The following is a 71,940-nucleotide window of genomic DNA, read 5'->3' as shown; positions in this document are numbered from 1 at the left end:
CCACTAAGGTACAAACTTGTGATGATGATGGAAGTGATGATGAACATGATAATGAAAATGATAGTGATAGTGATGATGATGAACCTACTAAAGATGAATTATTTGATATGCTAGAAGATGCCAAAGAACACTTTGACATTAAGAGAAGGGAATAAAAGAGCTTGAATAAGGAGGTAAAAGCCCTTAAGCAAGCCCTTAATGAGCTCAAAGCAACTCATGAGAGGCTAGAGGAAGCCCATGAGAAGCTTAGCAAGGCTCACAAAAAGCTTGAAAAGGCTCATTCCTTTTTGCTTAATGAGCAAGATAAAAAGAAGCATGTTGAGACTTGTGATGTAGGATTAACTTGTGATATAATTGATGAATCATTATCTATGCCTATCATTGTTGCTCCCACTAACCCTTCTTATAGTACTTCTACTTCCACCTCATCTAGTAGTGATGGTCTCACTTGTGATGCCTCACTAATGGTTGAGAATGAGAACCTCAAGAAGGAGGTCAATAAGCTCACTCACACCTTGGCTAAGGCCTATGGTGGTGAGGACCGCTTGCTTATGTGCTTGGGTAGCCAAAGAGCTTCTCTCTACAAAGAGGGATTGGGCTATACCCCCAAGAAAGGCAAGGCGGCCTTTGCTCCTCACAAGACTAGTTTTGTGAAGAACAATGGTTGGTTTTGCATTAGTTGTAAGCAAGTTGGTCATAAAGAGCATGAGTGCAAGAACAAGAGCAAGAATGCTAATGTATCCTCAATTAAGATTAATTCTTTCTATGTGCTTACTAAGGGTACAAATGGTATGAAGGCTAAGTTCATTGGTAAACCATGGATGGGCTCAAAGAAGAAAGCCATTTGGGTACCAAAGAGCTTAGTAACTAACCTTCAAGGACCCAAGCAAGTTTGGGTACCTAAAAGGAATTGATCTTCTTTTGTAGGTTAATTACAAAGCCAGAGGAAGACATTAGGTTCTTGATAGTGGGTGCACTCAACACATGACCGGTGATGCAAAAATGTTCAACTCAATCAACACCAATAGCAATGATGGTTATGATAGTATCACATTTGGTGATAATGGCAAAGGCAAGGTCAAAGGGCTTGGTAAGATTACAATATCCAATGACATGAGCATTTCTAATGTGTTGCTAGTAGAGAGCTTAAACTTCAATTTGCTATTTGTGGCTCAATTGTGTGATCTTAGATTCAAATGCATATTTGGGGTAGATGATGTAGAGATCATAAGTGTAGATGGCTCTAATATGATCTTCAAAGGCTTTAGATATGAGAATCTATACTTGGTTGATTTCAATGCTAGTGAAGCTAAATTATCTACATGCTTGTTCACTAAGTCTAGCATGGGTTAGTTATTGCATAGAAGGCTTGGTCATGTTGGAATGAAATAATTGAATAGATTGGTTAAGCATGACTTGGTTAGAGGCTTGAAAGATGTTGTGTTTGAAAAGGATAAGCTTTGTAGCTCTTGTAAAGCCGAAAAAACAAGTTGGAAACACCTATTCTAAGAAAAGTATGATGAGCACTAGTAAAGCATTTGAGTTATTGCACATGGATTTGTTTGGGCCAACTCAATATACTAGCATTGGTGGAAACAAATATGGCTTTGTGATAGTGGATGATTATACTAGATACACATGGGTATTCTTTCTAGTGAACAAAAGTAATGTATTTGCAACATTCAAATCATTTGTCAAGGGCATTCACAATGAGTTTGAAACAACCATCAAGAGAGTTAGAAGTGACAATGGTAGTGAGTTCAAGAACACTATAATTGATGAGTTATGTGATGAATTTGGAATTAGACATCAATTCTCGGCCAAATACACTCCACAATCAATTGGCCTTGTTGAGAGGAAGAATAGAACACTCATTGATATGGCAAGGTCTATGCTTAGTGAGTACAATATGAGTCAATCTTTTTGGGCCGAAGCTATCAACACATCTTGCCATTGTAGCAACCGCCTCTATTGTCACCTATTGAAAGAGAAGACACCATATGAGCTCTTGAATGGTAGAAAGCCCAACATTGCATATTTTCGGATCTTTGGTTGCAAATGCTATATCTTGAAGAAAGGCACTAGATTGGGCAAGTTTGATAAGAAATGTGATGAAGGATTCCTACTTGGTTATTCCACTACAAGCAAAGCATATAGAGTTTGGAATTTGGATAGTGGTACTCTTGAGAAAGTTCATGATGTTGAATTTGATGAAACCAAGGGTTCACAAGTAGAGAATGAGAACTTGGAAGATGTTAGAGGCATTCAACTTTTAAATGCCATGAAGAACATGGATGTTGGTGAATTGATGCCTAGGCAAGTTAATGATGATGAAGATGATCAAGTGCAAGTGCTCTCCAACTCAAATGTGTAAGATGATATAAATCAAGCTAGTACAAGTGGCTCTCATGATAATGAACAAGATCAAGTGGCTAGTACATCATCTCAAACCAATGATCAAGCAAGTGCAAGCAATCAAGTTCTAATACTCCAACCAACCAATATTGCAAGGGATCATCCATTGGACACTATCATTGGTGATATTTCTAGAGGTGTACAAACAAGATCAAGATTGACATCATTTTGTGAGCATTTCTCATTTGTGTCATCCATTGAACCAAATAAGATAGATGAAGCATTGAAGGATGTTGATTGGGTGAATGCTATGCATGAAGAATTGAATAACTTCACAAGAAATCAAGTATGGGAATTAGTAGAGAGACCAAAGGGACATAATGTGATTGGAACCAAATGGGTCTTTAGAAACAAGCAAGATCAAGATGAGATAGTGGTAAGGAACAAAGCAAGATTGGTAGCACAAGGATATACACAAGTTGAAGGTCTTGACTTTGGAGAAACATATGCCCCGGTTGCTAGATTGGAAGCAATTAGAATCTTGCTAGCCTATGCTTGTGCCCACAACATCAAACTCTATCAAATGGATGTTAAGAGTGCATTTCTCAATGGTTACATCAATGAAGAAGTATATGTTGAGCAACCTCCCAGTTTTGAAGATGACAAGAAGCCGATCATGTGTACAAGTTGAAGAAGGCATTGTATGGCTTAAAGCAAGCACCTAGAGCTTGGTATGAGAGATTGAGGGAGTTCTTACTCTCTAAAGGGTTCATGATGGGCAAGGTTGACACCACTCTTTTCATCAAGAAGATTGTAAAAGATTTGTTTGTGTTGCAAATCTATGTAGATGACATCATATTTGGATCAACCAATTAAGACTTTTATGATGAGTTTAGAAAGATGATGGCTAATGAGTTTGAGATGTCCATGATTGGAGAGTTAAGTTACTTCCTTCGTCTTTAAATTAAGCAATTAAAGAATAGTACATTTGTGAGTCAAGGCAAGTATATCAAGGACATGATCAAGAAGTTTGGCATGAGTGATAGTAAAGCCATTAGCACACCAATGGGAACAAATGGCAACTTGGATAGTGATGCAAGTGGAAATATGGTGGATCAAAAATTGTATCGGTCTATGATTGGAAGCCTACTCTATGTGACCACATCAAAGCTGGATGTCATGTTTAGTGTATGCATATGTGCAAGATTTTAAGCCTCACCAAGAGAAAGTCATTTGAAGGCTATAAAGAGAATATTGAGGTACTTGAAGCATACACCAAATGTTGGTTTGTGGTATCCCAAAGGAGCAAAGTTTGAGCTAGTTGGCTACTCTGACTCGGATTATGTGGGATGCAAGGTTGAAAGGAAGAGCACCTTGGGCACATGTCAATTGTTGGGAAGATCACTTATTTCATGGTCATCAAAGAAGCAAAATAGTGTTGCATTATCAACCGCTGAAGCCGAATACATATCCGCCGGTAGTGGTTGTGCACAAGTACTTTGGATAAAGGCCACTTTGAGTGATTTTGGAATCAAATTCAAGAAAGTGCCATTGCTATGTGACAATGCGAGTGCAATCAAGTTGACCAACAATCCGGTTCAACATACAAGAACAAAGCACATTGATGTCCACCACCATTTCATAAGAGATCACCAACAAAAAGGGGACATTTGCATTGAGAGTATAGGCACCGAAGATCAACTTGCCGATATATTCACCAAGCCATTGGATGAGAAAAGGTTTTGCAAGCTAAGGAATGAGTTGAACATATTGGATTTCTCAAATATGTGTTGATGCACCCCCCCATTTATATGACATGCCTCTCTTTCGAACAATCCAAGGTAAAAGTTGATTGGCATGGCATACATCCTTGCTAAGGACATGTTTAGTGCATCTAGTCATCTCTCACATTTAATAGGCTCATTCATAAAAATCAAATGAATTTGATGATTATATGGTACCACTATTGCTTCTATGCTTATTTTGATCTAGTGGTAGCATATGACATGTTTGTGGGCTTGTAAACCTAGTGTTTGATCTAGAAAATGAGCTCTAAGTGTTTAACTCAACATGGTACAAGATAACCCTTATTTGGAGGTATGAACAAGCTTATCCTTGGATCAAACCGAGTTAAATATCTTTGGTAAATGATCTAGATTGGACCAAATTTGGGAAAATGATCCTCACCCCATTGATTGACATTGATAATCTCAACCTATCTATAATTTAAGCCTTTGTGGTCATTGATGACAAAGGGGGAGAAATAGTGCACAAAAATAGTGAAAAAACAACACAAAGGGGAAGTGAAATAAAGATACAAGTGATAGGGGGAGAACTTGACATAAGGGGAGAAATATGACAAAGGAAAGGGATCAATTAAAATTTTGAGCACACAAGTAGGGGGAGCAAGCTCATGAACTTATATGGTGCATTTGAATGTGCATTTCATATGTTTGCTTGCATGACACAAGTTTTAAATTTCAATATTCATGCTTGTGTGGTGTATGCTAGTTATAGGTTTGAATGATGAAATGAAAATCTAGCATGCATAGGTTATCTAGTGATTTCATTTCCAAGTGTTTCCAAGTGGTATCGAGCTAACCATGGTGCTAAGGATGGTATAATGGTGCAATCCGATTGGTATCACGCTTCAAAGGTCCATCTTTTATACCTTAGCATCATTTGGTACACAATGTCTCCTATATTTCCTATCTAAGCATATGTGCAAGCTTCAATCCAAACTCTTAGCACATATGTAGGGGGAGCAATTGCTACCATTTGGGGTTCATGAAACTTGTCCATATCCTTTTACAAATGTAAAAAATGCTTGGGCAAGCAACATGGATTCAATTGAATTTTAATTCATATCTTTATGAAAAGGTTGTCATCAATTACCAAAAAGGGAGAGATTGAAAGCTTTAGTTTGGTTTTGGTGAATTGATGAAACCCTAAGTGCTAACCTAGCTTATCAAGTGATCATGAGATAGGTAGCATATTGCAAGTGGTGAAGCAAATGAAGATCATGACATGATGATGGTGATGCCATGGTGATGATCAAGTGCTTGGACTTGAAAAGAAGAAAGAGAAAAACAAAAGGCTCAAGGCAAAGGTATAAATGGTAGGAGCTATTTTGTTTTGGTGATCAAGATACTTAGATAGTGTGATCACATTTATGTTTGATAGCCGTACTATTAAGAGGGGTGAAACTCATATCGAAATGCGGTTATCAAAGTGCCACTAGATGCTCTAACTCATTGCATATGCATTTAGGATCTAGTGGAGTGCTAACACCCTTGAAAATGTTTGTGAAAATATGCTAACACATATGCACAAGGTGATACACTTGGTGGTTGGCACATTTGAGCAAGGGTTAGGAACTTCACCAGTGCCCTAGACAGAAAAGACGGAGGTCACTGTAAGTGACCGGATGCTGGTCTCGGTTGGACCAGTGCGTCTGGTCAGTGGTAGTAGAGGGTGCGCAGCGTCGGTCTCTGACCGGACGCTGGGTCACTCAGTGACCGGACATTGACATGGTGCGTCCAGTCCTACTGATGTGGCAGTGGACATAGGAGTCGCCGAGTGACCGGACGCTAGGTGTGTTCGATCGAGCATGACCGGACGCGTCCGGTCATGAAAAGTCGTCTCTGGATGCTTACTGGAAATGACCGGACATTGGGGTTTAACGTCCGGTCACTTTGAGCTACTGCATCTGGTCGTCACTTGACTGTTGAGATCGGGCGATCAACATTTGAAGAGAGGGGACACATGGCACACATCACGTGACTGGACGCTGAGGTCCAGCGTCCGGTCGATATGACCGGAGCGTCCGATCACCCCGTGTTGTGCCTAGTGAAGGGGTACAATGGCTCTATTTCGTGGGGGGCTTCTATTTAAGTCTCATGGCCGGCTCAAGCTCACTCTCTTGGCCATTTGCATTGACATAGCAACCTTGTGAGCTTAGCCAAAGCCCTCCCACTCATCTTCATCATTGATTCATCATCTTTGTGAGATTGAGAGAGAATCCAAGTGCATTGCTTGAGTGTTTGCATCTAGAGGCACTTGGTGTTCATGTTTTGCTACGGGATTCGCTTGTTACTCTTGGTGGTTGCCGCCACCTAGATGGCTTGGAGCAGCCAGGATCGTCGAGCGGAGGTTGGTGTTTGTCTTTGGCTCCGATCGTGGTGATTGTGAGGGGTTCTTGACCTTTCCCCGACAAAGAGCCAAAAGGTACTCTAGTGAATTACTCATGGCTTGTGTGATCCTCATCTTGTGTTGGTTGTGTGGCACCCTATTGAGGGTTTGGCGTGTGATGCCAATTAGCGCGTGAACCTCCAAGTGAGTGAATCGCCACAACGATGAGTAGCTTGCCGGCAAGCAAGTGAACCTCGGCAAAAAATCATTGTGTTCATCATTTAATTCTGAGGTGATTGATCTTCATTTGTATTCATTCTTGTGATTAGTTGGCTCCTTCCTCGACACGGCGGTATAAACATCTTGCTCACTCTCTCTACATTACCGCAAACTAGTTGTCAAGCTCTTTAGTGTAGCTAGTTGTGAGAGCTTGTTAGTTTGGTTAGTGTGACTCTTTAGTTAGCCTTTTGAGAGAACACTAACTTAGTGTAGTGACATAGTTATTGTATGGATAGAAACTACATAAACTAGAATTGTGGTAGGTGGCTTGTATTTTTAGTAGGCTAACGCAACACTCACTTCGCCTCCTAATTGTCTAACCGGTTTGTTAAGTGTTGTTGTAGAAATTTTTAATAGGCTATTCACCCCCCTCTAGCCATTAGGACCTTTCAGGTGCACACGGTGCTATCCATTGCCCCCTCTTCTCCAGCTATAGTAGCCCTTTTCTACTAGCACCGCCACCCCTAGGGTAGTGCCCACTCAGCCACCGTTTGCTTCCATTTCTTCGCGTGGCTTTGTTCGGGCTTCGACATCTTCACGTCTTAGACTCCTTGCTTCACTTCTAGTCTATCAACACCTCCAATGTCTTCTTTTGAGTGTTGATCATTTTATTCATGTTCCAAAGTTGATCTAAGTCCATGTTGCATCCTATTGAACTATAAAATAAACACTAGCAAACACATTAGTCCAATTTGGTTGTATTGATCATTAAACACCAAAATCCAAAGTAAATGGCCCTAGGGTCCATTTTTCTTACAATCTCCCTCTTTTTGGTGATTGATGACAACACGACCAAAGCAAGCAAATAATAATAGATTCAAAATTTTACAACTATCTACTTGCTAGGATGCAATGCAAAGGCAAAATTATATGATGCAAAAAAGATATCACTTGTGAAAAACTTTGGAAACTTATCTTGCCCTTACAAATGTCCCCAAATGGCATTTTGGAGTTTGGACTTAAGCCTCCCCTTAACTCCATAATCCACTATTCTTCCTTTCTCGGACCATTACCACTTATAAATTATTATGACCGTGATTGCTTTTGGTCCTATAAATTCTCCTCCTTTAAAATCAAACACCGAAAAGGAAGACATTAGTAGCACAAGGGAGGGTCAAATTTTGTGATCCTTTGTATGTGGAGTGGAATAGGTCATAAAATTTGACTCTCACATTACATAGACTAAGCTCCCCCTAAATATATGCATACATATGATGGATGGAAAAGTATATGCATAATTGGTAAATTAATGCACAAGGAAGTTTAATCTATATAATGCATGGAGAAAATATATAAATACCAAACTGAAATCAACATGATGATATCGGTTTAGAAATACCATATGTGGAAATCAATTTGATTTAAACCACTTGCAATAGGTGGTGGATGTTTGAAGTATGATGCTTAACTCCAGGGACTCCATTTTCCTTGCAATAAGACTACTACACACATGATAAGCTTGAAATAGTGTTAGTCTCAAAGCATCCAACTTGTAAAGTAACCTTCCCCTAAATTTATACATACAAGCATGAAATACTTGTAGGATACATGCACATTGATTTTAGAATAAAAAATATCACTTGAAAGACGACATCATGAAAGGATCAAGATGCCCAAGAGGAAGGGTGAATTGGGCTAATTCTAGATTCTTTCAATAATTAAACCCTATGGTTAGCCCACTTCACCCTTTATGCCTAGAAAGTGTTTCTAATGTTCTACCATACAAAAAGTCTTGCAACCTAAGTTCCAATCCTACTCTAGCATGGCAATTCTATGAATGTAAAGACAAGAATTGAATTGCTCAAAGTAAATGCTCAAAGTAAAGAGAGAAGGAGGAACACGACAATATTTTGCCGAGGTATCGAAGAGTCGCCACTCCCCACTAGTCCTCGTTGGAGCACCCACACAAGAGTGTAGCTCCCCCTTGATCCGCGCAAGGATCAAGTACTCTCTATGGGTTGATTCTTTGACACTCCGTCATGGAGAATCACCCACAACCGCTCACAACTTGAGTTGGGTCATCATAAGCTCCGTCGGATGATCACCAAGCTCCCAATCACCACCAAGCCATCTAGGTGATGACGATCACCAAGAGTAATAAGCATGAACTCTCACTTGACCACGACAAGCCTAATGAGAAGGGTGGTTGTACACTTTGCTACTCTTGCTTTCACTAATGAGGCCTCTCTCTTGGATTCTCAAATCTTAATCATCTCACTAGGACCTTGCTCTTCTTGGCACTCTCAAGGGTGTTTCTTAGATGTTGGAATGGGCAAAAGTGATCCCTTGAGTGAATAGAGGAAGTATTTATAACCCTCATTCAAAATGAACCATTATGTGCCTCTACAGGGTGACCGGAAGCTTTGGTCAGTTCACCCACCTCTGTGCAGTTTAAGTTGTGACCGGACACTGGCCAGCATCCGGTCAGCACTGATCAGACACGTCTGGTCACAAAAACTGCCCTTTGGAACCTTGCTGATGTTGACCGGACTCTGGCACCCAGCGTCCAGTCACTTTGCTGCTCAGCATCTGGTCAGTAGCTGGAACCTGACCAGCGTCCGGTCAGCACTGATCGAACACATCCGATTAGGATTCTCCCTCTCTGAAACCTTACTGGAGTTGATCGAACTCTGGCACCCAGCGTCCGGTCACTCACCTCTCAACGTCCGGTCGCATCCAGACGACTTCACCTTGATCAAATGAACTAATTGGACTCTGCTCCAGTGTCCGATCACACCAGAACCAGCGTCCAGTCAATATTTGACCATCCATTCACTTCCAACTCGCAATCATATGTGAATGAAGTTCGCTCTAATTGATCTTAGGGCTATTTTGGAGCTACCTAATGCTAGTTTTGACAAGTGTGCACCACACCTAACCCACTAGACTCACCTAGGTCAAGCTACCCATCCATACCATCCTTAATAGTACAACCAAAGGAAAACAAAGCCCTAAACTACTCTAAGTGTCTCTTCAACTCCAAACGACACTTAGAACTAGTCCATCCTTAACCTTGTCATCTATCCTTTGAAAACCAAAACGATTTCCATCATAGGGGCATGACGACCATGATTGCCCAATCAATTGCCATTACCATGATCTAACTTAATTGCATCTGCAAAACACACATTAGTCACAGTAATCTCGTATTGTCATTAATCACCGAAACCCAACTAGGGGCCTAGATGCTTTCAATCTCCCCCCTATTGGTGATTGATGACAATACAACCTTGAGTATGTGAAAGAGATGAGGTTTTCAACATGCTTGGTTCATATAAGCTTTTGACAATAAGAACAAGAGAGTTAGGCAAAGCATCTAAGTCATGTTGTATGCAGGGAACTCTGTAGTAGCACCACTATACTCTGCTAGCATCTTAGGTGGCCTCACTGTAACTGCTCTATGAATCAGGAAAGTAATCCAGTGAGCATATGGCAGCTGCTGGTGACCTCTGAATCCCTCTACAATAGTATCCTCCATCTTTGATAGTAAGAGATCCCAAATATCAAATACAGTCTGCTGCATTAGAGAGTTCAGTAGCCATAACTGAATGCGAGTCAACCCCTCGTGATATCCTATCCTCAGAAGCAGAGTCCTCCTCATGACAACATCAAGCACTGTAGCTATAGGAGTGAGGTCACTGGGTGTCCTGCTCGACCCCTCGCCGAAAGGCTCTATGAAGCAATGGTGAACCAAATCAGTAGGAGGCACAAAACTGCCATGTGGATGTCTGGGAGGAGCTGTCTGACCATAGCACACCTCATGTAGCCAGACAGGTTGCTCCTGAAGCCTGAGAATCTCCTTGACCCTAAAGCTCATTAGCCTGTAATCTCTACCTCTGAATGCAAATTGAATGAATCTATGTTGAGGGTCAATCCAAAGTGTAGCATAGAACTCTCGGACCCATGATGGAACATATCTGTCTGTCCGTCTGAGTAAGTCTATTAGCCCTAGAAAGTAAGATAGGTAAGGACGAATCTGCTCTCCAGCTACTGCTACAATGGCCTCAATAGAACAAACCCTCTGAGACCTGAATGTTGCCTCACTGTTGAGATATGCATTATAAAAATCCTCCTACAGTGGTGTGTAGAAGGCCTCTGATGCACGCTCATCCCTCCTCAGCGGAAACCACTCCTCAAACTGCATGAACCTGAGCTGTTGTACTTGCTTGGCCATGGCGGCCCTCAAATCTAGATGAGTCACTGGAGGCGGACCCTGTGGTCTGGGAGGCGGACGAGAACCCCTACGCTATGTCTCTACCCTCGGTGTCACCTAGGTATGGGTACGACTAGAGTGGCAAAGCTGTGGCTGAGATGCCGGCTCTGTCTCCTCGGCCTGCTCTCCCTCCTGAGTCTGCTCTACTAGCTATGGCCCCCCTGAGGCTGAGGCTTCTCCAAAGCAACACAGCATCCCTCAAGCATGACAGTCCCAGCTGGACTACCATGACGACGCTCAACCTGCTCAATAGCTGCCCTCTGCGCTGGTGAAAGCTGATATGCAATCGGTACTCCACTCCTAGCACCTCCTCTCTCTGCATGATTTGCAGCGGCTGCGACTGCTGCTGCTCTCTCTGTGTTAGCATCTGCATACTTTCTCTTCTTTATCGCCAGCTTCTTTGTTGCCTTACCTTTCACATCAGTAGGCAAGCGAGGTGGAGGCCTCGGATCCTCATCACTGGGACCACCTCCGGCGTTCTTGACACATGCCATCTGAAACAAACTACTGCCTCGGACAAGAAACAACTGTCACTAACACTTCTGAGGCTTGGCCTCGATCCGTACTCGCGAGCTTGGCCCCGAGTTGACTGACAACTGCCAATGAGACCTCAACAACACCAACTCGTTGCACGTTAGAATAGATCTGATATATGAATAATTTCAATATACATCTAAAGATACAAAACCCTAAGAAGCAAGCATTAGATACGAAATTGGAAACGAGGGCTTGCTACCTGATGAACCGGCGAACCGAAGAACAAGGAACGGATCGGGGAACCACCGGGACATCAATTAGGGTTAGGGTTGGCACTGCGCGGTGAATCGGCCGTGGAGATGCAGCTAGGGTTCCGGCGAGGCTCTGGTGGCGCTGTTGCGGCAAAGTAGGCACAAGAGATGGCTCTAGTGGTGCTAAGGGTGGCACTGGAGTAGGGCACGGACACGGCGGCGCTAGGGCACGGCGCGGGCAAGATGCGGTGTGGGCGCGGCGGTGCAGGGGTGCAGGCGCGGTGGTGCAGCGGCGTGGGAGCAGCGCGGGCATGCTGGTGTGGTGGCGCGGAAGCAGCGCAGGAGAAGATGGCGCAGCAGCGCAGCTTGGGCACAGCAGCGGCGCTAGCGTAGGGCACGACGCGAGCGTAGGGAAGCGCGGCTATGCGGTGGTGGCTAGGGCACAAGCGCAGCGCGGTGAGCGATGGAGGCGCAGGCAGGAGCGGCAAAGTCAGAGGCTCAGGGTCGACGGATGCGTGGCGGATGCGGGTTAGGTCCATACAATCTAGAGAGATTTTTTTAGGAGAATCCAAAGAAAGAATTAGTAGATTATTATTTGTAAATATAAGAGTATCTCCAACAACTCACTTCTCAGATTTTAGATTATTTCAGCTCTTAAAAAGGAGTAGGGAGAGAATTTATTTTCTTTCCACAACAGTTATTAATAATGCACTCTTTAAAAATGAAAAAAAAAAATAGGCCCTCCGATGGATACCGCACCCAGTCGATCTCTGGCATCTCATTGATCTCTTTTTTTCTCTCCAATCCCAGGCACCTAGTTGAATTTCCCAATCAGTAGGAGTAGAAGATAGCAACGAATCTAGTCTAGACAAATTCTCGCACGAGAGCAACGAGGTGCCGAGTAAGAAATCACCTTAGACGCTAGCCACACACAAATCACTTTAGGTGCGTATATCTATCAAGACCGTATTTTAATTTGAGATAGACTTAATAGGACATATTATTGAAACATTAACTTATATTATAGATGACATGGTTATGCCGACTTACCAAAAAGGTAAAAAGAGATAAATAGATATATAACATTCCTATCCCCGTTTCCATTAACGTTTGATAGCTTTTTTTCCTCCCATTGCGATGTATGGACGTGTGTGCTAGTTAGAAAAATAAGGAAAGATTGTCGTGCAATAGAAACAGGATGTGGGTTCAAATGAATAATAATAAATCATTTCAAATCTCAAAAAAAGGAAATAATAATTGACTCCGACCCAATTACATGCTGATTCTCTATCGTTTTTATTTCTTCTAATAACACAGAAGTTAGTTCAAGCGCAAAGTCATGATCATCATCTTTTTTTTTAGGGGAAGTCATGATCATCTTTTTTTTTGGGAGGAACATGATCATCATCTACCAATCCCCTGTTGTGCTGCAGCTGTACTCTTTTTTTTTTTTTTGAGAAAGGGGGCTGTATTCAAAATGTGGTTGTGAGGCCTAACGTGGGTGGGCTGGGCCTATGGGCCGGAAACGGGAGACTTGATGCTGCATGGTGCACGCTGCGCACCCGACCTCGTCAGGTTGAGAAGCGTGGCGGCGGGTGGCGGGCGGCACTCTTGCGCCAGCCGTGTGTTCCCCCCTTCCCCCCAATCACCCCACCGGCCATGGAGACTCTGGCGGCGGTTCGCCGTGCCAAGAGAAGGAAGCCGGAGACACCCAAGAGCTCGGAACAGGAGGTCGAAGCAAGCATCTTGCCACTACCAGCGATGAGTGCGCCTGATTCCAATCCTCCTGGAGCTAGAGGAGACGAATCCTACATCCAAGATCCACCGCATCACTTGAATGGAACCTCTCTGGAAACGACCGGACTCGACAGAGGTGCGTCCGATCTTGGCACTGTGCTACGTCCGGTCATCACTTGACCATTGAGATCAAGCGGCTGAGGTTGAACGGAGGCGATACGTGGCGTGCATCCGTTGACCGAACGTTGGCAGGGTGCGTCCGGTCGATCTGACCGGAGCGTCCGGTCACCCCGAGCTATGCCCAATGAAGGGGTACAATGGTTCTATTTTCGTGGGGGCTATAAATAGAATGTAGTCTCGGCCATGGCTAGGGCTGAGCACCTTGGGAGACTTTGTGTCCATGCTTGAGAGTGCTTGGGAGCCCTCCATCTCATATATGCTTGATAGTGATCATTCGATTGTGTGAGAGAGCGATTCTAGTGCGATTGCATCATGAGGTTGCATCGAGTGGCACTAGGTGATCAAGTTGCAAGCCGGTGGTGCTTGTTACTCTTGGAGGTTGCCACCTCCTAGACGGTTTGGTGGTGGTCTCCGTCGAAGCCAGCAAGAAGCTTGTGTGGTGCTTCAGAGAAGAGCTTTGTGAGCGGGTGATGGCGGGGGGTTCAAGATGAAGCTGACATGTGAAGCCCACGCGTCAGCGATTGGAGGGAGAGAAGCAGCAGGGATACATAAGTCATTTCGCATGCTTTGTAGGCTTTCTCAGGCTCTCGGCTACGCTGACATGCTCATCTAACGTGCCATCTCTGCAAAGATAGTAAAAACATAGGAGTGTTACTGTATGACAAATGTGCAGGAGCGCGTATAAAGATGAGAAAGGGAGGAGTGTGGGTAACCATGGGAAAAAGTAAAAAATCCTGGCGGCGCTCTTGCGCTAGCCCTGTGTTTCCCCCTTCCCCCAATCCCCCACCGGCCATGGAGACTCTGGCGGCGGCTCGCCGTGCCAAGAGAAGGAAACTGGAGACACCCAAGAGCTCGGAACAGGAGGTCAAAGCAAGCATCTCGCCACTACCAGCGATGAGTGCGCCTCATTCCAATCCTCCTGGAGCTGGCGGAGACGAATCCTACATCCAAGATCCGCCGCCTGGAGCTGGTGGAGAAGAAGAAGATGGGGTCGACCGAATCAGCAGCCTTCTGGACGCCATTCTGGGTGAGGTCATTTCTCTCCTCCCCACCAAGGATGCCGCCCGCACCCGAATCCTCGCCACCCGGTGGCGCCATCTCTGGCGTTCCGCCCCTCTCAACCTCGACGGCGTTAACATTTTCCCCATCGATGTCGTCTCCCGCATCCTCTCCGTCCACCGGGGCCCCGGCCGCCACTTTCGCTTCCCCGCACAACACCTAAAGGACCACCCCGCCACTATGGATGCATGGCTCCGATCCCGCGCAACTCGACAATCTCCAAGAGATTGATTGATGGATCCCCTACATTTTTCAGGATATGTCGAAACTGCCACCTCAGCCAACATCTACCTTCCGGTTCTCGTCGTGCCTTTGCGTCGCTACTTTCAGCCAAGGAAAAAGTCTAAATAACCCCCTGACGTATGGTGGGTGGTCTACTTAACCCCCAAACCTATAAAACCGGGTATCCAACACATTAAATTTTGCAAAACCAGTCATTTTACCCCTGGGCGGTTTTGGGCACCTGGTTTTGCCTACATGGCGCTACGTGGCGCTCCAAGTTGGCAGACAGTGACAATGTGGCTGCCGGGCCCAGCTGTCATCCCCCACCTCCAGTTCCATCTCCTACCTGTTCGTGGTGTTCATGGCGGCGCCTGCGGTGGCCTGCGAGTGGGCTGCGTGGGGGCCTGAACCCGACCGGCGAGGGCATCGCCGGCACGCAAGCACTGGCATTGGCGGGGTTCGGGTCCGGGCCCGCGGCGCCCTCCGTGCGGCCCTGTCCTTCCACCGCTCGCTCCTCACGCCGTGTGAAACAGCGCGCGCCTCAGGCGTGTCGCGGTGGGCTGGCTTGCAGCGATGCTCGCCGTCGTCGCCGCGTTCACGGCGTTCGTGGACGGGCGGTTACCGGCGCTGGTACGGCGCGAGTTGCTGCGACGACGAGAATCTCGGCGCAGAGTCGGGCGCGTGGCCGTGGTGGCTGACGGCGTTCCAGCGGCTTGGGTTCACGAGCGCCGACGTACGTGGTGGGCTGGTGGCGTGCGTGAAGGAGGCAAACATGGTGGGCATGGGCGCGACCGGGGCGTACAGGGCGGAGCTCCCGCGCGCGCGCCGTGATCGCTGTGAAGCTATGGCAGCCGGCGCCGGTGGACGGCGACGCCGTGGTGTCGGCGAGCGAGCTGAACGCGGACGTGCTCAAGGAGGTGGCGCTCCTGGGGTGGCTCCAGCACCGGAACATCGTGCAGCTGCTGGGGTACGTGCACAATGACGCGGACGCCATGATTCTGTATGAGTTCATGCCCAACGGCAGCCTGTGGGAGGCTCTGCACGAGCCGTCGGAGAAGCGATTGTTCTGACGCATGCAATTGCAATGGCAATGTTTGCAGAGTACGGGTACATGCTGAAGGTGGACCAGAAGAGCGACATCTACAGCTACGGCGTGGTGCTGATGGAGCTCATCACGGGTCACCGCGCGGTGGAGGCGGTGTTCGGCGAGGGGCAGGACATCGTGGGGTGGGTGTGGAACAAGATCCGGAGCAACACGGTGGAGGAGCACCTAGACCCGCAACGCGTGAGGTCGAGCCCCATACTGCGCCCCGCCCTGTACACGCGCGAGATCCAGGATGCCACACGCGCCATCTGCGCCCCGTACTTCGCCCTCGCGAGGTCGAGCGGGGACACCTACAGCTGCAAGGTGCGCGACGCCGGGCGAGCTCGTCGGCCGCGGCGGTGTCCGCGGCACGGGCCGGCGAGCCGAGGCAGAGCAGCAGCTGCCATGGCTGAAGCCGGCGCTGCGCGGCGTGCAGGAGGAAGGCGACCGAGGGGAGTAGCACGGCGGCGGCGGTCTCGACGCGGCCCACGGATAGCGCCGAGAGTGGTGTGTGCTCCACGGCCGCGGCGCCGGACAGGGCGTCGTGCTCCAGCGACGGGTCCTCGAGGCAGTTGAGCGCGAGGAAGGCAGGCGTGGAAGTGGCGGGGCTCGTCATGCGCCTACGAAGCACACTGCGCGAACTGCGCCTTGACTGAACCAGCAGCCCTCTGCCATTGGTGCTAGCTTGCTTTCCTGAAAGCCGATACGCGGGACTGCAGGCCGCCGTGCAAGCCGCAAAAACAATGCAGCAGAAAACGGGTCAGGGCCAGCGTGTCCCTAAGGTCCAGCTTGGAAAGCCACATAGGCAAAACCAGAAGGCAAAGCCACAATAGGGGGTAAATTAAACGGTTTGTCAAAGTTTAGTGTGCTTGTTACCTGGTTTCAAACTTCAGGGGTGAAGTAGCGATAGTGCTAAAGGCTAGGGGGTGATGTAGATTTTTTCCTTTCAGCCAATGCCACCTCTCTGACGACATCGCCCAGGCGCTTCAGTTCCCCATGCTCAAGAAGCTAGCAGTTCAAGGCGTCAGCATTTCGGAGGATTCCCTGCTTAGCATCATTGCTGCTTCTCCCGTCCTCGAGTGCTTGCTGCTTCGCAAAAGCTTTGGATTCCACTGTGTTAGGATCAACTCAGCTAGCCTTACAAGCGTTGGTGTGAGTGCTAGGTATAATCGAACAACGACCTACTTAGAAGAATTCATTGTCGAGGATGTCCCTTGCCTTAAAAGGATTCTGTATCTTCGAGCACCAGGGACGGGCACGCAACTGCGAGTATCAGTTATTTCAGCACCTAATCTGGAGACCTTGGGTTGCCTAAGTTTTCCTGATTACTCTTCCAGGCTCGTGTTGGGCTCTATAATTATTGAGGTATCTCTTGCTTTTCCACCTCTTGCCTACAGGCTCTGATTTGCTTTTCTGTGTGCAGAAAAAACTTGAAAATATCGACTTTTATAGATGGGCTAACACAGGTTTCATGCAGCCATGCGACATAAAGGGATTCCGGGTCACTAACTCGACAACGCCGGCATGTACTGTCAAGGTTTTAGGAGTTTCTATTTTTTCTCTTAGCCTGGATGCGATTATTGACTTAATGAGATGCTTCCCAAGCTTGGAGAAGTTGTATATCAGGGTAAACATACTAATCTAGTAATTCATTGTGTTCATATATTCTTTGGATCTGACTTAATATTATGTCAATTCTTCTTGGATTAGTTGTGTTTGTATACTTTTTTTTTTCCTTTTCAGTCATACAAGGTGGTGGGAGACAAGAATTTATGGCGCCGTAAACATCATAATCTTATTAAATGCCTTAACATCCGTCTCAAGACAGTCGTGTTGAATAATTATCGAGGCATAAAGTCACAAGTTAACTTTGCAACATTCTTTGTACTGAACGCAAAGATGCTGGAGTCAATGATATTTGAGTGTCGAAGGGACAGTGTGACTGATAGATTTCTTGCAGAGCAGCATCAGCTGCTCCAGCTGGAGAGAAGGGCTTCAAGATATGCTCGGTTTTATTTTACTACTAAAAGATGTGAGCATGCGTTCATGCATATTAATCATGCCCATGATTTGTCTAAAACCGATCCCTTCGAATGTGAAGAAAGAGGGGTAGGTGTATGCGCATCCTTTGAGTAGTTGCTGCTTGACTCGTACTCTTGTTTGCTGTTAAATTTGATGAGGTCTATTCCTTTTTCTAGTGTGGAAGTAGGGGGTTGCTAAATGAACTATGTATATTGTAAGATTTCTGTAATTGTGGCAATCTGACTTACTAATCTGTAATGCAATAAATCTTTATGTAGTAGTTATTGGCAATGTTTGATGTTGCACGTAATTCTGTTAATAAAGTAGAGCTAGTGTGAATATAACTTTGTTTTAAATGTTCTTTTATTTGATGTTGTTTACTTGTGCTCAGCAGCACAACAGACTACTTATAATTACTTGATTGGTCTTAAATTTTGCTTATAGCACAAATTAGGGCCCATAATTATGTTTGGTGGTTTGTTGGGCTCGTCGATGAATCACGGCTCAGCCCTTTGGGCTGAGGTGCACTAGAAACACCGGCGCGGCTTGGAGTGTACCGCCCGTCTTCCATACATTGTAGCCTAGAGAATCAATCTCATTTTAGTTGTCTGTTGTGCTTTCATTCTGTAGCTCAGCAATGTACCTTATAATGGCAAATTTACAAAAAAATAATAATATGATTACAGATGGATAACTACAAACCAAGCAAAAATTGTTTAACAGATGGCATGGAGGAGAGATAAGTTCAGCCTTATGGCATTCTATAATTGTAGGACTAACTTGTGCTCTATTATTTGAGTAAACTATGAAACATTAGGACAAAATGGCATATGTACTTTCAAACAGGTAAGAGCGCAGTAGCAGCAAAAGAGGAGCCTCTGATTTCTATGCTGATAACTTCAGCTAACAGATCCCATTTTCTGCTACTTTTCGGGTGATAACACATGAGAATGCAGTTTATATAAGAATGAAGGCATCTGTGTGGGGTTCTCTACTTATTGGAGTCGTCTTCTTTTTTTTTTTTTTGTCAACAAACATGCACATATTTCAACAGCGTCTAGCTGTTAGAATTGTTACATGGTCTTTCAGTACATTATGCAGTGCTTCCAGTATTGGTGGGCACTGTATGACATGATCTCTGTTGGAACATGACAATGATAGACTTGTAGGGTGGGGTTGAGAGTGTACAAAAGCCTGTTTTGCTAATGTATGAGCAATGTGATTTTGGGTCCTCCTACTCTTGTAGATTCTTGTGTTCCGTTGCCTTGTTGAGTTGATGAGTATTTGGGTGAGGTGCTTGATTCTACAATCAGGCGGTGTGGACTGATCACCTGAATTGAAGAAGTTGACAAGTTCCTGGTTGTCTGATACGAAGGTGATGTTGTGTATCTGTGGTCTTTCGGTGACAGTAGCAGCAAGCACCAGGGCAGCTGCCTCTGCCATGACCACCGAGATAGAGTTTGTAACTGCAGCCTTGATGTAGATGTTTTGAGGTGGATGCATTCCTGTATTGATAATATAGATTCCCAGTCCAGCTTTCTTCGGATATAGAGTCCTGGTCTGGCACCGTGGATGCATCGGTGTAGCATCTGGAGCCTGGGAGCAGTGCTGGGAGTTGTACAGTGTGTGTATTTGATGCTGTTCCATTGTTCCAGTTCACCCAATCGTGGATTGCAGCCTGGGTATTCTGTCTTGCAATTGTATGATTCATACCTGAGAACTGAATGTGAGCGGCTTGTTGATTCCGCATCAGTGTCGGAGCTGCAGCACTTGCGGTGTTCATGACAGCTTCACTGCCTTCCTCCGTTTGGTTGCTGTGCGCCTGGTGGTGGATTGCCTCCTGCATGTGTAGGATTCATATCTGGTCTGATTTCGTGCACCGGTGTGGGTGGTGTTTGTGGAAGGGCTTGGTTCCTGTACGCCTGGTTCTATGTTTCAGCAGCTGTTACCTTCATTTCCTTCCACTGGTCGTGCAGTATAGTTCTGGTCGTCACCTGTATAGTTGATTAAATTTGCCACCGAGATGTTTGCAGCCACCTCATGGTGTACCTGCGAAGGAGTCCAATTTTCTCTACAAACCTTTTGTCGCTTCTAGCTTTCCATATGTACCAGAGAGTTGTTAGTTTTTTTTTTTTTTTGCAATAAATCTTCTGGAACAGAATCAGATATCAGAGTAGACATAATTCTTTGCACCCCATCATCTTCATTTGGCAGAATGTTGGAGCGGTGGAGTCGGGCGCGGAGCTCCAATGAGCGGTAGATAAGGCTACGACGGTGGGGTTGAGTGCAGTAGAGAGATTTTTTTAGAGGTGCGAACAGGAGCAAGTGGACAGATAAGATAGCCAATGGGAAGCCGTGTCTATCTGTCCCCGGATGCCGTCACCGAAAAAAAAATCGATGTGCAGGTGACGTACGGATGCACGCAAATGTAAGTTTGAGCTTTTTGAAAGAAGTTTTGTACAATAAGAAACGTAAAAGAGAAAATTATCATGCAATAGAAGCATACGTACATGCCGATTCTCTCTTTTTGGTGTTATATCCTTACACTAACATATGTTTTTTTTATAACTTACAACGTAACATATGGGAAAAAATCTATTTTACCTCCCTAAACCATCCTCAAAGTTTAGTTTTCCTCCTTAAAAAATAGGGTAAACCTTCTTCCTCAACTTTTAAAACCATTCATTTTACCTCCTGACCCTGTTATAGGTGGTTTTCGAAGGTTGTTTTGTCTTATTTATTTATTTATTTTGGCTAAATATTTAAAAAATCATAGTAAATCACAGAAAAATTATAAAATAAAAAATCTAATTTTTGGACTCCACATGAATAGATCTACACAGTAAACATATAATATAGTATGCTTTAGTATAAAGTTTTTGCTGTAGCTTTAGATTTATGATTTTATGTAATTAATTCATAGCTGCAGTTTCAATGATGGTGAAATTTATATTGTGGTCTAAGTATTATATGTTTAACCTATAGTAAAAATTTCATACTCGTTTCTATTTTTACAGACTTTTAACTATTTTAAAACTATTTAACAAGCATAAAACTAAATAAATCTATAACTTAGTTATACATGATCTAATGAGTATGAAATTTTTACTACAGTTCAATAATATAATAGTTAGCTCACAATAAAATTTCACCACAATTGAACCATAGAAACTCAAGCTTTGAATTAATTACTTAAAATCATAGATCTAAAGCTACAACAAAAACTCTGTACTAAAGAGTACCATATTATATATTCACTGTGTAGATCTACTCATGTGAAGTTCATGAAAAATGAATTTTCCATTTTATAATTTTTCTGTGTTTTACTATGATTTTTCAAAAAAAATAGCCAAAATAAATAAAAAAGAAAAAAAAATAAAACCGCCTTTGAAAACCACCTATAACCGGGTCAGTGAGGTAAAATAAACAGTTTTAAAAGTTGAGGGAAGTGATTTATCCGGTTTTAAATTTTAGGGAGAAAACTAGACTATGAGGATAGTTAAAATGAACTTTTTCCTAACATATGTTAGTTCAAGCTCAAAGTTTGCATTCGAAATTGGCTGTGAAGTCTAACGCATATGATCTGGGCCCATGGGCCGGCAACGGGAGGCCTCTCGATGCTGCACGCACCCAAACCCTACGGAGCTTCAGCCAGCCGTCGTTTTCCCCTTCACCCGCCTCGTCCCCAACCAACCCACCGGCCGGCGGCCATGGAGGCTCTGGCGGCGGCGCTTCGCCGTGCCAAGAGAAGGAAGCCGGAGGCGAGCTCGGAACAGGAGGGTGGAGCAAACATCTCGCCGCTGGTACCAACGACGAGTGCACCTGAATCCAATCCTCCGAGTCCGGGAGCCGGAGGAGATGAATCCCACATTCAAGATCCACCGCCTGGAGCCGGTGGAGAAGAAGAAGATGGGGTCGACCGAATCAGCCTCCTCCCGGACGCCATTCTAGGTGAGGTCATCTCTCTCCTCCCCACCAAAGATGCCGCCCGCACGCGAATCCTCGCCACCCGGTGGCGCCATCTCTGGCGCTCCGCCCCTCTCAACCTCGATGGCGGTGACTTTCGCACCATCGATGTCGTCTCCCGCATCCTCTCCTCCCACCGGGGCCCCGGCCGCCGCTTTCGCTTCCCCGCACAACTCCTATGGGACAGCCCCGCCACTGTGGATGCTTGGCTCCGATCCTCCGCCCTCGACAACCTCCAGGAGATTGACTGCTTTGCGACGGATGGGTTGAAACTGCCACCTCAGCCGGTGTCTACCTTCGGGTTCTCGTCGTCCCTTTGCGTTGCCACTTTCAGCCAATGCCACCTCTCTGACGACATCACCTTGGCACTTCAGTTCCCCCGGCTCAAGAAGCTGGCACTTCAACGGGTCATCATTTCGGAGGATTCCCTGCATAGCATCATTGCTGCTTCTCCCGTCCTCGAGTGCTTGCTGCTTCGCAGAATCTTTGGCTGCCGCTGTGTCAGGATCAACTCAGCTAGCCTTACAAGCACTGGGGTGAGTGCTGCGTATGATCAAACGATGACCCGCTTAGAAGAATTCATTGTCCAGGATGCCCCTTGCCTTAAAAGGATTCTGTATCTTCGATCACCACGAACGGGCACGGGACTACGAGTATCAGTTATTTCAGCACCTAATCTGGAGACCTTGGGTTGCCTAAGTTATGCTGACCACTCTTCCGGGCTCGCTTTGGGCTCAACGATTATTGAGGTACCTCTTGGTTTTCTACCTCTTGACTACAGGTTCTGAGTTGCTTTTCCGTGTGCAGAAAAAACTTGAAATATCGAATTTTATAAATGTGCTGATGCATGTTTCATGCAGCCATGCCGCATAAAGGGATTTCGGATCATTAACTCGACAATGCCAGCATGTACTGTCAAGATTTTAGCAGTCTTTATTTTAAATCTTAGCCTGGATCTGATTATTGACTTAATGAGATTCTTCCCATGCTTGGAGAAGTTGTATATCCAGGTAAACATACTAAACTAGTAATTAATTGTGTTCATATATTCTTTGGATCTGACTTAATATTGTGTCAATTCTTCTTGAATTAATTGTGTTTGTATACTGTTTTTTTTCCTTTTCAGGCATACAGGGGGGTACACCAGAATTTATGGCGCCGTAAACATCATAATCTTATTAAATGCCTTGACATCCGTCTCAAGATAGTCGTGTTGAGTAATTATCGAGGCATAAAGTCACAAGTTAACTTTGCCACATTCTTTGTACTGAACGCAAAGATGCTGGAGTCAATGACATTTGAGTGCCAAAGGGTCAGTGTGACTGATAGATTTCTTGCAGAGCAGCATCAGCTGCTCCAGCTGGAGAGAAGGGCTTCAAGATGTGCTCGGTTTTATTTTACTACTAAAAGATGTGGGCATGCGTTCATGCATATTAATCATGCCCATGATTTGTCTAAAACCGATCCCTTCGAATGTGAAGAAAGAGGGGTAGGTGTATGCGCATCCTTTGAGTAGTTGCTGCTTGACTCGTACTCTTGTTTGCTGTTAAATTTGATGAGGTCTATTCCTTTTTCTAGTGTGGAAGTAGGGGGGTGCTAAATGAACTATGTGTATTGTAAGATTTGTGTAGTTGTGGCAGTCTGACAGCGCCACAATTTGACTTTCTAATCTCTAATGAACTAGATCTTTATGCAGAAGTTATTGGCAATGTTTGATATTGCAGGTAATGTTGTTAATAAAGTAGAGCTAGTGTGAAAATATCACTTTGTTTTAAATGTTCTTTTATTTGATCTTCTTTAATTGTGCTTGGCAGCGCAACAGGTTATTTATAATTTATTTATCTTAATTATAGCAAAAACTATAGCCCAAAATTACGTTTGGTGGTTTGTTGTTCCTTTTGATGAATCACGGCTTAGCCCTTTGTGCTGAGTTGCATTTTAACGCGATAGCGCAAGGAACAGACGGCCTAGCTCAAAGCTAGGAGCCGGTTGGGCCCATTTGGAGCTTCAAACAGTGAGAGGGTTTATAATTTTCTAGTTGGAGGATAAATCAATGAAACCCAACAAACAGCAGAAAAATCCATACAATCTAGAGAGTTTCAGTCTTTGGGATCAAGAGAGAATTAATTCCTCTATTCTAAATTATAAGTCATTTTGACATTTCTAGTTTTTGCTATGAAGCTAAATACTCCCTCGCTCCAAATTATAAGTAGCTTTGACTTTTTTAATTCATCTATTTTGCTATGCATCTAGAATTTATCTAGATGCATAGCTGTCGGGGACCAATACTAGGGTATCCCGAAGAGGAGGAGCTAATAACCATCAACATTGATTCATCCTAGCGGTCAAGGGCGCGACTACAGCTCCAACCGACTCCAGGTGCGCAAGCTCCGACTCGCCCGACCTCTGGGGGCGGGCTCCGCCTCACCCGACCCCACGGCCGCGGGCTTCGCCTCGCCCAACCCCAGGCGCGCAAGCTCCGACTCGCCCGACCCTTGGGTTTATGCTCCGCCTCACCTGACCTCGAGGCCGCGAGCTCCGCCAAGCCCGACCCTTGGGTTTATGCTCCGCCTCGCCCGACCTCTGGGGACGGGCTCCGCCTCGCCCGACGGGGACTCATACCACCACCAGCCACTCCAGGTCCAAGCGTATGAGCCTGGGTCAAAACCCTGACACCAAGGAAGAGACCGACATGTCCCGATGTAACCCGTGGCCATGATGGGCCATACATGAGGATTCACATCAAGAACAACATCGAGCATACCGGTGCTATTCTGCCTAACCCCCGTACGAACACTGACAGACGCGTCAGCTCACCATGACGTCCGCTGCGACGGAATGGAACGCCATGACCGGTAGACGACGCCTGCGCATGGCACCAGTGGCGGATAGGGCTACGACGTGGAGCTGTCCCTGATGTCATCTACAGGGTCGGCGGGACCCACATGAAGGATAAAAAGGACCCGACGATTCTGAGGGACTTCCTCTCTCTCTCGTTCTTCTCTTTTCCTCCGATGTAACCCGTGCTTTCCCTTGGCCTATAAAAGGGAAAGCAGGGCGTCCCATGAGGGGGACGGGGAAAAAACCCGAACCCGATCCGACCCCGAACTGATCAGATCCAGATACACAAAAGAGCAGCAGCCGAGGTCTTGGGACCCGTTCACTCCTTTCACCAGAGACTTGGGACCTATCCCTCTCTCACCTGTTTGTAATCTCTACTACAAACTTTCAGTGCTAGTAACACGAGCAGCAGCGACGAAATTGACATAGGGACATTCTGTCCGAACCAGTATAAACCTCATGCCCTCTAAGCACATCATCCGAGCCAGACGCGCAATATTAGAAATTTACTTGTCGGTGGTCACTCAAAACACCGACAGTTGGCGCGATAGGAAGGGGTCTTTTGCACGTCTCGGCATCCACACCAGCCCTCGGATGGCTAGTCACAACGTCAGCTGGGTCCTGGACGCGCACATGCGCTTCGGGAACCTAGATTTCATCGTCACGACAGAGGGAGAGTTGGTGCGGGCTCCTGTCGTGGTCCAACCTCTCCAGTCCGCCAGCCTCGACACGATCGCCGAGACACTTGAGGAGCTGTAGCTGCACGCACCGGAGGCCCATGACCCTGGGAGCGACCAGCTCCTCGGCTTCGACTACGGAAGGTTAGAGCGCCAGCTCAGCGCCTTCCTAGGACCCCAACCGTCTCGGGAGAACCTGCGCCACCTCACCTTCTCGTTCGCCAACGTCATGACGTAGCTTGCCGAGGGAGAGCCGCTCTCCCTGAAATATCTCATCCGTAGCGCCCTGACAGCGCTCCCGTTCGATCTCCGCAATGCCACAGAGTCCGTTGGCCACCTTGTGGCGCAACGCACGCCTCCATCCCCCGTGAATGACGAGTTCGTGGGGGTGACCGAATATGTCGCGGAGTGTTTCCACGACCTCCTCGCTGGAGAAACAGAGTCGCCCTCCACCTCTGACTCCAGTAGGGGGAGCCATCACCCCTCTCGTGAATGTTTCATGGCAGGTACCCCCAAGGGACACATCAAAAGCATCCACGAGGAAGAGGCTACCCCAACAAACGACCTTGATGATGAGGTCGAGGGGGGTGCAGGGGCCTCACCTCGCCTGTAGGTGGAGCAGCTGAACGCCCGGCACCAAGAGCTCGAGGAAGCATGACTCTAGCTCTAGCAGGAACGCACGGAGATCGAGCGGGAGATCGAGCGCCATGGAGACAGTGGGCGTGCGTGCGCCATGGCCCGCGACGTGAACTAAAGGATCATCGAGGACGATGAAGCCCTCCCACACTTCACCCAGGCGAGCCTAAACATCACTGCTGCGGCAGCCTTGCTCTAGGGGCTCCGGGGCCCACGACGCCCAAGGATTGTCGGGCCCATCGCAAAATTCGCACGCTACTCGAGCGTGCGGTGGCACAGTAGACCGAGAGCTCACTGTCCCGACGATGCGAGCTCAACGCCAGCCAGTGCACGCCCTTAGAACGACTCGACAAGGACGCGTCAGTCCACCAGGCGCCGCAAGGCGGCCGGCCACGCACCGCGGTCCCGGTGCATGAGCATCTCAACCACCACCATGACGCACACGACACCCTTGATGCCTGTAGGCGTGCCCGCAGCTATGCATGGGAGGGGGCTAGCCATGGCTACCACCCTCGTCGTGGTGGACGCTATGACAGCGGCGAGGACCGAAGCTCGAGCCCCGACATGCCGGGACCTCCGGCCTTCATCCGACACATCCTCAATGCCATCTTCCCACCACGGTACCAACCACCAACCAACATCCTGAAATACTCTGGAGAAATGAACTCCGGACTATGGCTCGAGGATTATCGGCTTGCTTACCAAGCCGGTGGAACAGGCAATGATGATTTCATTATCCGCAACCTTCCATTGTTCCTGGCCAATTCGGCGCGAACGTGGTTGGAACACCTTCCGCCCAACCAAATCCAAAGTTGGGCGGACCTAAAATAGATCTTCGTGGGGAACTTCTAGGGCAAGTGCGCACGTCTTGGGAACCCCTGGGATCTCAGAAATTGTCGACAGAAGTCTGGGGAACCCTTCATGGGTACATCCGACGCTTCTCCCGGTAGTGCAACAAGCTGCCCAACATCGCCGATGTCATAGGAGCTTTCCTATCTGGGGCCACCTGCGAGTCCCTGGTCCATAAGCTAGGACGTAAGGGCCCGTGAACCACCATGGAGCTGCTCGACATCGCCACCAGCCACGTCTCGGGCGAGGAGGCAGTCAGAGCGATCTTGGACCGCCTCAAGGGCAAGGCGAAGCGGGACAAGGACACTGACGAAGGCGCCTCCAACCGTCCCAGCAAGAAGAAGAACAAGCAGCGGTGTGAGAGCTCGCTCGTGGCCGCCGTCGACTACAAGGGGGGTCAGAAGCCCTCCGAGGGTACCCCGAACCACTTTGAGAAGCTGCTTGAAGGGCCATGCCCGAACCATGCCTTCCCTATCAAGCATCTCTACAAGGACTGTGGCCTCATGAAGCAATTCTTGTCTGGAGGCTCCAACAAGGGGGAGCATAGGGGAGGACCCTAAGCCAACCGCAGACGACGCCGAGAAGGACGGTGGCTTTTCGATGCTAGATGGCTGCCTCATGATCTTCGGAGGGTCGGTGGCCTATGACTCTAAGCGCCACCAAAAGCTTGCGCTCCGTGAGGTCTATACGGCCGAGCCGGCCGCGCCTACCTTCCTCCGATGGTCGGAGTCCACCATAACCTTTGATCGGACCGACCACCTAGAATGCGTCCCACAGCTGGGACGATATCCGCTCGTGGTTGATCCGATCATCGGCGTGAAATGGCACACCAGGGTACTGATGGATGGAGGCAGCGGCCTCAACATCATGTACGCCAAAACGTTCGATGCCATTAGCATCGACCGAGCACATGTTTGGCCGACCGGGGTGCCTTTCCACAGCATCGTGCCTAGAAAGCTGGCCATGCCACTCAGGCAGATCAATCTGCCCGTCACCTTTGGGGACCGTCCAATTATAGGACGGAGACCCTTACCTTTGAGGTGGTCGGGTTCCAGGGAACCTACCATGCCATCCTAGGATGTCCATGCTACGCGAAGTTCATGGCTGTCCCCAACTACACCTAACTAAAGCTAAAGATGCTGGGTCTGTGCGGTGTCATCACCATCGGCACCTCCTTCCAGCGCGCCAATGAATGCAAAGTCAAGTGCTGCGAACACACCGCGACAATCGTCGCCTCCAAAAAGCTCGCAGCCATCAGGAAGGAGGTCGCCAAAGAAGCACCTGACCCCAAGCGGTTGGCTGGGTCTTTTGAGCCTATAGGGGGTGCCAAGGTCCTCATAGACCCCAGCGGCTCCAAGGGCAAAGTGGTGCGCATTGGCACCATGCTCTCCTCCGAATAGAAAAGTGTGCTCGTTGACTTCCTTTGCACCAACAGAGATATTTATTTGTGTTGCAAATCTATGTTGATGACATCATATTTGGATTAACCAATTAAGATTTTTGTGAAGAATTTGGAAAGATGATGGCTAATGAGTTTGAGATGTCCATGATTGGAGAGTTAAGTTACTTCCTTGGTCTTCAAATTAAGCAATTGAAGAATGGTACATTTGTGAGTCAAGGCAAGTATATCAAGGACATGATCAAGAAGTTTGGCATGAGTGATAGCAAAGCCATTAGCACACCAATGGGAACAAATGGTAACTTGGATAGTGATGCAAGTGGAAATATGGTGGATCAAAAATTATATCGGTCTATGATTGGAAGCCTACTCTATGTGACCGCATCAAGGCCGGATGTCATGTTTAGTGTATGCATGTGTGCAAGATTTCAAGCCTCACCAAGAGAAAGTCATTTGAAGACTACAAAGAGAATATTGAGGTACTTAAAGCATACACAAAATATTAGTTTATGGTATCCCAAAGGAGCAAAGTTTGAGCTAGTTGGTTACTCCGACTCAGATTATGCGGGATGCAAGGTTGAAAGGAAGAGCACCTCGGGCACATGTCAATTATTAGGAAGATCACTTGTTTCTTGGTCATCAAAGAAGCAAAATAGTGTTGCATTATCAACCGCCGAAGCCGAATACATATCCGCCGGTAGTTGTTGTGCACAAATACTTTGGATGAAGGCGACTTTGAGTGACTTTGGAATCAAGTTCAAGGAAGTGCCATTGCTATGTGACAATGAGAGTGCAATCAAGTTGACCAACAATCCGGTTCAACATGCAAGAACAAAGCATATTGATGTCCACCACCATTTCATAAGAGTTCACCAACAAAAAGGGGACATTTGCATTAAGAGTGTAGGCACCAAAGATTAACTTGCTGATATATTCACCAAGCCATTAGATGAGAAAAGGTTTTGCAAGGTAAGAAATGAGTTGAACATATTGGATTTCTCAAATATGTGTTGATGCACCCCTCCACTTATATGACATGCCTCTCCTTCGAGCAATCCAAGGTAAAAATTGATTGGAATGGCATACATCCTTGCTAAGGACATGTTTAGTGCATCTAGTCATCTTTCACATTTACTATGCTCATTCATGGAAATCAAATGAATTTGATGATTGTATGGTACCACTATTGCTTCTATGCTTGATTTGGTCTAGTGGTAGTATATGACATGTTTATGGGCTTGTAAACCTAGTGTTTGATCTAGAAAATGAGCTATAAGTGTTTAACTCAACATGGTACAAGATAACCCTTATTTGGAGGTGTGAAGAAGCTTGTCCTTGGATCAAACCGAGTTAAATATCTTTGACAAATGATCTAGATTGGACCAAATTTGGGAAAATGATCCTCACCCCATTGATTGACATTGATCATCTCAACCTATCTATATTTTGAACCTTTGTGGTCATTGATGATAAAGGGGGAGAAAAACAAAGATATTAATGATATTAGTACATGGGGAGAAAAACAAAAAGATATTAGTGTACTAAGATGGTGAAAAGATAACAAAGGGGGAGAACTTGACATAAGAGGAAAGATATGACAAAGGAAAGGGATCAATTAAAATTTTGAGCACACAAGTAGGGGGAGCAAGCTCATGAACGTGTATGGTGCATGTGAATGTGCATTTCATATGTTTGCTTGCATGGCACAAGTTTTAAATTTCAATATCCATGCTTGTGTGGTGTATGCTAGTTGTAGGTTTGAATGATAAAATGAAAATCTAGCATGCATAGGTTATCTAGTGATTTCATTTCCAAGTGTTTCCAAGTGGTATCAAGCTTACCATGGTGCTAAGGATGGTATAATGGTGCACTCCGATTGGTCTCACGCTTCAAAGGTCCATCTTTTATACCTTAGCATCATATGGTAGACATTGTCTCCTATATTTCCTATCTAAGCATATGTGCAAGCTACAATCCAAACTCTTAGCACATATGTAGGGGGAGCAATTGCTACCATATGGGGTTCATGAAACTTGTCCATATCCTTTTACACATAGTAAATATGCTTGGACAAGCAACATGAATTCAATTGAATTTCAATTCATATCTTTGTAATAAGGGTTGTCATCAATTACCAAAAAGGGGGAGATTGAAAGCTCTAGTTTGGTTTTGGTGAATTGATGAAACTCTAAGTGATAACCTAGTTTATCAAGTGATCATGAGATAGGTAGCACATTCCAAGTGGTGAAGCAAATGAAGATCATGACATGATGATGGTGATGCCATGATGATGATCAAGTGCTTGGACTTGAAAAGAAGAAAGAGAAAAACAAAAGGCTCAAGGCAAAGGTATAAATGGTAGGAGCCATTTTGTTTTGGTGATCGAGACACTTAGTGAGTGTGATCACATTTAGGATCGATAGCCGTACTATTAAGAGGGGTGAAACTTGTATCGAAATGCGGTTATCAAAGTGCCACTAGATGCTCTAACTCATTGCATATGCATTTAGGATCTAGTGGAGTGCTAACACCCTTGAAAATGTTTGTGAAAATATGCTAACACATGTGCACAAGGTGATACACTTGGTGGTTGGCACATTTGAGCAAGGGTTAGGAAGTTCACCGGTGGGATAGTCCGATGGTGCCACCGGTGCCCTAGACAGAAAAGACGAAGGTCACTGGAAGTGACCGAATGCTGGCCTCGGTTGGACCGGCGTGTCCGGTTAGGTGGAGCATGAAGATGCTGGTGTCGGTCTCTGACCGGATGCTGGGTCACTTAGTGACTGGACGCTGGAAGGGTGCGTCCAGTCCTACTGATGTGGCAGCGCACAGAAGAGTCACCGTGTGACCGGACGCTGGGTGAGTCCGGTCGAGCGTCATGAAAAGTTGTCTCTGGATGCTTACTGGAAACGACCGGACGCTGGGGCTCAGCGTCCGGTGACTTTGAGCTACTGCGTCCGGTCATCACTTGACCGTTAGGATTGGGCGATCAACATTTGAAGAGTGGGGACACGTGGCACACATCGCGTGACCAGACGCTGAGGTCCAGTGTCCAGTCAATATGACCAGAGTGTTCGGTCACCCCATGTTGTGCCCAGTGAAGGGGTACAATGACTCTATTTCATGGGGGCTTCTATTTAAGCCCCATGACCGGCTCAAGCTCACTCTCTTGGCCATTTGCATTGACATAGCAACCTTGTGAGCTTAGCCAAAGTCCTCCCACTTATCTCCATCATTGATTCATCATCTTTGTGAGATTGGGAGAGAATCCAAGTGCATTGCTTGAGTGTTTGCATCTAGAGGCACTTGTTGTTCGTGTTTCGCTGTGGGATTCGCTTGTTACTCTTGGTGGTTGCCACCACCTAGATGGCTTGGAGCAGCGAGGATCGTCGAGCGGAGGGTGGTGATTGTCTCTGGCTCCGATCGTGGTGATTGTGAGGGGTTCTTGACCTTTCCCCGGCAGAGAGCCAAAAGGTACTCTAGTGGATTGCTCGTGGCTTGTGTGATCCTCATCTTGTGTTGGTTGTGCGGCACCCTATTGAGGGTTTGGCGTGTGATGCCAATTAGTGCGTGAGCCTCCAAGTGAGTGAATCGCCACAACAAGGAGTAGCTTGCCGGCAAGCAAGTGAACCTCGGTAAAAAATCATTATGTTCATCATTTGATTTCGAGGTGATTGGTCTTCATTGTTATTCATTCTTGTGATTGATTAGCTCCTTCCTCGATACGGTGGTATAACCTTCTTGCTCACTCTCTTTACATTACCGCAAACTAGTTGTCAATCTCTTTAGTGTAGCTAGTTGTGAGAGCTTGTTAGTTTGGCTAGTGTGGCTCTTTAGTTAGCCTTTGAGAGCACACTAACTTAGTGTAGTGACATAGCAATTGTGTGGATAGATACTATTTAAACTAGAATTGTGGTAGGTGTCTTGCATTTTTAGTAGGCTAGCGCAACACTTGCTTCACCTCATAATTGTCTAACTGGTTTGTTAAGTGTTGTTGTAGAAATTTTAATAGGCTATTCACCCCCCTCTAGCCATTAGGACCTTTCAGCCAGGCATTTCGAGAGAAGTCACCGAGCATGCCTTGAAGATCAGGCAAGGTTCCAAGCCGGTGAAGCAGCACCTGCGTCGCTTGGAGCGGCTGGGTTCATCAAGGAAGTATACCACCCCGAGTGGTTAGCCAATCCCGTTCTTGTATGAAAGAAGAGTGGGAAATAGAGAATGTGTGTTGACTACACGGGTCTCAACAAAATGTGTCCAAAGGATCCGTTTCCTTTGCCATGCATAGACCAAGTAGTCGACTCAACCTTAGGGTGCGAAACCCTTTACTTCCTTGATGCGTACTTCAGGTACCATCAAATCATGATGAAAGAGTCCGACCAGCTCATGACATCTTTCATCATCCCATTCGGATCATTCTGCTATGTCACAATGTCGTTCGGTCTAAAGAGCGCTGGGGCTATGTACCAGCGTTGTATGCTCAAGTGTTTCGGGGGCCTCATCAGGTGAACCATTGAGGCCTATGTGGATGACATCGTGGTCAAGTCCAAATAGCCTGACTAGGTCGTAGCCGACCTAGAGCAAACCTTCGCAAAACTCCGAGCAAATGGCATCAAGTCCCAAGTGCTGGCTGATTTCGTTATAGAGTGGACCACGGTCCAAATACCACAAGTGGTCGTCAACCAAGAGTACTGGACGATGTACTTCAATGGATCGCTGATGAAGAAAGGCGCTAACGCGGGACTGGTCTTTGTTTCGCCCCTCAGGGTACGTATGAGGTACATGGTTTGCCTCCATTTCCCCTCCTCCAACAATGTGGCCGAGTATGAGGCACTCATCAATGGCCTATGCATCGCCATTGAGTTGGGTATCCGATGGCTTGACGTCCGAGGCGACTCCCAGCTGGTCATCGACCAAGCCTTGAAGGAATCAAGCTGCCACAATGCCAAGATGGCTGCGTATTGCCGAGAAGTCCACCAGCTAGAGGACAAGTTCGATGGTCTCGAGCTCAATCACATCCCGAGGCGTCTCAACGAGGTGGCCGATGCACTGGTGAAAGCGGTGTCCGACCGAGAGCCAGTGCCAATGGGCGTCTTCGCCAGCGATCAGCACAAGCCCTCGGTCCGCTATGAGGAGTCAGAACAAGCCAATCATGGGCCACCTGCCCTAGGCTCGAGGGCTAACCAACCAGCGGCTCCATCTGACCCTGAGGTCATGGAGCTTAGCGAGGATCCAGCGACATAGCCCAACCCTCTGGCCGACTAGAGGATGCCTTACCTCGACTACCTCCTCCATGAGGCACTGCCGACGGACAAAATGGAGGCTCGACGGCTCGCGCGTCGCGCCAAGTCCTTTGTCCTTATTGAGGGCAAACTCTACAAGCGAAGCCACATCGGGAACCTGCAGCGCTGCATCCCCATCAAATAGGGGAAGCGGCTGCTGAGTGATATCCATGGTGGGGTCTGCGGTCACCTTGTCGTGCCTAGAACACTAGCTGAAAACGCATTCTAATAAGGCTTCTACTGGCCGACCGCAGTAGCTGATGCCGAATAGATTGTGCGCACCTACGAAGGGTGTCAATACTACGCTCGATAGACCCACCTACCGACCCAAGCACTCCAGACAATCCCCATCACGTGGCCGTTCGCGGTCTATGGGCTCAATCTAGTCGAACCTCTCAAAAGGGCACCCGGGGGCCATACGCACTTACTTGTCACCGTAGACAAGTTTACAAAGTGGATAGAGGCTCGACCGATCTCCATGATCAAGTCCGAGCAAGCCGTGCTATTCTTCCTTGACATCGTCCATCGCTTTGGGGTCCCAAACTCCATCATCATCGACAACTGCACACAGTTCACCGTAAAGAAGTTCCCCTGATTCTATGATGAATACCACATCCACGTCGATTGGGCTGCCATGGCGCACCCCCGCACGAATGGGTAGGTCGAGCGTGCAAACGGCATGGTCCTATAAGGCCTCAAGCCTAGGATCCTCAACCGGTTGAACAAGTTTGGCGGACGATGGGTCACGGAGCTTCCTGCGGTGCTTTGGAGCCCGAGGACAACCCCTAGCTGGGCCACTGGCTACACACCATTCTTCATGGTCAATGGTTCCGAGGCTATCCTCCTGACCGACCTCGACTATAGAGCGCTAAGGGTCAGGGCGTATGACGAACAGGGAGCCGAGGCATCCCTCGATGATGCCATGGACCAGCTTGATGAAGCGCGTGACATCGCCCTCCTCCGCTCAGCCAAATACTAGCAAGCGTTGTGCCGGTACCATCGCCGTCGAGTGCGGGGTCGGGCCTTCAACGTCGGGGACCTGGTGCTCCACCTCGTCTAGAGCTATAAGAACCGCCACAAGCTCTCTTCACCGTGGGAGGGATTGTATGTCGTCGTGGAGGTGCTCCGACAAGGTGCCTACAAGCTTAGGACCATAGACGGTGTAGTCTTCATCAATGCCTGGAACATCGAGCAGCTATATCACTTTTACCCTTAATATACGCACGCTTTCTCTTATTAGTTTCGCTATCAACTCCCCAATCTTTAAGTGATGCCCGACCCCAGCAACGGCAAAGGGTCGGGCCTCACTCGGGGCTGATAAGAGCATATCTATCCGGTAGACATTCTCTACGCCTGACCCTTTCTCATGTTAAGTCCCAGAAGCAAGGTTTGCGGAAACGAACGCTGAGTAAAACTGGTTGGACTGCAAGAAACCTACGCCCCAGCGGCTACGGCGTTTTTGCTCACCAGCGTGATCAGAGTTTTTTCTGCACCCCGAACTTTTTTGCCTTAACTACGGAAAGAGTTGGTATGCGTCTAAGAGTATATCCACCTGGTGAACATTCTCTGTGCCCGACCCTCCCTCACATTGAGACCTAGAAGCTAGGGTTGTGGAAATAAACGCTGAGTAAAATTGGTTGGACTGCAAGAAACCTACGCCCCAGTGGCTACCGTGTTTTTGTTCACCAGCGTGATCAGAGTTTGTTCACCTGCACCCCAAGCTTTATGGCCTTAATGATGAAAGGGGTCAAAATGCACTAACTTTTTATACAAAAAGAGGAGAAGGGCTAAAAATCTGTTTAGCTATAATGAGATTTAGGAGCTTGTTCACTTGTTACAAGTTCACCGCCTGGCTTATCTACCTAACTAATTTCTTGGTTGGGATGATCTCATCCTCTATCTCCACAGGTAAGTCCTATGCCAGCGGGTCACACAAGTCGATCGGACGACTTGGCCGCTGCCGAGAGATGGGTAAGGAGCAGTAGGATGCCCCGTGCGGGTTATGCCGACTCCATCATGAACAACGGACCTAGATTCCACTCAGACATATCCGGTAAGAGCTCTTTGAACCCGTCACTCGAGCCATCAAGGTAAGTCCTATGCCAGCAGGTCACCCAAGTCGATCAGACAGCTCAGGCGACTGCCGAGAGACGGGTCATCTTTAAGTGACACCCAACCCCAGCAACAGCAAGGGGTCGGGCCTCACTCGGGGGTCGGCAAGAGTGTTTATTCAGTAGACATTCTCTATGCCTGACCCTTTCTGACACTAAAACCTAGAGGCAAGGCGTGCGGAAACAAACTCTGAGTAAATCTGGTCCGACATTGCCACTGGCGCCCTGTACAGAAAAGACAAGGTTTCACAAAGTGCACCGGATGCTGGTCACGCAGTGACCGAACGCTAGGGTCCTACATCAGGTCAGTGGCAGCAGTGAAGGCGTAGGTGTCGGTCTTTGACCGTATGCTGGGTCACTTCATGACCGGACGCTAGGTGAGTGCGTCCGGTCCCACTAATGTGGCGGCACAGAGAAGAGGAGAAAAGACCGGACACTAATGCTACATCCGATCATGACCGACCAGACACGTCCAGTCATGGTTGAGCAGCTCTGGGGCTTACTGGAAGTGACTGGATGCTAGAGTCTTGCGTCCAGTCATGATCAAACTGATGCGTCCGGTCGTGAATGGAACCTCTCTGGAAACGACCGGACTCGGTAGAGGTGCGTCCGGTCTTGGCACTGTGCTATGTCCGGTCATCACTTGACCATTGAGATCAAGCGACTGAGGTTGAATAGAGGCGACACGTGGTGTGCATCTGTTGACCGAATGCTGGCAGGGTGCATCCGGTCGATCTGACCGGAGCGTCTGATCACCCCGAGCTATGCCTAATGAAGGGGTACAACAGTTCTATTTTCTTGGGGGCTATAAATAGAACTTAGTCTCGGCCATGGCTAGGGCTGAGCACCTTGGAAGACTTTGTGTCCATGCTTGAGAGTGCTTGGGAGCCCTCCATCTCACATATGCTTGATAGTGATCATTCGATTATGTGAGAGAGCGATTCTAGTGCGATTGCATCATGAGGTTGCATCGAGTGACACTGGGTGATCGAGTTGCAAGCCGGTGGTGCTTGTTACTCTTGGAGGTTGCCACCTCCTAGACGGCTTGGTGGTGGTCTCTGTCAAAGCCCACAAGAAGCTTGTGTGGTGCTTCAGAGAAGAGCTTTGTGAAGGGCATTGTGCTCGCCCTACGGGAGCTACGAAGAGCAACTCTAGTAAAGTGAGACGCGAAGGGCGACAAGTGGTCCAGTTGGGTCAAGTGCTAGACCTTGTGGTAAGCACTCCATCTGGGAGAGTGTAACTTGCGGGTCACCACTAGCAAGAGGACCCACGGCAACCTTGGAGCTTGTCTCAACGGGGACTAGCGTATTGGCAAGCACGTGAACCTCGGAAAAAAAATCATCGTGTCATCCTTGTATTCCCGTTGGTTTTGCATCCTCGTTACACAAGCTTGTAATTACTTTCATATACATTGTGCTTGTGTAGTTGCTCTTGTAATTAGTTAGTTTGTGTAGCTCACTAGTTACCTTCTAGCTTGTGTAGCATAGAAGTAGCTCCCTTGCGTGGCTAATTTGGTTTGTGTAACCTTGTTAGTCACATTGCTTAGTTTGTGTAGCTAAGTATTTGCGCTCTCTAATTTGGCATTGGTTGCCTTGTTATTGAGCATTGCTAGTGAGCTTAGGTGGCTTTGTGCTTTTGTTTACTAGCATGTGTAGGAGCTCCCTCATTGCTTAAAGTACTAGTGGCATAGGTTTGTCTGACCTTGCTTCTAAAATTGGTTAGGTGAGCTCTAGCTAGCCCAGCACCTTAGTTGCTTAATTAGAATCTTTGCAAGGTGCTAGAGAACATAGATAGAGGGGTGTAGTCTTGGCTAGACCGATTGTTTTAATTCCGCAGTTGTTTCGGTTAGCCAACGCAATTAGAATTTAGAAATGACTATTCACCCCCCCTCTAGTCGCCATCTCGACCTTTCAATCTGCCAGGAGGCAGGTTAAGGAGTAGTGGAATGCCACATGAGCGCTATGTCAACCCCGTCACGAACGATGGACCCGGATTCCACTCGGACATACCCATTAGCGAGCTCACCGAGCGCGTCACTCAAGCCATCAAGACTAGTGACGTTAGCTCAACCCCTCCGGTTGCGGAAACCGCGGACGGGGTGACGATCACAAAGATGAGCCAACCCTCGACCGAACCCCCGCTATGCGTGGGGGCTCAAGGAAAGTTGGACTCACAAGGAGACTGAATGCGCGGTCGTAGAACGATGGCTCATATACTATGGAGGGGGTACGAGCGAAAACTAAGGATAATGTTTCTAAAATAAGAGACGCTTTCTCCTACTAGTTGCGCTATCCTCTCCTCGATCTTTAGTGACACCCGACCCCTACAACGACAAGGGGTTGGGCCTCACTCGGGAGCTGATAAGGGTATATATATACCCTTTTTGAAACAGTCACCATGCCTAACCTTTTCTCACGATTAAAACCTAGAGTTTGCGGAAACGAACACCGAGCAAAATCAGTCGGGCTACAAGAAACCTACGCCCCAGCGGCTATGGCGCTCTTGCTTACCAGCATGACCAAAGTTTTCTCACCCGCACCTTGAACTCTATGGTCTTAACAATAGGAAGGGTTGGAACGCATTAAAACCTTTTTACACATAAAAAGCAAGAAAGAACATATTTATTCAAACAAAAGAAAATAACAAGCTTGTTTGAACAAAATAGAAGGGTCGGAACTTGTCCGCTTATTACAAGAATGACCACGCAACCTATCTAACTAACTAGCCCCTCTAGGGGAGAACAATGTTTTCTATCCTGTCCGCTAGGTCTTGCAAAAGGGGAGCCACCACCATTTCCATCTCCTCCAGCTCGTGGACTTCATAGCCAGGTGCGTAGCCATGGCGCATTGCCTCCAGATCGATGCTGTCCCCATAATGAGAGCGAGCAATCGCGAAAGACTAATTGACCCCGGTGCGAAGGGCATTCCTCTTGAGCTGGCGCACCTGAGCCGTGATCTCGATGGCACGAGCCGCGAGCGAGCTGGTCCCCTCTGATCGCACCACCTAAAGGTCATCGTAGACCACTCTGAGGGCGGCGCTCAGGATACTGAGCTCATCACTCTCTGCCTGAAGATTTTTCCTCACCTCGGCGAGATCCACGGTTAGTCTGGCAGAAACGCTCTCAGCCTCTAGCTTTCGAGTCGTCACGCTTTCGAGCTCGGCCTAGTGGGAGCCGACCTTCTATTACGCGTCGTGGTGCTCTTAGCAGGCCTAGTGACGCTCTCAGATAGCCTAGTCACGCTCCTCGCGAACCGCACCACATTCTGAGCGGAGCCTCTCCGTGATTTGGATCAGTTCATCCCGCTCCTTGTACAGCCGAGTGACCACTGTGGCATCTAGGCTTGCCCTCTTCTCTAGGGCCACGAGCCTCTCCTCAGCCCCTAGCTTTAGATCCCTTTCCTTCTCAACCTCGCCCAGAAGGTCAAGGATCCGCTGGCGGGTCTCGGTGTCCCTCTGGAGCCACTCATCCCGCTCCTTCCTGACCCTGGTGTCTTCTTCGTCATCCTTCTGTGACCTCACTGATAGGGCCTCAAATGCCTTCTCGGCCTCGTCAGCATCCCGATAGGCCTCGGCCACCTATGACTGAAGATTGGTCGCCTCCTCGGTGAGGGGAGTCAGCTCAGCCACCCTCTGTTGGGTGGCAACAAGCTGAGCTATCACCTTCCCACGTAGGCGCACCTCCTAGACAAGGCGGTCCTAGGTTTCCTTCTATTGACGAAGGAACCAAGATTTCCCCAGGCTAGGAGCTATGAGGGACTGTAGAAAAATGACGGTCAGAATACAAAAAGTATATAGAGGAAGAAAAGGGCAAGAAGTTAGATCAAGCAAATACCCAACCGGAGGGAATGACAATGTCATGCAAAGCACCCATGGCGTGGTCCAGGTCCTCGAGCACGGACATGATTCCTACGTCGAGGCTCTCCCACTCCATGCTCTCCGCGGCGTCGTCCAGGGTAAAAAGCGTCGATGCCGGATCCTGCGGATCCGCCCACTAGAGCAGGGACTCACCCCGCGTGGACGAACCGCCGTCCACCGACGTTAGGGCTAGGGATGACTCCCCGTTGGCTCCAAGCGCCACCGACCCCTCTCACCGTGACATCCCCATCGGGACACCCCCTCCAGCGATGGACGGGGTCAGCGGTGCGGACGCCAACCTCTCTCCCAGCACCACGACTCCTAGGGACACCTCAGTTGCGTCCCCCTTCGTTCGGCCCTCGCCAGGCGCCGTCGCTTGGGCCACCGATGGGACGGGTTGTGCCGGTGCCTTAGGCACCGCTATGGTCGTGCCTGGTGGTGACCCATCTATCACGGCCACCACCACCTCCACCTACGTTGGTGGGGTCACGACCGGCTATGTCACACCCATCACGGTCGACGCCACGAGCGTGGTCGGTAGCTCCGTTTGCCCCACCATCAGCAGCGGTATTGCAGCCATCACCGGCTGCTCTGTGACCTCCGAAGGCGCCCCTTGAGCCCTGCATCCGCCCATCCACTGAGGGCATGGGCGTCACTATGGGCGGCGTCCGACCGGCCGACGACGTGGTCACACTGGCGCCGCTCTCGCCCAAAACAGGTGCAACACCAGTCGATGGCTGCTACCTCGATTGGAGGGCAATGCTCTTGTTTGGCGCCAGCACCAAAGGATTTGGCTGCCTGTCGATGCTGGAAGGGATGAAAAGCATAAGTCGGGATGAAATCCAACCAAAACAGTAAAGAAATAGAGGAACTGGTAATTCACCTCGGTGCCGTTGAGCGACAGATGCGTTTGGGGGGTGAACCCCATGACCCTCGCTCTGCCTCGTCGAAACGAGGCTGTTTCGAGCCCACCCCCTACTCCTGGACCACGGGGCTCGCTCCCCTTGGCTCTTGAGGCGCGACGGCGGAGCCGTCGGCCTTTGTTGGCTCCTAGGGCAGGCCGATGGTATGTCCCGCCTCCATAAATTCCTAGGGGCCTTATCGGAACGTCCCGCCTCTGCCGGCTCCCCTGACGTGCCCTCCCCTCCATGGAACGGGAAGGGTCCCAATGCCGGCAAGGATGAACCGACGCCTGTCAGCACATCCTCATTCTCCAGGTTGTCACACTCGATATCGTTGGCTACCGATTCTTCCTCCTCCATCATCTCGTTGTCGTCACCACCGCCATCGTCATCAGCATCATTGGTGTCCTCCCCCCATTCCCGGCCTATAGCTTCCACTGCTTCTTCCTCTTCTTCTCCTCCTTCATCTTCCTCAGCCGCTCGCCCTCGGTGCGATTCGCTGTCCTCATGGCCGAATCCCTCGGCAACGGCACCGGGTGATCTATGAGGATGAGGTCCCTCGGCTGGTCCCACCCCTCTCAAAGTTAGTATCAAGGGGTCGGGAAATCAATTGAAGAGAAGGCAAGAGAAAGGGAAACTTACAAAGACGACATAGCCTAGCTCCGACCACATCAGAGGATGCCCTGACACCGGGTAAATGAAGTCAAGGGTGGCACCCGCGTCGTCCTACAAGGGCTCCATCACCTCCTTGATGCGTTGCATGATCTCGGAGTTGGGGAGCGTCCCCTTAGTGAGCGTCGTTCCATCCAATGACGCCTTGGGCGCCATCGCATATAGCGGGAGCGCGCGCGTCATCAACGGCACCACCCTCCTTGCGTGGTAAGCCCCAATGACACCCGACCCCTTCAGGTCGTTCTCCTTCAAGATGTGGATGGCAGCAATGTGGTCTCGGATCTTCTTCTTGTCCTTCTCTGGGATGCCCTACTTCATCCACTGCTCTGGGGCCTCTTCGATCAGGCGCTCGGTGAACTCTGGCAGAGGGGCGATAGCGTCGTTCTTGAGGTAGAACCACTGCGAGTGTCACCCCTTGTTGGACGTCGAGAGCCGCATGGACGGGTACTCGCCGACTCGATTGTTCCGAAGTTGGATGCCGGCGCACCCCATCGGCATGTGCAGCTCCTACCTGTCGCTTTTCTCCCTCTTCTTCTAGAGGTTGATGGTGAAGAAATGCCTCCACAAGTCAAAATGGGGGCTGATCCCCAGGAATCCCTCGCACAACACGACGAACGCTGGCATGTGCTGGATCCCGCTGGGATTGAGATGCTGTAGCTCAATCTGGTAGTAGTACAGCAACCCCTGAAGGAATTTGTGGACGGGGTCGAGAGCCCACGCTTGTGGAAGTGGGCGAACGACACCACGTAGCCGTCGGGCGGTGACGGTAGATCCTCATTGCCGGGCAGCAACCACTCCTCGGTCGAGGTTCGCATGCGAAGAAGACCGCGATGGATGAGGCCCTCCATGCGCTGGAAGGTGATGTCAGAACGGCACCATGGATCAATTGGAGGTGGGGGCGGATGGATGCGAGCTCAACGACTGTGGAGATGCGGAGGCAAGAAACCTAAGCGATGGTGGCGGCGTGGCGGTGGAGGCAAGGATGCAGGCGTGCGTATGTAACCCGGAGGGCTAACCCTTTGGTTTTATAGGGGCGACGGGTGCGAGGAAACCAATCGCCTGCCTAGATCTCCACGCCTGCTACGACTTGTCACCACGTCTCACTATGGGCGTGCGCACGCAACCTATGGCCGTCCCCTCGGAAAACTCGCCGGATGTTTCGCCTCTCCGAACGGGCCACGACCCGTCACAGGTAGAGGGATACGGAGCTGAAAATGCTCCTACGGCCCATTTAGGCCCAGGAGTTCGAAGGTTGTTGGCCCACCGATGGGTTCGACAACCGCTCCAGGCATCCTTAGAGTAAGGGGTGGAAAGGGATGGGACCGCTAGCGGCTAGAACCCGGGCGCACGAGCGCCGCGGGCATCTCGGCCCATGTTCGAGTCTCGGGCAGATATGATCCATGATTTTTCCTCGAAGAAAGGCAGAGAACCCTCGGGACTGGTCGAACGGACCCAAGAACTATATGGATTGACCGCTGAGAATCTAGAGTCGGTCACAAGCTATAATTACTTGATTGGTCTTAAATTTTGCTTATAGCACAAATTAGGGCCCAAAATTATATTTGGTGGTTTGTTGGGCTCGTCGATGAATCACGGCTCAGCCCTTTGGGCTGAGGTGCACTAGAAACACCGGCGCGGCTTGGAGTGTACCAACCCGTCTTCCATACATTGTAGCCTAGAGAATCAATCTCATTTTAGTTGTCTGTTGTGCTTTCATTCTTTAGCTCAGCAATGTACCTTATAATGGCAAATTTACAAAAAAATAATAATAATATGATTACAGATGGATAACTACAAACCAAGCAAAAATTGTTTAACAGATGGCATGGAGGAGAGATAAGTTCAGCTGTTATGGCATTCTAGAATTGTAGGACTAACTTGTGCTCTATTATTTGAGTAAACTATGAAACATTAGGACAAAATGGCATATGTACTTTCAAACAGATAAGAGCGCAGTAGCAGCAAAAGAGGAGCCTCTGATTTCTATGCTGATAACTTCAGCTAACAGATCCCATTTTCTGCTTCTTTTCGGGTGATAACACATGAGAATGCAGTTTATATAAGAATGAAGGCATCTGTGTGGGGTTCTCTACTTATTGGAGTCGTCTTTTTTTTTTGTTGTCAACAAACATGCACATATTTCAACAGCGTCTAGCTGTTAGAATTGTTACATGGTCTTTCAGTACATTATGCAGTGCTTCCAGTATTGGTGGGCACTGTATGACATGATCTCTGTTGGAACATGACAATGATAGACTTGTAGGGTGGGGTTGAGAGTGTACAAAAGCCTGTTTGGCTAATGTATGAGCAATGTGATTTTGGGTCCTCCTAATCTTGTAGATTCTTGTGTTCAGTTGCCTTGTTGAGTTGATGAGTATTTGGGTGAGGTGCTTGATTCTACAATCAGGCGGTGTGGACTGATCACCTGAATTTAAGAAGATGACAAGTTCCTGGTTGTCTGATACGAAGGTGATGTTGTGTATCTGCAGTCTTTCGGTGACAGTAGCGGCAAGCACCAGGGCAGCTGCCTCTGCCATGACCACCGAGACAGAGTTTGTAACTGCAGCCTTGATGTAGATGTTTTGAGGTGGATGCATTCCTGTATTGATAATATAGATTCCCAGTCCAGCTTTCTTCGGATATACCGAGTCCTGGTCTGGCACCGTGGATGCATCGGTGTAGCATCTGGAGCCTGGGAGCAGTGCTGGGAGTTGTACAATGTGTGTATTTGATGCTGTTCCATTGTTGCAGTTCACCCAATCGTGGATTGCAGCCTGGGTATTCTGTCCTGCAATTGTATGATTCATACCTGAGAACTGAATGTGAGCGGCTTGTTGATTCCGCATCAGTGTCGGAGCTGCAGCACTTGCGGTGTTCAGCTTCACTGCCTTCCTCCGTTTGGTTGCTGTGCGCCTGGTGGTGGATTGCCTCCTGCATGTGTAGGATTCATATCTGGTCTGATTTCGTGCACCGGTGTGGGTGGTGTTTGTGGAAGGGCTTGGTTCCTGTACGCCTGGTTCTATGTTTCAGCAGCTGTCACCTTCATTTCCTTCCGCTGGTCGTGCAGTATAGTTCTGGTCGTCACCTGTATAGTTGATTAAATTTGCCACCGAGATGTTTGCAGCCACCTCATGGTGTACCTGCGAAGGAGTCCAATTTTCTCTACAAACCTTTTGTCGCTTCTAGCTTTCCATATGTACCAGAGAGTTGTTAGTTTTTTTTTTTTTTTTTGCAATAAATCTTCTGGAACAGAATCAGATATCAGAGTAGACATAATTCTTTGCACCCCATCATCTTCATTTGTCTGAATGTTGGTGCGAAGAGCTAGGTTAGCAGAAAACCATACCGCACGGGCGAATTCGGAGTGGAAGAATTAGTGAGCATCATTCTCAGTTGTCCCACAGGTGCTGCAATGTTTGTCGATGTGAGTTGAGTATCTTGCAGCTTTCTCTTGTTGCAAGGGCTCTTCTAATAAGCCGCCGGACAAATGTTTTGATGAGTGGCGGTAGATTTCTTTGTCTCCACATTTTTTGAAGGATTTGATTTGCTTGTGGACTGATGCTTCGAGAACCTTGCGGTGGTAGAGTAACCTGCAACTGGAAACTTAAGTGTTTATAGATATTTCTAGCTGTGCAATCACCTTTTTTTGCCGGAATCCACCTAAGAATGTCTTGTTGTTGACTCTGCAGAGTTTGTACCTGGGAAATAATCTGCACAGCATGTTTCGTAAAAAATGTTTGATAGTAATTCAATGTTCCAAGTATGAGTGTTAGACATCCATAAATCTGAGATAGTATTGGGCAAAGGAGATTGGGAAACCGGAATGAGAAGGTGGTCATGAATAGATGGCCAAATATTGCACCAAGGCGAACTGTTTCCTACATGAACCTGGTATACCGTGTACTGAATGAGCTCCTTTTTGACTTGCATGATTGAAGACCAGAACATAGAACGAGGGCCAGTAGTAGTAGCCGTCCAAAAAGCGGAGTTGGGGAAATATTTTGCTTTCAGAATGCTAGTCAGGAAGCTATTTTTGTTAGTAACTATGTTTCAAGCTGCCTGAGTGACGAGGCTTTTGTTGACAGTGTAGAGATCTCTGATTCCCAGTCCTCCATTTTCTTTACGCTGGTAGATGTCCTCCCAAGAACGAAAAACAATAGGATTAGTGGTGTTGTTTCCTGGACTCCAGCCCACCAGAACCGGCGAATAACTCTCCAGAAAAGGGCAGTTGACGTGTAATAAACAGGAATGGAAGCAAGGACAGATTTAATGTAAGTGAGACGGCCTGCATGTTGAGTTTCTTAGCTTTGATAGTAGTAAGCTTGGCACGAAACTTGTTTATGATGAATTCATAGGATTTGTTCCTGTCTCCGTGACTGAAGATTATAGGGTGGCCTAGCTGCATAGTGTTGGGCTCAGTCTTGGTGAACATGATAGTTGATTCTTGATAATTTGGAACTTGGTGAACATGATAGCTGATTCTTGGAAATTTGGAACTTGGCCAGAGAGATTGGAGAACTCTTCGAATATGTGGTGGATGGTCATGGCTTCATCAATATAGTCTTTGCCACAGAGAATCAAGTCGTCTGCAAACAGAAGGGAGTGGATTGGGGGGCAGCCTGACCTGGAGTAACCCCAGAGAGATTGGAATGCTGCAGTTCAAACCGAAGACGATGGGTAAGTTTATTGATGGCAATAACAAAAAGGCACAGAGACAAAGGGCAACCCCGCCTAATTCCTCACTGAGATCAAAAGGATTCAATGGGCTCACCATTAACGAGAGCAGAGAAAGTGGGCGTTGAAATGCATGCATAGATAAGGCGAATGAAATTCCCATGATACCCTTGACCACGAAGCGCAACCGCAACAAAATCCCATTCCAGATGGTCAAAAGCCCTAGCCAGGTCCAACTTCAAAAGGAAAGCCTTCTGATTCCAAGATTTTAAGTTGATGAAGGGGTGAATGATTTCTTGTGTGATAATGATGTTGGCTGAGATATGTCTATTTTTAATGAACGCTGCCTGAGCTAGATTGATTGAGTGAGGAAGGTGGCGCTTGAGTCTGTCAACCAAAGATTTGAAAATGATTTGGTAAATCACATTATAAAGGCTAATAGGTCAAGTCCTGGGGAACAAGAGGCTTATCTTTTTTAGTAATAAGAGTAATAAAAGTGTGGTTTATATCTTCTAGAAAATAAGCATATTTGTAGAAGTGTGTTACCAGGTTGTGCACATCTTCAGCCACGTCCACGCCGCCTTGTAAAATGTAGCATTGGGACCGTCAGGTCCAGGTGCTGCATTCTTGCTCATGTGTTTTGATAATAGTGTGTATTTTCTTCATATTCGGAATATAATTAGTAGGGGTCAGTTGCTGGGTCGGGAATGTCTGTCGCGGAATCTTCGTTCTGTGCAGTAATGCTATGAGCTGCATAATTGTAAATTCAGGCTTGCTAGGGCGCCGGACGCTGCCGCGCGCTGCTATATCTCGATGGAGGAGGCTATCCCATGCTGGAAACGGAAGTAGCTGAGAAGACAGCATGTGGTGACGGACGCACTCAGCTCAAGTAATAATGTGCATGGAAGAACGATCTCTCTAGCTCAGGCGGCAACTAATCTTCGTTGGAATTTACATTACCGAACCTGCTAAACTGCTAGCACACATGCTATGTCGCAAGTATTGGATTTTGATTGAGCTTGGCCAATTAAAATCAAATAAACTTAAGACTCATACTTCTTCTTAAGATGGAATGCCCGGGGCTGTCTAACCACCGCGAATCGAGTTTTTTTTTTATAAAAGAATGAACCTCCTTTGCACGTGGCACGCTCTTCGGCTCTCTTAACTTTACAACAGGTGTACATACTGGTAGCAACATCTTTAATGGCTCATTCTTTTGTTAAAACGCTCCTCCATCGAGATATAGCAGGCCCGCTTCAAAAAGGTAAAAACAAAATGCACAGAAAGATCAAAAAAAGGCTTTGCTATCGCCCGGACGTCAGGATGGACGGCTGTCCGGATGCCCGCACATGCAGTCCACTTACATGCGCCGTTTCAAGCGCCCACGTGGGCCTACGCCACCCTGAACATCACCAGCATCAAGAAAAAAGAAGGAAGGGGGCGGCGGATGCTAGCTGGCATCGGGAGGAGGAGACACCGAGGTAAGGCAGCAGAAAACCTAGGAGAAAGATGCAAATTCAATATACTTTTGAAATATCCAGATACAACACTTGCATACATAGGTCTAAAGGCATCTAAAACACTTGCAAAAACACACCTAAAAAATAATTGAAAACCATATAAAACATACACAACATCCAGATAAAACACTTGCAACATATGTATGAAACATATGCAACATTTAAATAAACATACTTGCAACATACGTGTGAAAAAACAGCTAAAACATTGGGAACAAAAGCTTGCAACATATGTGTACAACCATTGCAACATTCCGATCTATTTTTGCAACATCCACATAAAACACTTGCAATATCCAGATGAAACATCTGAAACACTTGAAACATACTCTTGGTCTCTCGCAACATGTGTTTTCAGTGCGCAATGTCACCTTGCTGCTTGGACGAATCACGGAGCTTGACACCGGCGCAGAGGTCGGCGACGGCGCATGGAGCTCACCGGTGCGCGCCCTAGGCGAGGACCTGCTCGGCGACCTAGGTGAGCACCTGCGTGAGGCGTGCGAGCACTATGGACGAGCATCTGCGCGAGCACCCCTAGACGAACAACGGCCTGGGCCAGTGCACCCTTAGCGAGCACCTACTTGGTGGATAAGCGAGCAGCGAAGGCGGCCGCGGCAGGCGGATGCCGTGGTGCAGGCAAGCGACGCAGTGGAGCGCGGAATGAGGAAGGCGGGCGACGCGGTGGAGTCGAGCGCGGAGCTCCAATGGAGCAGTGGATAAGGCCACGACGGTGGAGGTCGAGCGCAATAGAGAGATTTTTTTAAAGGTGCGAATAGAAGCGAGTGGACAGATAAAATAGGCAATGGGAAGCTGTGTCCGTCCGTCCCCGGATGCCGCTACCGAAAAAAAATCGATGTGTAGGTGACGTACGGAGCACACAAATGTAAGTTTGAGCTTTTTGAAAGAAGTTTTGTACAATAAGAAACGTAAAAGAGAAAATTATCATGCAATAGAAGCAGGTTTGCGTGTTCGGATGAATAGTCACTCCGATCCATTTAAGCTGATTCTCTCTTTTTGGTGTTATATCCTTGCACTAACATATGTTTTTTTTATAACTTACAACATAACATATGGTAAAAAATCTATTTTACCTCCCTAAACCATCCTTAAAGTTTAGTTTTCCTCCTTAAACTAAAAAACAGGGTAAACCTCTTCCCTCAACTTTTAAAATAATTCATTTTACCTCTCTAACCCTGTTATAGGTGGTTTTCGAAGGTTATTTTGTCTTTTTTTTTAATTTATTTTGGCTAAATATTTAAAAAATCATAGTAAATCACATAAAAATCATAGTAAATCACAGAAAAATCATAAAATAAAAAATCTATTTTTTTTGACTCCACGTGAGTAGATCTACATAGTAAACATATAATATGATATGCTTTGGTACAAAGTTTTTGCTGTAGCTTTAGATCTATGATTTTCTGTAATTAATTCATAGCTGCAGTTTCAATGGTGGTGAAATTTCTATGGTGGTCTAACTATTGTATGTTTAACCTATAGTAAAAATTTCATACTCGTTTCTATTTTTACAGACTTTTAACTATTTTAAAACTATTTAACAAGCATAAAACTATATAAATCTATAACTTAGTTATACATTATCCAATGAGTATAAATTTTTTTACTACAGTTCAATAATATAATAGTTAGCTTACCATAAAATTTCACCACAATTGTACCATAGAAACTCAAGCTTTGAATTAATTACATAAAATCATAGATCTAAAGATACAACAAAAACTTTGTACTAAAGAGTACCATATTATATATTCACTGTGTAGATCTACTCACGTGGAGTTCATGAAAATTGAATTTTCCATTTTATAATTTTTTGTGTTTTACTATAATTTTTCAAAAAAATTAGCCAAAATAAATAAAAAAGATAAAAGATAAAACCGTCTTTGAAAACCACCTACGACTGGGAGGTAAAATAAACGATTTTAAAAGTTGAGAGAGGTGATTTATCCGATTTTAAAGTTTAGGGAGGAAAACTAGACTACGAGGATAGTTAAAATGAACTTTTTCCTAACATATGTTAGTTCAGGCTCAAAGTTTGCATTCGAAATTGGCTGTGAAGTCTAACGCATATGATCTGGGCCCATGGGCCGGCAACGGGAGGCCTCTGGATGCTGCGCGCACCCAAACCCTACGGAGCTTCAGCCAGCCGTCGTTTTCCCCTTCACCCGCCTCGTCCCCAATCAACCCACCGGCCGGCGGCCATGGAGGCTCTGGCGGCGGCGCCTCGCCGTGCCAAGAGAAGGAAGCCGGAGGCGAGCTCGGAACAGGAGGGTGGAGCAAACATCTCGTCGCTGGTACCAACGACGAGTGCACCTGAATCGAATCCTCCGAGTCCGGGAGCCGGAGGAGATGAATCCCACATTCAAGATCCACCGCCTGGAGCCGGTGGAGAAGAAGATGGGGTCGACCGAATCAGCCTCCTCCCGGACGCCATTCTAGGTGAGGTCATCTCTCTCCTCCCCACCAAAGATGCCGCCCGCACGCGAATCCTCGCCACCCGGTGGCGCCATCTCTGGAGCTCCGCCCCTCTCAACCTCGATGGCGGTGACCTTCGCACCATCGATGTCGTCTCCCGCATCCTCTCCTCCCACCGGGGCCCCGGCCGCCGCTTTCGCTTCCCTGCACAACGCCTATGTCAGCCCTTGGCAGCGGCGGGTCACCGCAACGTGAGCACGACAATGGATTCGGCCGGTGAACCCCCTGACGCCGGCGAGGTTGCCCCTCTGCCTTGGCGTGCTATTTGGTATTTGATAATCGATGAACGTCTTACAGAGTCACGGGCACTTAAGTGCCATACAGTTTCTGGCCTGTGGGCCCACAATGTCATACAAGAATGAAAACGTAAACGGCTAAATGTGTTTGTTTGTGCAGATGACGGCTTCCAGCAACTCACTCAGTGGCAGCCGGTGCACCTAGGCTGACACCTCCCCGGCCTTGACTTGCCGCTTGCGCCCAAGCTGGCGCTGTAGGGAACCGATGCCTTACCACGTAGTAGTCTTCCCAGGTGGTCATCGAGTCTGGCAGGCCGACCCACTGGAGCTTCACTTGAGGAATTGCTGCATTGCCCTTCTTCACCATGCGATGCTCCAGGATCGCCCTTGGTACGGTATCTGCAGTTTCAAGATCTGGCAAAACTGGCAATGTATCATATACAGGTGTGTAATCTTGTGTGTATGGTTTCAACTGTGAGATATGGAAGACTGGGTGTATTTGAGCGTCTGGTGGGAGTTCCAACTTGTATGCTACTTGACCAATTCTCTGGATGACAGTAAATGGTCCATAGTATTTGTATGATAGTTTGGGATATGGCCTGTTTGCCACAGTGGATTGTGTATATGGTTGTAACTTCAATAATACTTTGTCACCGACAGCAAACTGATGATCGGTTCTGTGTTTGTCTGCCTGTATTTTGAACTTGTTCTGTGCTCTTGCTAGATGTTGTCTGAGGGCTTGAATGTGCTGTTCCCTGTGCTCAATCTGCTCAGTCACTGAAACTGAGTTTGTCTGATTTGTAGTAGGTAACAGACCCAAGTCAGGGTCATGGCCATATAGAGCTTTGAAAGGAGTGCATCCCAAAGAAGAATGGAGAGATGTGTTATACCAAAGTTCAGCAAGTGGTAACCATGATTTCCAGGTTTGAGGGGAGTCATGAACAGCACATCTGAGATACATTTCTAAACACTGGTTCACCCTTTCTGACTGCCCATCTGTTTGTGGATGGTAAGCAGTGCTGAATTTGAGGTTTACCTTGTATGCCTTGAAGAATTCTTTCCAAAATTGACTGACAAATATGGTATCTCTATCTGTCACTATGGATTTGGGCATCCCATGCAATTTGACCACATTTTCCATGAATGTTTTAGCTATGGAGGCAGCTGTGTATGGATGTTTGATAGCTATGAAGTGGGCATACTTAGTCAATCTGTCAACTACCACTAGGATGACACTGTATCCTTCAGACTTTGGTAATCCTTCTATGAAATCCATAGTTATATCTTGCCATATACCTGTAGGAATAGGGAGGGGTTGCAGGAGTCCCATGGGGTGCTGAAGTGAGTGCTTGGCTTGCTGGCAAGTGTTGCATTGCTTGATGAAATTATCCACATCATTTTTCATTCCTTTCCAAGCAAAGTGCCTTTTGAGTCTGTGATAGGTTGCTGTTACCCCTGAGTGGCCCCCTAATGCACTGGAGTGGCAGACTGCAATGAGTTTGGTTTGACGTGCTGAATTACTGCCAATCCAGACTTTGCTTTGAAACCAAATGATGCCTTTGTCTAAAGAGTATCCCTGTTGGTCAGGACTGGTGATGGCTAGAGTTCTGAGCAGCTCCTGTGCTTGGGAGTCAGTAACATAGGAGTTTTTGACTTCCTGGACCCAGGCTGGCTGAACTGTGGATACTGCTTGTAGTGCCATCAAATGACCTACCCTTGATAGTGCATCAGCAGCCATGTTCTCTTTGCCCTTTTTGTACTTGATTGTGAAATGGAGGCCCATCATCCTGGTCATAGCCTTTCTTTGCATGTCAGAGTGAAGGTTTTGTTGACTCAAGTAAGCTAAGGATCTATGATCAGTTTGTATGCAGAATTCACCCCTTTCTAGGTAATGCCTCCACTTGTCTACTGCCATGATCAATGCTAGAAATTCTTTTCATAAATTGATAGTCCTTTGTGTTTTTCTCCAAGTGCTTTACTCAAATAAGCAACAGGTTGCCCTTTTTGCATCAGTACTGCACCAATACCATCAGCACAAGCATCAGTTTCCACTGTAAATGTCTCATTGAAATTTGGCAGAGCCAATACTGGTGTGTGAGTCATTGCTGTTTTCAGTGCCTCAAATGCTGCCTGAGCATGCTGGTTCCAAACAAATGTCTTGAGTCTGAGTATTTGTGTAAGAGGTTTGGACAGTCTGCCATAATCTTTAACAAATTTTCTGTAATATCCTGTGAGTCCTAAGAATGCCCTGAGTTCAGTCATTGTCTGTGGGACAGGCCATTTGAGCATATCAGTGATCTTGCTGGGATCAGTTGAGACTCCTTGGGCTCCTATAATATGCCCCAAATATTCCAGACTGTCCTTGGCAAAAGTGCATTTGGATTCCTTGAGATACAACTGGTGCTTTCTCAAAGTTGCAAAGACTTGCTCAAGATGGTCCACATGAGCTTCCATGGATGGACTGAAGATGAGGATGTCATCTAGGAAAACTAGAACAGATTTTCTCAAGAATGGTTTAAGGATTTCATTCATGATGCATTGAAATGTTGCTGGTGCATTTGTTAGTCCAAAAGGCATAACTTTGAATTGGTAGTGCCCTTGATGGGTTTTAAATGCTGTTTTGAATTCATCCTCTGGTAGCATTCTGATCTGATGATAGCCAGCCTTCATATCCAGTTTGGTGAATACCTTGGCTCCTGTAAGCTCATCCAAGATTTCTTCAATGATTGGCATTGGGAATCTATTTTTGATTGTCATGTCATTGAGTTTTCTGTAGTCGACACAGAATCTCCAAGTACCATCCTTTTTCTTAACTAGGAGAACAGGGGAAGCAAAAGGACTATGACTATGTGTAATCAGGCCAGCTTGTAATAGTTGTTGCACTTGGTTTTCAATCTCTGTCTTGTGTAGTGGGGAGTAATGATAGGGTTTGGCATTGATGGGTGTGGAGGCAGGCAGTAAGGATATGGCATGATCATAGGCCCTTCTAGGTGGGAGGCACTGTGGATCAGTGAAGATATCCTTGTACAATGCCAATAGATGTTGTAAAGCCTCTGGATGGGCTTGCTGTTTGTGAGTGGTGTGGTCAGATTTGTGGGACTCTTGATGAAGCACTGCAAAAGCCCATATGTCATTGCCTTTAGATGCATTGTACAGTTGAGTAGCTGACATCGATGACAACTGCAAGTCATGTTCCCTGATGCCTTGCAGAGTGATAGACTTGCCTTGTTCAGCAAATTTCATTGTTTTGAGCTGCCAATCGAATTCCAGAGGACTATGTGACTTGAGCCAGTCACAGCCCAGTATAGCATCATATGGCTGCATATCCAAGACCACCATATCTGTTCTGAAGCTTTGTCCTTGACAATAGCACTGCAAATTGGGAACTAGCTGATTAGTAACCATGTTGGCACCATTGGGAAGTTTCACTTGCCTTGGAGGGATAGGAATAGTATGAAGATTAGCCATCTGGACAAATTGAGTACTTATGAAGCTATGAGTGCTCCCACTATCAATCAGAATGAGCATTGTTTTATCTTTGACTCTAGTTCTGAGTTTGATGCAATCTGCTTTGTCCCTTGTAGAAATAGCATTCAAGGACAATTGGCAAAATTCGTCATGCAGTGCATCTTCTGCTGCCAAGTCATTGAGAACCTCCTCAGTGAGCTCTCGGTCCAGATCATTGATGGCTAAAGCATTGAGTTTGGGCTTGTTTCTTTTGGTACAGACCTCTAGATGACCAGGTATAAATTTCTCACCACAATGAAAGCATAAGCCATTGGCTTTTCTATAATCCCTCAACCGCCTATCATTCCAGAGGTTAGAGGTTTGTGTTTTGGTGTCCAGTCTGTTGTAGTGAGGTGTTCTTGCTTGATATGGAGCTCTTGTGTATTTGGGCTTCCCTCTGTCTATCACTTTCTGCTGTACTTTTGCTAATGTTGAGGCTTTGAGCACTGTAGTAGGCATTTGGGCCTCTACCATTCCCCTAATTTCTTCTTTGAGCCCTTTGACATAATGTTGGGTGAAAAACATTTCATCATAATTGGCATTATGCATTGTGACTGCATACTGCAGAGCCTGGAACTGAGTGGTGTAATCTTCCACTAGGCTTGTCTGCTTGATTTCTAGTAAGTCAGTCATGGAGGATCTGAAGTCATCTGAGCCAAACTCTTGCTGAATGACATGGCAGAAATGTGTCCAACTTTTGAAGGTATCCTTCTGTTTGAAGGCCTGATACCACCGAGCCGCATTTCCCTTCAAGTGTAGTCTTGCAGCAGTGATCCACATACCTTCAGGGATCTGATAGAGATCAAAATAGTCTCTGCAGTTGTCCAACCAAACCTTTGGGTCAGAGCCATCAAAATCAGGAAAATCCATTTTAGGCATGGCTTGCTTGGGTAATCTTTCCTCTCTATATTTTGCTGCACCCTTGTTATCATCTTGAGCTGAATAGTGGTGATCAGTCTTGATTTGTGTATATGGTTCAGCTTTTGCCTTCTTGGGATCCTCAGCAAACACATTGTGAAAGGAGACATTGTCCTCAAAGTCTAATGCTGCACTTCCCACTTCATCAAATGTTGGGCCTGCATCCTGGTGTTTGTTTGCAGTGACCTTTGCCTCCTGTTCCATCTGTCTGATAGTAATTCTCGCAATAGCTTCACCATTATGCTGAATCTGTTGAGCAATGTTATGTTGTTCCTGGGCATATTCATCCATTGCTGCAGACCTTAGGTCCATCTGGGCTTTCATTTGTTTCTGAGTGGTATGCATCTCATTAATTTGACTGAACATAACGTCGAGATTCTTTTGCAACTGCTCCCACCTGGAATTCTCTTCCTCAGATCGTCGTGTCATAGCTTGAAGCAGGAGTCTTGTTTGTGGGGATGGAGACAGATCACTCTTCCTTCTCAGAGCCAGATGTGCCAGCAGCAGGTTTGGTGCAGGACCTCCCCTGTTGCGCTGCTGCACACTTCACCGCCGCCTGGGAGTGAGGCAAGGCCGAGGGATTTTACACTGAGACAAGTGGAGTGCAAGCACAAGAACACCCGCCCAGCAACCCAAGCTCTTGGACGCTCCCTCTCCTTACCCCGCCGCACCAAAATCTCCCGTGCGACTCCAGGAATTTTACACGCGAACAACTGTCGCGCAACCCTCGTCGACGGTCGATCTGTGCCAGAATGAGATAACAAGCGAGCGAATTTTGGTTGTGCTCACTTCGGTTCACGCCGCCGAACCCTCTTGTCGATGCAGAACCCCAGTCGAGCACCTGGCGGGCGTCCGATGTAGTTGCGCCGCCGGTGTCGTCTTGCGTGTCTTCGCAGATGGCGAAGTCGGTGCTGACGCGGTCGTGAGGATCCGCGACAAGCTGGAGTGGTGGTGGAGGTGGAGGAGGTGGTTTTGGTCGACGCGGTGCTGGATCCCGCGACGAGCCGATAACTGACGGCGAGGTTGAGAGAGCGCTCGCAGCCCCACACGCCGAGGATGAAATGGCTCTGAATACCAACTGTCAGCCCTTGGCAGCGGCGGGTCACCGCAACGTGAGCACGACAATGGATTCGGCCGGTGAACCCCCTGACGCCGGCGAGGTTGCCCCTCTGCCTTGGCGTGCTATTTGGTATTTGATAATCGATGAACGTCTTACAGAGTCACGGGCACTTAAGTGCCATACAGTTTCTGGCCTGTGGGCCCACAATGTCATACAAGAATGAAAACGTAAACGGCTAAATGTGTTTGTTTGTGCAGATGACGGCTTCCAGCAACTCACTCAGTGGCAGCCGGTGCACCTGGGCTGACAGCCTATGGGACAGCCCCGCCACTGTGGATGCTTGGCTCCGATCCTCCGCCCTCGACAACCTCCAGGAGATTGACTGCTGGATCCCCTTCATTTGGGGGCCGCAGGAGTTGCAACCGCCACCTCTGCCGGCATCTGCCTTCCGGTTCTCGTCGTGCCTTTGCGTCGCCACTCTCAGCCAATGCCACCTCTCAGACGACGTCGCCCAGGCGCTTCAGTTCCCCAAGCTCAAGAAGCTCGCACTTCAATCGGTCCGCATTTCGGAGGATTCCCTGCATAGCATTATTGCTGCTTCTCCCGTCCTGGAGTGCTTGCTGCTTAGCACCATATTCGGCTTCCACTGTGTCAGGATCAACTCAGCTAGTCTTACAAGCATTGGGGTGGGTCATGCTGATGATGGGTATCAAACATCAGCGACATTCCTAGAAAAATTCATCATCGAGGATGCCCCTTGCCTTAAAAGGATTCTGTATCATCGACCACCACAAACGGGCATGCCACTGCAAGTATCAGTTATTTCAGCACCCAATCTGGAGACCTTGGGTTGCCTAAATTATACTGATTACTGTTCCTGGTTTGCAATGGGCTCTGATTATTGATGTCAAGGGCCTGATGATCTAGGGTAGCTGGCCCTCGACTACGGAGTTCGTAGTCTCGTGCCGTGTCTTCCGATCGCGGAGGTTATGCCCCTCACAGCGGTTCGGGCTTGAGAGTTGAGAGAGAGAGATAGAATTAGAGTAATGATCTTCCTTCCCTCCCACGGTTCAGAGTATAAGCCAATATATAGCCATGCGGCTGTTTACACGGAAAGGAAACCACTTAAACAATAACTCCTATAATTAAGGGATATTCTAAACTCCCTCCGTCCTTCCTTCTAGCCACTTTCGGTTCCAGGAGAATGGTCGTCCCTGCGCGTAGCCTGGTCGCGGGCGCACTCTGCGGCCCGTCGGACGTCGCGTGCACGTCGCCTCCGCGTATACATACGACCGTACATGACATCTCTCCCCTCCTTCTGGACCAGCTCGTCCTCGAGCTGGAACGCCGGAAAACGTTCGCGGAAAGTGTCCCAGTCTTCCCAAGATGATGATGACAGCGGCTCCCCCTTCCAGCGCACGAGGACCTGGCGCACTCCTCTTGCGAGACGGGAGCGCTCCACATGTTCCGGTTCTGGCACCGTGGCGCCGTTGTGGACGACGGGGAGAGGTGGTGGAGTGGTCGGAGGCGCGCCCTGCCACTTCTTCAAGAGCCCGACGTGAAAGACGTCATGAAGTCGAGCTCGGGGCGGAAGTGCCACCCTGACGGCGACTGCGTTGATCACCTCAGTCACCTGATAGGGGCCGAAGAATCGGGGCTTCAGCTTGCCCGTCGACGATTCCAGCGACGCGGTGGGACGGTGTCGTAGGCGCAGCAACACCCAATCGCCCACAGCGTAGGACACCTCCCGATGATGCTTGTCGTAGTGACGCTTCTGAATGGCCTGCGCCTGCTCCAGGCGGAAACGGATGTCCTGCAAAAACTCCTCACGCTCGGCCATAGTTTTGGCGACGGCCGCCACACGCGTCTCCCCGGCTTCATAGGAGCGGAGGGTCGGCGGATCCCGGCCATAGACGATGCGGAAAGGAGTGTCACGGAGGGACGTCTGGTACGCCGAGTTGTAGATGAACTCCGCCCAGGGAAGCCACCGGAGCCATTGGCGGGGACGGTCGCCGGTGAAGCAGCGCAGGTACATGGTGATCACCTTGTTCGCGGCCTCAGTTTGGCCATCTGCTTGCGGGTGGAACGCCGAGGTCATGTGCAGCTTTGAACCCATGAGCCGCATGAGCTCGCGCCAAAACGTCGATGTGAAGACGGGGTCGCGATCAGACACCATAGATTGCGGCATCCCGTGGAGGCGAACGATGTCGGCGAAGAACGCATTGGCGACGGATTCTGCAGTGTACGGGTGAGCAAGAGGTATAAAGTGACAGTACTTGCTGAACCTGTCCACCACGGTGAGTATGACGGACTTCCCGCGGACTTTCGGAAGGGCTTCTACGAAGTCCAGTCCGACGTCGGACCATACTGACGACGGCACCGGGAGTGGCAAGAGCAGCCCCGCCGGGTGCAGGTGCTCGGACTTGAGCCGCTGGCACGTGCCGCACGCGCGGACGAAGTCTTGGACGTGCTGACGCATCCCCGGGAAGTGAAAGTCACGCCGGAGCCGGTGCAGCGTGCGCTGGACGCCCTCATGGCCGTCCTCATGGATGGCAGCCACAATCTCCAGGAGCAGCGGGGACGACGGCGCGATGGAGAGTCGCCCCGCGTAGGTCACCATGCCGTCGCGGACAGCCCACGGCGCGGCGCGGGTGCCAGCAAGAATCTCCTCCCGGAGAGCCACAAGCGCCGGGTCCGCAGCATGCGCTTGACGTAGCCTGTCGATGAAGTCGAATTTCGGCGCCGACAGGGCGAGCACCGCTCCCATGCTGTCCTCCGTGTCACGGCGAGACAGGGCATCAGCGACCACGTTCTGGGCGCCCGGCTTATATTCGACCTCAAAGTCGAAACCGAGAAGCTTCCCGACCCAATGATGTTGAGGGATCGTGGCGAGCCGCTGGTCCAACAAGAATTTGAGACTGTAGTGATCAGTACGCACGGTGAAGTGGTGGCCCCACAGGTACGGGCGCCAATGGCGGACGGCGTGGACGAGCCCGATCAACTCCCGCTCATATGCGGCGAGAGAGCGGTGGCGTGGCGCGATCGGCCTGCTGAAGAACGCGATCGGGTGTTTCTCTTGCAGGAGCACGGCGCCGAACCCGTACGTCGAAGCATCACACTCTACGACGAACGGCTTGCTGAAGTCCGGAAGGGCGAGGACCGGTGCTGACGTCACTGCCTCCTTCAGCGCCTCGAATGCCGCAGCTGCCTCCCCTGACCAGGAGAAGCCTTCTTTCTTCAACAGCGCCGTCAGAGGAGCCGCGATGGCGCCGTAGTTGAGGACGAAGCGCCGGTAGTAGCCCGCGAGGCCAAGGAAGCCGCGGACCGCGCGGGCCGACTTGGGCACCGGCCAGTCGTGGATGGCCTTCACCTTGTCCGGGTCCATGGCCACGCCGGTCTCCTTGATGATGTGGCCGAGGTAGGAGACCGACGTGACACCAAAGGCGCACTTGGATCGCTTGACGAAGAGGTGTTGGCTGCGAAGTTCGGACAAGACCGCGCGAAGATGTCGAAGGTGATCCGCCCACGACGCACTGTAGATTAGTATGTCATCAAAGAAAACGAGCACAAACCGGCGAAGGAACGGTCGCAGGACGTCGTTCATCAGGGACTGGAACGTTGCGGGCGCATTGCACAGGCCGAACGGCATCACCAAGAACTCATATAGACCATCGTGCGTGCGAAACGCGGTCTTGTGGATGTCCTCCGGCTTCATGCGTACTTGGTGATATCCCGAACGCAGATCAAGCTTGGTGAAGAACTTGGCGCCGTGAAGCTCATCCAGGAGCTCCTCCACCACGGGAATCGGGAAAGCATCCTTGACGGTGAGCGCGTTCAACGCTCGATAATCGACGCAGAACCTCCATGAGCCATCCGGTTTGGCCACGAGGAGGACCGGCGATGAGAACGCCGACGTGCTGCGGCGAACGATCCCTTGGTCGATCATGGCCGCACATTGGCGCTCCAGTTCATCCTTGTGGGCCGCCGGGTAACGATACGGACGGACCGCCACCGGTGTCACGCCTGGCTTGAGAACGATCGGGTGGTCACGGCCGCGCGGTGGAGGCAGACCCATCGGGGCAGCGAAGACATCCCCGAACGAGTCCAGCAGGCCCTCCAACAGGGACTCGCTGGTGGTCGCGGCGTGTACTGTGGGCGCCACCGGGCATGCCACGCCGGACCAACAGACAGGGCGCCCGTCGTGGTGGAAGGACAGCGTGTGGGAGGTGACGTCCCAGGCGATGCGCCCTAGGGCTGCCATCCACTGGGTGCCCAGCACCATGTCGTAGCCGGCGAGGGGCATGACGTAAAGGTCGACGTCGAACGTCATGCCCTCAATGGAGATAACCGCCTGCCGAAGGACGCCAGGGCACGCCACCTTCTCACCATTAGCGACCGTGGCAGTGAGATGTGGGCGGGGTATGATGGCGAGCCCAGTGCGGTGCGCAGCCGCCTCTCCGATAAAGTTGTGCGTGGACCCCGTGTCCACCAGGGCGATGAGCGTCGTGGCGCCCAGGGTGACCCAAAGCAGGATGGGGGCACCCACTGTCACGCCCGCCACGGCATGAAGGGAGAAGACGGGGGCCTCCTTCACCCCGTCGTTTGCCGCGGCAGCAGCGTCGCCGTCGGGGTCGTCGATCTCCACCCCGTCCAGGAAGAAGAGGCGGCGACAGAACCTATTATGACCACGTGAGTACTTCTCATTACAATTGAAGCACAAACCTTGGCGGCGCCGTTCCGCCATCTCATCGGGAGTGAGTCGTCATTGGCCTCCCTCAGCGCGACCCTGCTGTGCAGCCGCCGGAGGGGCCGGGAGCGCCAGTATAGGCGGCGGCGCCGGTAGAGCCGCCCTGGCCGCCGGTGGGGGAAGGCCGCGCGGAGCCGCCCGTGGTGGTTGTGGTGCCGGCCGTTCGCTCTCCATCAGCTCCACTTGGCGGGCGAGGCTCATGGCTTCGGCGAGATTTTTCGGGTCGTGGAGTCGGACGGCGTGGCTGAGCGGTGGGAGGAGGCCCCCGGTGTAGAGCTGGACGCGTTGCGTCTCCTCGAGCCGGCCTGCGCGAGGAAGGAGAGCCTGGAAGCGGTTGGAGTATTCCTCCACCGTGCCCGTGCGCCGGCACTCGGAGAGCTCGAACATGGGCGCGGATCGAAGAGGGGGCCCGAACCGGAGGTTAAGGAGATCCTTGAAGTGGCTCCAGTTCGGCGTGCCCTCATCGGTTTGCAGCTGGGTGAACCACAATTGCGCGACGTCATCCAGATGGTACGACGCCATGGGCACGCGCTCGTCCACGGTGGTGCGGTGCTGGCGGAAGTAGGCTTCGCATTTGTTGACGAAGAGCATCGGATCGGTCGTGCCATCGTAGCGGGGAAAGTCCCACTTCTTGTGCTTGGGGTGGAAGTCCTGACCGCGCGCGTCGTCGTGGCGGCGGTCGTCGCCCCCGCCGGAGTACGACTCGGACTTGTCCTTCATGGCGGCCATGTCGGACTCCATGGTGTTCATCTTCGTGGTCAGGCTCTTGAGCATCTCCATGACTTCAGCGAGGGTGGGCTCGGCCATGGTGGGGCTCGGGTTTGCGGGTGTCGGAGATGGTGGCGCGGCGGCGGAGGAAGAGGAGGATCGATTGGATCGCGATACCAGGTTGTCAAGGGCCTGATGATCTAGGGTAGCTGGCCCTCGACTACGGAGTTCGTAGTCTCGTGCCGTATCTTCTGATCGCGGAGGTTATGCCCCTCACAGCGGTTCGGGCTTGAGAGTTGAGAGAGAGAGATAGAATTAGAGTAATGATCTTCCTTCCCTCCCACGGTTCAGAGTATAAGCCAATATATAGCCATGCGGCTGTTTACACGGAAAGGAAACCACTTAAACAATAACTCCTATAATTAAGGGATATTCTAAACTCCCTCCGTCCTTCTAGCCACTTTCGGTTCCAGGAGAATGGTCGTCCCTGCGCGTAGCCTGGTCGCGGGCGCGCTCTGCGGCCCGTCGGACGTCGCGTGCACGTCGCCTCCGCGTATACGTACGACCGTACATGACAATTGAGGTACCTCTTGCCTACAGTTTCTGAGTTGCTTCTCTGTGTGCAGAAAAATACTTTAAAATATAATCATTTATAGATTGGCTGACACATGTTTCATGCAGCCATACGACATGATGGAATTCCGGATCATTAACTCGACAACGCCCGCGCGTACTGTCAAGATTTTAGCAGTCAATACTTTTATTCTTAGCCTGGATGAGATTATTGACTTCATGAGATGCTTCCCATGCTTGGAGAAGTTGTATATCCAGGTAAACATACTAAACTAGTAATTAATTGTGTTCATATATTCTTTGGATCTGACTTAATATTGTGTCAATTCTTCTTGAATTAATTGTGTTTGTATACTGTTTTTTTTTCCTTTTCAGGCATACAGGGGGGGAGACCAGAATTTATGGCGCCGTAAAAATGATAATCTTATTAAATGCCTTGACATCCGTCTCAAGACAGTCGTGTTGAATAATTATCGAGGCATAAAGTCACAAGTTAACTTTGCCACATTCTTTGTACTGAACGCAAAGATGCTGGAGTCAATGACATTTGAGTGCCAAAGGGACAGTGTGACTGATAGATTTCTTGCAGAGCAGCATCTGCTGCTCCAGCTGGAGAAAAGGGTTTCAAGATGTGCTCGGGTTTATTTTACTACTAAAAGATGTGAGCATGACTTTATGCATATCAATCATGTCCATGATTTGTCTAAAACTGATCCCTTTGAATGTGACGAAAAAGGGGCAGGTGTATGCGCATCCTTTGAGTAGTTGCTGCTTGACTCGTACTCTTGTTTGCTGTTAAATTTGATGAGGTCTAGTCCTTTTTCCCGTGTTGAAGTAGGGGGGTGCTAAATGAACTGTGTATTGTAAGATTTGTGTAATTGTGGCAGTCTGACAGCGCCACAATTTGACTTTCTAATCTGTAATGAACTAGATCTTTATGCAGAAGTTATTGGCAATGTTTGATGTTGCTTGTAATGTTGTTAATAAACTAGAGCTAGTGTGAAAATATCACTTTGTTTTAAATGTTCTTTTATTTGATCTTCTTTAATTGTGCTTGGCAGCGCAACAGGTTATTTATAATTTATTTATCTTAATTATAGCATAAACTATAGCCCAAAATTACGTTTGGTGGTTTGTTGGACCTTTTGATTCAGCATGGGCATTCGGTTAAAACCGACGAATCGGTTCGGTTTGTTCGGCTCCTGTAAACTTCGGCTTGCAGAAATCAACAACCGATTGGTTTTCCACATAAACGAAAACCGACGAATTCGGTGTCGGTTTGCTCGGTTCGGTTTTTCGGTTCCACCGAACCAACTGAGGCAAACACCAGAACAAATCAATAGGGAGAATCAAGAATGGTAGAATGAACAAATCGAGCAAGGTACAGTGGTTCGCTGATGCCGCCCGCAGCCGCGATGTCCCACTCCGATGTCCTGCTCAACTCACGCTCGCAGGTGCTAGTGCTGCTCGCGACGAGTGTCGCAGCCGATTCGCCTTCCAGGTCCCGCCGCGCCGCTTGTTCCGCCGCCGATTTGCCTGGCCAGCAAGCCACTGCCGTCGGCCTCAACTGTCGATTCACCGGAAGCGGCCCGCCATTGTCGCCGCTCGCCTGGCATCGCGCGCCGCCGCCGCCACCTGAAGCTGCTCGCGCCGCCTCCGACTCCGAGGCTGGGCTAGGGTTACGAGTGCCGCCGACCCGCCGTCACCGGTCGCCGCTGCAGCCGCTGCAACTTGCGTGGTGCGTGGATGGATGGATAGGGTTGGGACGAGTGAATGAGTGATACAGGTCGCGTGCGGCAGCTGGCTGGGCTATACTCGTGTAACTTGGAGACTTGGAGTGTGGTGGGCCTTTATTGGGCTGGGCTGTCGCTTGCTGCTCCGTGTGCTGGCTGTTGGCTCACTGCTTTTATTTAGCCTGTGTTGCTTGCTACTGAACATTGCTTGGTTGCTCGGTGTTTCGGTTCGGTGGCACCCAGAAACCGAAACCGAGGCCGAACACCGAAGTTCACTGAACTTAAAACCAAAACCGAAACCGAAGACCGAAAAAACCGAAATTTCGGTTTGGTTCGGTGCGGTTCGGTCCGGTCTTCGGTTTTGGGTGAAAATGTGCCCAGTCTGACTTTTGATGAATCACGGCTTAGCCCTTTGGGCTGAGTTGCATTTTAACGCGATAGCGCAAGGAACAGACGGCCTAGCTCAAAGCTAGGAGCCGGTTGGGCCCATTTGGAGCTTCTAGTTGGAGGATAAATCAATGAAACCCAACAAACAACAGAGGTGGGCATGGGCTCGGACGTCGGTGGGCGCGACGGGGTGCTCCAGCGTGTGCTCCGGTAACTCCACGACCAGATCTGGTGCCTCCATGACCAGATTTGTCCATTCCACCATTGGAGCGTCCGTATCCGGTGCCCCCGCGGCTGGATCTGTCCATCCCCTCACCGGATCTCTGTGTACTGGGTAAGCTCTTGCTGATGGACATGTCTTTTTTCCACGTATTGCTATACTTTTCTCCCATGCTTATTGTTCCAAAAACATGGGAAGATAATGCTAATATCATGGAGATCCGGTGCGTAAACATATGTAGGGAAGTGGGAGATAATTCACCTACCTATGCTAATATCATGGAAGATAATTCACCTACCTATGCTAATATCATGGAAGATAATTCATCTATCTATGCTAATATCATGGAAGATAATTCACCTACCTATGCTAATATCATGGAAGATAATTCACCTACCTATGCTAATATCATGGACCTATGTAGACATAGCGTAAAAGCAAAGTAATTTGCAATACTGTGTTGGCCTTGTTTTTTTTATTGGAGCACCACTATGTTTGGCCCATGTAGAAAGCTGAAACTTCTATATGTAAGGTTCTTAGTTTATTATGTAAAAGTAGTGCACAATAAATCATAGGTCTGGTACCCTACATGATTTCTATTTCTACGTAGCTACTTACTAATGTCAGATTACTATAAGTATGGTCTGTTCATGGTTTATTGATGCCTTGAACACACTCTTTTTGTTACTGCATTGCTAGATTGAAGTTTGAGAGCACAGAAGTACCTCCAGGATTGATTTTTCAATAAAATCCATCGAGCATTTTTTTTGCCATCCTATGAGTGCTTGAAAATTTTAGTAGTTTCTATTTTTCTATCCTATTTGTGATTCGATTTTTATGTTATGCCCAGGTGTACAGTTGTCACACCCAATTTTAAGGATAAAATTGAATGCATGAAACTCATGTGTGCCCAGGGATCAGTCACACATATAAGTTGACAAATTACAGAAAGTATCATCACTGTGTATCTTACATCACGATTATTACCATCACATAGTCATACACATCACAACGGAAAATAAAAAGGTAGCTCTCTCGTGGTAGTTCCAACACAGGGACGGTCAACTGGTTGACCACAAGCCTAAAAGTCCTCTGGAAACTCCTCATACCCATTGACATCTGTTACCCATCCGGGATTTTTATCAAAATATTGAAAGTAAACAAGCGTAAGTACTTCACGTACTTAACAAGATAACATGGGGTTATGAAAGCTCAAAAAGGATGACTCTAGTTTACTGCGGTTAGCACTTTTAGTGAGTCAAGATTTTATCATCAACTATTACAAGTTATGCTTAAGTTCCAATTAAACTCACATGATCAGATATCAGAATCAATTGTATCATATTATCATCGTAGAACATCATGAATAAACAACAACAAATAACCAGTTATTCTGTGAGTTTTCTGGGCCGCTTGTGACCGTGAGCACGGCTGTTATAACAGTTTGTAACACTCTGCAGAGGTTGTGCACATTCACCGTGAGTCGTGATTCCCATATGCCCGGGTTAATTACTCCCATATTACTGCCAAGGTGAGCGGGCAGGGTACACTATGAAGCCATTTCATAGGTTTCGCTAACAAGTTAAGGCCGCTAGGTTTCCTCGGCGGGCAGATGTAGGAACCCCCTTTCCTATGGCACAAATCCTTCGCGGCTATACACATAAGAACAGGGGCAGTCCTATATTCAACGTGGCAAGCCCCTTTTGCGCCATAAAGGTAACCTCTAACAAGCTAGAAAAGGTCCTATTACTGAGCTAAAGTCAGAGCCATGTGACCCTCACGGTTGCACTATCAGTTCCAGCTTTTGCCGATAGATAAGTCCTTATGGAGGGCTGAGAGCATCATGATCAAAAGTCATTTGCTCCTTCACCCTATAATTCAGTTGTTTAAAAGCAACTTTTACCTTTTCTTTCCATAGAATCATTGTTCAATATGTAGATCATGTACAGTTACGTTGAGCACTAGCAACTACCCATATGCATATAACCCGTAGGAGATAAGGAAAACAGGATATTCAACCACTAGGATGTCCTTACGGGTATCAAAATTAGACACATGCAAATGAGTAATTAATCAATGGTGAATAGGACATCAAGGTAGATCCCATGCTATACTTGCCTTGCTCAACGAACTCGGGCTGCTCCCGCTGGTCGTCAAAGAACTCTTGATCTCCAACGTTCTCCTCACTGTCTGAAGTTGACCAACAAAGCAACATACAAGCATTCCAAAGGCATTCATGCAAAGCAAACAATTATGGGATTAGAATAGTACACCAGGGCATAAAAACAAGATAAAAATGTTCTTAAAAATAATCTACGTCTTTCTACGATCACATAGACGCGAAGTTCACGAAAAACGGAGCTAAAACACGAAAGTTATGAATTAAACGGGGTTTCCTATAGCAATTTATTTAATTAAATCTAACCCCAAAATTTAAATGTTTCAAACATGTTTGACAATGGTATTAACATGTAGAGAACTTAATTACGAACCTAACGCAATTTGAACGGGTCGATTCGGAGTTAAAACGATGATTTTATAAGCAAAACAATACAATGGCATTTCTGTAATTAGAATGAACTATTTTTGAATTTAAATAAATCAAATCTGGGATATTTAAACCGGCCGAGGACTGCGGGTTGAATTAGGCAAAACTTGGGGGTCTCTTTAGCAAAATGGCCCGCGAAGGGGTATCGGCCATCCTGGGCCATTAGATCAAAGATGGACGGCTCAGATTAGGAGAAAGGGGGGAGAGAGAAAACCGGCGGCCAGAAACAGTGTCGGCACGGCGGCACTGCCATTGCCAGCGGTGAGGAGGTCACTGGCCATGGTTTGCCCATCCGAGAGCACCGAGGAAGAGAGGAGGTGAAGGCGACCTCGCCTAGGCCGAGAACGCGGCCGGAGGACGTGGCCGACGCGGTGGTGACCATGGCCAACGGCGAGAAGGTCAGTGGCACATGCGGCTAGGGCCCTAGAGGCCATGATTTACGAAAGTAAAGGCACAGGGAGAAAGAGGGGAACAAGGGGTCTCACCGCGGATGAAAACAAAGACGAAGGCGGCTCGAGGACGGCGGACCGCGTGGCGGTTCTGAGCTCGGCGGATTCGCTGCTGCTGCGGTGGTTGCGGCTTCCGCGCGCTCAGGCGTGTGCAAGAGTGGAGCGGGGGAGGCAGCAGGGAGGGCGGCGACGGGGTCGGTTGCTTTTATAGAGGCTGGGGCATGGGGGGAGTCGCTCCCACGACGCGAGGTGGGCGTGGGCGGCGGTTGCGGCTTGACCACGCGTGGTGTGCGAGATGGGAGACGGTGCCGACAAGCGGGCCTAGGCCGTCAGTGGCAGAGAGAAGGAGGGAGGGCGCGGCGGCGGTTGTTTGCCCGATTGGGCCGGCCGAAGAGGAAAACGGGAGGAGGGGAAAAGAGGGAGGCGAGCGGGCCGATGGGAAGTTGGGCCAGCAGGCCAAAATGAGGAAGGGAGGGGGAGTGAAAGAATTTCCTTTTCTTTCTTTTTTCCAAATCAATTTCCAAATGATTTTTGAATCCTTTTGAGTTTAAATCAAAACCACTCAACATATTAAATAAAATGCTGCAGCATGAGTGCATCAACATGTATATATCCTTATGATTGATTTTAGTTTCACAAAAAATATTATTTTCCTATATTTGAATGCACACATAATAACATAAATAAATCAAATTTAACTATTTTAAAAGAATGTAAATTTTAGGGTGTTACAATTCTACCCCCTTAAGATGAATCTCATCCTCGAGATTCGGATGATTGCTTACCCAAACAGTTGTGGATAAGACTTTCGCAAATCCTCTTCTCTTTCCCAAGTAGCCTCATCCTCTGTATACCGATTCCACTGTACCTTGCACATTTTTATAACTCGACTCCTTGTAACTCTTTCTGCCGTCTATAAGATCTTTATCGGATACTCTTCATATGTGAGATCTTCCTTAACAGCAAGTTCTTCTAAAGGAATCTGCTCTTCTGGTACTCGCAAACACTTCTTTAATTGAGACACATGAAACATATCGTGCACACCTGACAAACTCTCAGGTAGTTCCAACTGATAGGCTACTTCTCCACGTCTCTATAGGATCTTGAAAGGTCCAATATACCTCGGTGCCAACTTTCCCTTCATATTAAATATTTTCACACTTCTCATTGGTGACACCTTCAAGTACACATAATCCCCAACTTCGAAAGTCAGCTCTCTTCTGCGAGTATCAGTGTAACTCTTCTGTCGGGACTGAGCCACTCTCAGGTTGTCTCTAATCATTCTCACTTGTTCTTCCACGTCTCTAAGGACATCGGGTCCAAACACTTGAGTTTCACCAGTCTAATTCCAGAACAAAGGCATTCTACATTTACGCCCATACAACGCCTCAAAAGGTGACATCTTGAGACTCTTTTGGTAACTGTTATTGTACGAGAACTCAGCATATGGCAAACTCTTGTCCCAACTTGTACCATATTGCAGTGCACAAGCTCTCAATATATCTTCCAAAATTTGGTTGATCCTTTCAGTCTGTCCATCAGTTTGTGGGTGGTAAGCAGAACTGAAATTCAACTTTGTCCCCAAAGATCTATGTACTTTCTGCTAGAATTGTGACGTAAACTGAGTGCCTCTATCAGACACAATTTTCTTGGGAACACCATGTAAGCACACTATCCTTTCCATGTACAACTCTGCTAGCCTTGCACCTATATAGGTAGTCTTGACTGGTAGAAAGTGAGTAACCTTGGTGAGTCGATCCACTATTACCCATATTGAATCATAACCTCTTTGAGTACGGGGCAAACCTACGATAAAATCCATACCAACTTCTTCCCATTTCCATTCAGGAATCTTCATTGGTTGTAGCAACCCTGCAGGTCTTTGATGCTCAGCTTTCACCCTTTGATAAGTGTCACACAAAGCCACATACTCTGCCACATCTCTCTTCAAACCATACCACCAATACTTCTCTTTGAGATCCAAATACATCTTGGTACTTCCGGGATGTATAGAATAAGCAGACTCATGTGCCTCTTGCAAAACTACATCAAGGATAGCCTTCGCTTCAGGTACACGTATCCTTTTCCCGAACCAAAGAGTACCATTCTCATCCATCCTGAATCCTGGTGCCTTTCTAAGCACTATATTTTTCGCTATCTCCTTAAGTTTTTCATCCTCCAACTGACCTTTGCGTATCTCTTGCTCCAAGGTAGGCTCTATCACCAATTCCATTGCATTAGTGACAAAGCTCAAGTTGAGATACTCTATTTTAGCACACAACTCTACTGGCATAAATGTCATCCAAAGTCCATTGGCATAATTCTTTCTGCTAAGTGCATCAGCTACGATATTTACTTTTCTCGGATGATAATGCACTTCCAAATCATAGTCTTTGATCAATCCTAACCAATGATGTTGTCTCAGATTCAGATCTAACTGGGTAAAGATATACTTCAAACTCTTGTGATCTGTATAGATATCACTCTTATGCCCAATTAGATAATGTCTCTAGATTTTCAAAGCATGAACCACAGCTGCCAATTCCAAGTCATGAGTTGGGTAGTTCAACTCATGCTTCCTCAATTGTCTAGATGCATATGCCACCACTCTTCCTTCTTGCATAAGAACACATCCAAGGCCTAAACGAGATGCATCACAATATATAGAGAAGTTTTTGCTTAAATCTGGCAAAATCAACACTGGAGCTATAGTCAATCTCTTCTTTAGCTCATCAAAGTTTGCCTGGCATTTACCAGACCATACAAATTTAGCATTCTTTTCCAATAGAGCTATCATAGGCTTAGCAAGCTTGGAAAAACCTTCAATGAACCTCCTATAGTATCCAGCCAATCCTAAAAATCTACGAATCTCACTTACATTGGTTGGTGGTTTCCAATTCAATACATCTTGCACTTTGCCTGGATCCACTGATATTCCACCATTGGAGACAACATGACCTAGAAAAGAGACCTCCTTCAACCAAAACTCACACTTGCTCCGCTTAGCGTACAACTTATGTTCTCTAAGCTTTTGTAAGACCGACCTTATATGTTCAACATGTTCTTCTTCAGTCTTGGAGAATATCAGTATGTCATCAATGAATACCACCACAAATTTATCAAGAAACTCCATGAACACCTTATTCATCAGATACATAAAGTATGCTGGTGCATTGGTCAATCCAAAAGACATAATGGTATACTCATACAAGCCATACCGTGTAGTGAATGCTGTCTTGGGTATGTCCGAGTTTTGAATCTTTAGCTGATGGTAACCTGAGCGGAGATCAATCTTAGAGAACACATAGGCTCCTCTCAACTGATCAAACAAATCATCAATCCTTGGCAAAGGGTATTTATTCTTGATAGTAACCTCATTAAGTGAACGGTAATCCACACACATCCGTTGGGTACCATCCTTCTTATCTACAAAGATCACAGGTGCCCCCCATGGGGAAGAACTAGGGTGTATGAAACCTTTCTCTTGCAACTCTTTTAGTTGTTTCTTAAGCTCTTCTAATTCATTAACCCCCATTCTATATGGACATTTAGCTATTGGTGCAGTTCCAGGTAATAATTCAATAATGAATTCAATGTCACGGTCAGGTGGCATACCTGGCAAGTCATCGGGGAAAACATCTGGGAACTCCTCCACAACACGATCTTGTTTATTGGCATCACCATCCAGCTGGTTCACAGTGGCTGTTGGCTGAGCTTGCACAACCACTTCTACACAGATTCTATCTCCATTGGGTGATGTTACAACCACAGATCTCTCCTAACACTGAATCACTGCTCGATGTTGTTTCATCCAATCCATACCTAGAATAAGATCAATTCCCACTGTTCTCAACACAATAGGTTTCACTTTGAAGTCTACCCCCCTTAAGGAAATACTAGCGGAGGGACTCCAATAAGAAGCTGGCATGCTACCTCTCGGTGAATTTACTAGTATGGGGGTTTTTCATGGCACATAAAGGTATGCTATGCATTCTAACAAAAGCTTGGGAAATAAATGAATGCGATGCACCTGAATCAAAAAGTACTATGGCAGAGATAGAGTTGACACTGAACGTACCCAACATGACCTCAGGCATCTCCTGAGCTACATCAGATGACACATAGTTGACTTTTGTAGTGTGAGGTGGTCGGGCATTGAACTTCGGATTGCCATTCTGGTTTTGTGGAGCTTGTTGGTTCTGCTTCTTGAGACACTGATGAGCATAGTGACCTACTTCTCTACAGTGGTAGCATGCGTTGGGGTTATTGGGTGCACCACTATTCATAGGAGCATTGTTGGACATTCCCTAGCGTGATGCTAGATTGCCGGTCTATTGCTGGGGACACTGATTACCAAACTATTGCTAGTACTGAGGGCGTTGCTAGAACTAGTTACGCTGAGGATACTGACCACAGTTTCCCTGGTTAGATGGTCCTTGATTCCTCTGCTGAAAACCCTGCTGGGGATAGGCACGCGGGCGGGTGTTGCTTCCAGAAGCTTGCCCTTGAAGCCTCCTCTTCTTGGCTTCCATCTCTTTGCGCTTATCGTCAATCATAATAGCGCGGTTCACCAATGACTAAAAGTTAGGGTATGTGTTGGACATAAGCTGGAGCTGCAGGCCATCATAAAGTTCCTTGAGGAAGTGGCGTTGCTTCTCCCTATCCTCAGCTACATCATTTGGAGCATAGCATGATAGTTGAGCGAACTTGTCATGATACTCCGCCATAGACATGGATCCTTGCTTAAGGGACCTGAATTCCTCCTGCTTCAACTCCACTAGTCCATCGGGGATATGATATGATCGAAAATTGTCCTTGAATTCCCACCAGGTGATAATAGGAGCATCGTTGGGGCGTCCATACTGGAAAGAATCCTACCAATCCTAAGCTGCTCCCTGGAGTTGACCAGAAGCATACAACACCTTCTCAAGATCATTTCATTGTGCTATGTTAAGTTGCTTTTCCACAGC

General features: G+C 48.0%; 2 protein-coding genes and 1 pseudogene across 2 annotated transcripts; all 3 read left to right on the top strand.

Annotated features, from left to right (window-relative positions):
• Window positions 1-14,415: 14,415 nt before the first annotated feature.
• Window positions 14,416-18,124, top strand: LOC136551265 (F-box/FBD/LRR-repeat protein At3g26920-like; annotated as a pseudogene).
• Window positions 18,125-21,641: 3,517 nt separating this feature from the next.
• Window positions 21,642-23,674, top strand: LOC136551264 (putative F-box/LRR-repeat protein At5g02700). The gene is made up of 3 exons (XM_066542845.1): window positions 21,642-22,725; window positions 22,837-22,986; window positions 23,103-23,674. Exons 1-3 carry the CDS (start codon window positions 21,721-21,723, stop codon window positions 23,490-23,492), a joined length of 1,545 nt encoding a protein of 514 aa, XP_066398942.1. The 5' UTR covers window positions 21,642-21,720; the 3' UTR covers window positions 23,493-23,674.
• Window positions 23,675-49,610: 25,936 nt separating this feature from the next.
• On the top strand, window positions 49,611-62,465 carry LOC136549579 (FBD-associated F-box protein At5g60610-like). Its single transcript, XM_066540906.1, has 6 exons — window positions 49,611-50,043; window positions 52,407-52,413; window positions 55,928-56,478; window positions 56,699-56,708; window positions 61,717-61,891; window positions 62,009-62,465. The coding sequence occupies exons 1-6, from the start codon at window positions 49,611-49,613 to the stop codon at window positions 62,396-62,398; spliced, it is 1,566 nt and encodes a 521-aa protein (XP_066397003.1). The 3' UTR covers window positions 62,399-62,465.
• Window positions 62,466-71,940: the final 9,475 nt, after the last annotated feature.

This window comes from Miscanthus floridulus, chromosome 4 (assembly GCF_019320115.1).
Source record: "Miscanthus floridulus cultivar M001 chromosome 4, ASM1932011v1, whole genome shotgun sequence".
NCBI lineage: Eukaryota > Viridiplantae > Streptophyta > Magnoliopsida > Poales > Poaceae > Miscanthus > Miscanthus floridulus.
Note: the sequence above shows the minus strand (reverse complement) of the source record. Positions and strands in the feature narration are given on the sequence as shown.

Bases quoted from the DNA above. Each gene is read 5' to 3' on its own strand.
- LOC136551264 (XM_066542845.1), top strand. From the start codon at position 21,721: ATGGAGGCTCTGGCGGCGGCGCTTCGCCGTGCCAAGAGAAGGAAGCCG. The intron at 22,726-22,836 runs GTACCTCTTGGT...TGTTTCATGCAG, and splicing joins TGGGCTCAACGATTATTGAG to CCATGCCGCATAAAGGGATT. The intron at 22,987-23,102 runs GTAAACATACTA...TTTCCTTTTCAG, and splicing joins TGGAGAAGTTGTATATCCAG to GCATACAGGGGGGTACACCA.
- LOC136549579 (XM_066540906.1), top strand. From the start codon at position 49,611: ATGGAGGCTCTGGCGGCGGCGCCTCGCCGTGCCAAGAGAAGGAAGCCG. The intron at 61,892-62,008 runs GTAAACATACTA...TTTCCTTTTCAG, and splicing joins TGGAGAAGTTGTATATCCAG to GCATACAGGGGGGGAGACCA.